This window comes from Microtus oregoni, unplaced genomic scaffold, assembly GCF_018167655.1.
Source record: "Microtus oregoni isolate MIOR12 unplaced genomic scaffold, Mior012 000044F_ref0000062, whole genome shotgun sequence".
NCBI lineage: Eukaryota > Metazoa > Chordata > Mammalia > Rodentia > Cricetidae > Microtus > Microtus oregoni.
In genome coordinates this window covers 2,529,331-2,601,419 of record NW_024543218.1, presented here as the reverse complement: position 1 = coordinate 2,601,419, position 72,089 = coordinate 2,529,331, and the positions used below count along the sequence as shown (strand labels likewise).

General features: G+C 37.7%; 1 protein-coding gene across 1 annotated transcript; it reads right to left on the bottom strand.

The window, feature by feature from the left end:
- Positions 1 to 42,763: 42,763 nt before the first annotated feature.
- Positions 42,764 to 60,375, bottom strand: LOC121434667 (zinc finger protein 431-like). The gene is made up of 3 exons (XM_041633593.1): positions 60,293 to 60,375; positions 42,968 to 44,130; positions 42,764 to 42,891 (listed from the first exon to the last, which is right to left on the bottom strand). Exons 1-3 carry the CDS (start codon positions 60,373 to 60,375, stop codon positions 42,764 to 42,766), a joined length of 1,374 nt encoding a protein of 457 aa, XP_041489527.1.
- Between the last annotated feature and the right edge of the window lie 11,714 nt (positions 60,376 to 72,089).

The following is a 72,089-nucleotide window of genomic DNA, read 5'->3' as shown; positions in this document are numbered from 1 at the left end:
AGATGACTATTAGTCTATATAATTCTCAATATCTATCTAACTTAAAGACTAAGACAATAAACGACTGTGAAACAAATGAGGACAATGACCTCCAAATATAAACAATGTACAAATAAACATTGCAGTAGGTAAATATATATCAATACACAATCATTATATAAGTATCTTAATCAGAGGTAGAAATGTACACTGCAATATGGTAAATATATACAATATATATATATATATATATATATCAATACAATATATGTCAATACATAAAAAATGTTTTAAACAGAGGTAGAAACATGCATGCGTACAATAGTCAATATAATTTAACTTTGTATCAATATACAAGAATCTATAGCAATGTATTTGTCTAAAAACAGTAACTCACAATTACAAATCTATTATCCCATCATCCCTCTTTTTTTTCTTTCAAAATGATCCCTGAGCGTATAAAATTCCTCCCCCAACCCTCAATCGTATACTAATTATAATCAACCCCTAAATGATGTCCCTAAACCCAAGGGCAAGTTTTATTGGGAAAGGGGACGTCGTCCTCTAGAATTACTTCCAGCTGTCATGGGGGCGACGTTCTTTCTGGGGGATCCTGTGAAAGTGAAATGATGGTTAAATTTCAAGATCAATGTCTTTTAAAATTGCCAATAGTCTCTGAGTATTTTGTGCAGGTCTGGCCAAAATGTTGTATAAGATGTGCACCATTTCAGCTAACCAAGTTGGAACTGTCTTGTGCAGCTAGTACCAAAAGCAGGTCTTGTAGTAGCGCTATCAGTATCATGACGTCATATCAACCAGGTGGAGTTGCTGTTATGGGGCCCCATCTTCTTCCTGGAAACTTCAAATGTCACTTCAGGAAAAACTCATTGTTCATTATGAAAAACTTAAACATTAATCATATAGACATATATAGACATATATATATATATATATATTCAATGAAAGACATGATAGATATATTCAATGAAAAGTATGATAGATATGAAGAAAAGCAAAGATGTTTTCTAAACTCATATTTCTTTCTGTCCCAGATCATGGCTCTTGACATGAGACAGAAACTCCAGAAACTCTGGGTTTTTCTCTTACTAACAGGCTTGGAATTGGAGAGGGACTGAGCCAGAGTCCAACTTCAAAACCAGCTTTATAAATTTAGAAATATGGTTTAATATTACTTACACAACCCATTCAGTTGTCTTGATATTTCCTATTGGGCAGGTATTTTTCCATCTGTCAGTATCCAAACATCCAGGGTCCCTTGAATTTCTCAAAGATGAGTGTTTTCCTGTGGAGATAAGAACAGAACCCTGCCCCCATTCTATATGTTTTTCTTACCACCTGTATGAATATCATCATTGTGGATGAGTTGTCATTTCTCCTTTCCAAGAGGTTTCTCCTCTTCAAATCGAAACTTTATTAATTTTGATGGTATACACAATTTTTCTTCTCCTGTGGAAACAAGAGCAAAACCCCTTCCCCAACGTAGCACATCTCCTGGCTTCCACTGAGAGGTCAGCACATCTTTGAAATAAATCGGTTGATTTAGTTCAGCAGACTTTTCCATTATCCAATGTCTTTCTGCTGCTGTCGTTCCTTTCTCATTAGCGTTAAGAAAATTCAAGGTTAATAAAGCATTATGTAATCTATTTCTGGGGGTATTTTCAGTCCCTTTCTGTTTCTTCAGCATATCCTTTATAGTACGATTTGATCTTTCTATAACTGCCTGACCTGTAGGATTATTTGGTATACCTGTAATGTGTTTTATATTATAATAATCAAAAAAGCGTTTCATTTTCTTAGATACATATGCTGGACCATTATCTGTCTTTATTTGCGCAGGTATACCCATGATGGCCATAACTTCCAATAAATGTGTGATTACTGAATCAGCCTTTTCTGAGCTCAGGGCTGTAGCCCATTGAAAACCTGAATACGTGTCTATGGTGTGGTGTACATATTTTAATTTACCAAATTCCATAAAGTGGAACACATCCATCTGCCAGATTTCATTTCTCTTAGTACCCTTTGGGTTACTCCCTGCAGGCAACGGTGTTTGATTATAGAAAGAACAAGTAGGGCATCTCTTTATAATGTCCTTAGCTTGTTGCCAAGTAATGGAAAATTCTTTCTTTAGGCCTTTACTATTGACATGATGCTTCTTATGAAATTCCGAGGCCTGCAACACACTTCCAATCAATAATTGATCAATCTCAGCATTGCCTTGGGCTAGAGGACCAGGCAGACCTGTATGGGACCGGATGTGTGTTATGTACATCGGACAAAGCCTGTTCCTGATTATGTCTTGTACCTGGATAAACAATGAAGTCAACTCTGTGTCATCTGGTATAAATTCAGCGGTTTCAATATGCAAGATAACTCTTTCTGCATATTGTGAATCTGTAACTATATTAAGAGGTTCTTTAAAATCCCTTAGCACCATAAGAATGGCATATAATTCTGCCTTCTGGACAGAATTATAAGGGCTTTGTTCCACCTTACACAATTCATCTGACTTGTAACCTGCTTTCCCTGATTTATTTGCATCAGTATAGAACATACGGGCTCCAGTTATTGGAGCATCACGTACAATTCTAGGAAGAATCCAAGAAGTTCTTTTTATGAGATTAAGTCTATCACTTTTGGGATAGTTGCTATTAATTTCTCCCAAAAAGTTAGCACAAGCTCTTTGCCACGGTTCATTGTCTTCCCATAACTTTTTTATTTCTTCAGTAGTAAAAGGCACTATAATTTCTGCTGGGTCTATACCTGCTAGTTGACGAAGTCTCAGCTTACCTTTTATAATTAATTCAGAGACCTTTTCCACATAAGTTTTTAATTTTTTACTTGGTTTATTAGGTATAAATATCCACTCTAAAATAATATCTTCCCTCTGCATTAGAATCCCTGTAGGAGAAATTCTGGAAGGCAATATGACTAGGATGCAGCTAAGATTTGGGTTCACCCTATCCACATGTGCCTCCTGTAATTTTTCCTCAATCATTGTCAGTTCCTTTTCTGCTTCAGCTGTCAGTTCTCTTGGACTATTCAAATCTTTATCACCATCTAAGGTTTTGTTTAAATGAACTATTAGATCAGGTGTTATCCCAACAGCTGGTCGTAGACTGGAAATGTCTCCTAACAATCTTTGGAAGTCATTAAGAGTCTTTAACCGGTCTCTCCTAATTTGTGCCTTTTGCGTTTTAATTTTCTCTAACCCTATTCTGTAACCTAGGTAATTAATAGAATTTCCTCTTTGAATCTTTTCAGGGGCAATTTGTAATCCCCACCTAGGCAAGACTTTCTTTACTTCTTCAAACATCCTTTCTAAAGTATCTTTATTTGAATCAGATAATAAGATGTCATCCATGTAATGATAAATGATGGACTTGGGGAATTGTTTACGAATTATTTCCAATGGCTTACTTACAAAATATTGGCACAGTGTAGGACTATTGAGCATACCCTGTGGGAGGACAGTCCATTGATATCTCCTATTAGGCTGAGAATTATTGTAAGTAGGCACTGTGAAGGCAAATTTTTCTCTATCCTTTTCTTGTAATGGTATAGTGAAAAAACAATCTTTCAAATCAATAACTATAAGAGGCCATCCTTTTGGTAACAGAGAAGGCAAAGGAATTCCAGATTGTAGTGGGCCCATAGGTTGAATTACTTTGTTGACAGCTCTTAGATCTGTCACCATTCTCCATTTACCAGATTTCTTTTTTACAACAAACACAGGAGAATTCCAAGGGCTGGTTGATTCTTCAATATGGTGAGCATCTAGTTGCTCTTGCACCAGCTGTTCCAATGCCTGTAGTTTATCTTCAGCTAGAGGCCATTGTTTGGTCCATATTGGCTTCTCAGTTAGCCATTTTAAAGGTAGGGCTGTTGGTACCTCTAAAGGTTTGGTATTTGCTGTATGTTCTTGTACAGCCTGAATGGCTGGTGACCTTTTTCCATAATACCTCATCATATCCTTCCCAGAATTATGAGTTCCTGGAAATACAGGAATGTTAATCTGGGTATTCCATTGCTGTAGCAGGTCACGGCCCCATAAATTTATGGCAATATTGGCTATATATGGCCTTAGTCTTCCTATTTGCCCTTCGGGCCCTATGCATTCAACCCATCTTGTGCTTTGTTTTACACGAGATAGGGTTCCAATTCCTAGGAACTGAACATCTACCTCTTGAAGAGGCCAATTCGGATGCCAAGATTCTGGGGTAAGGATACTTACATCCGCACCTGTGTCTAATAAGCCTTCAATAAAAGTGCCATTTATACAGACTCTTAGCTTTGGTCTTTGATCATTAATAGAAGTCTGCCAAAATATACGTTTACTCTGTCCTATTGGGTTTTTTGACTCATCCTCCACACGTAATTCTTCATTTAGACCAGTATTACTTTTTACAGCAGAAATTGGAGCTTTTAATTTTCTTGGTGAGGCACGTTCTCCACTGTGACTGGGAATGACTGGGCCACTGTTGGCTTGGGGGCCTGCGAGAGGCCCCCCAAGGAGTTTCCCGATGATATCGGATTGCCCCTTCTATCTGTTGTTGACCTACATTCATTGGACCAATGCCTGCCTTTACCGCATCTCCTACATATACCTGAAGGCCGAGGTCTCCTATTTTTGTCATTCCCAGAAGAGATATTATTCCTAGAAATTCTTTGCCTGCAATTCCTTTGCAAATGTCCTAATTTACCACAATTAAAACACCTGGCAGTTTGATGTCTCCTCATTGCTTTGGAAATCGCTTCTCCTACCCAAGATTCATCATTATAGCTAAACGTCTCAACATTCATCGTATGCTGAATCCATTCATCCATAGGTGCTGATCTAGACTTTAAAGGCCCAATTATCTTTTTGCATTCTATGTTTGCATTCTCAAAAGCTAGAGATTCAAGAAGTATTCGTCTAGCTTCTGGGTCTGTTACCCCTATTTCCAGAGCCTTAATTAATCTTTGCAAAAAGTCAATAAAGGGTTCTCTCTGTCCCTGCCTAATTCTGGTATATGATTCAACCCTTTTTGCTGGATCTTGTATCCTATTCCAAGCATTTAAAGCTGCTTGGTGACATAGACACAGTACTTCATCGTCATAAAGAGCTTGGACCTGTGGATCAGCATATTCTCCTGCACCAAGAATTTGATCTTGGGAAACCTCAATACCTTTTGCTCTTCCTTGCTGTTCCATATGTTTGGATTCTTCTCTGAAATAAATTCCGAACATCAAGGAAGGTCCATTATCTAAAACTGCAGACACTAACTGATGGAAATCATGGGGAGTAGCTCTAGCATTAGAAGCCCAAGTCCTTATCATTTCCTTTACATATGCATTGTGCAAGCCAAAATTAACAACAGCTTGCTTAATTTCTTTCAGATCATTCATTGCTATTGGCGTCCATCTAGCTTCTCTGACTCCCTTTGAGCCTTTAGAAGTTGATGCTTTTTCAGAATTAAGTATAGGGTATGTCGCTAGAACCCTGGGTAAGCCAGTTCTAATAGCTGGTGGAGGCCTTGTATCCTGTCCTTGTGCCTCCTTACTCTGTTCACCAGCTGCAATAATTTCCCCAATCTTTTCAAATCTTTTTATCATTGTCTCTCTTAAATCCTGAATCTCCTGACCTGTATATATTTCCAGTGATTTCACTGAGGTATCAATTTTTTGGTCCCCATTCTGCACCTGTGATTCCAAAGCTTTAATTTTTTCCTTCAAAGATAACATGTCCTCCTTAAACTTTTCTTGTATATCATGTAGATTCCCATCTTGGAGGTACATTCTGTCTGTTACCTTATCAAAACTTTGTGATAAAGTCTGAACGTCAAATTCAACAGCCTGAACCCTTTCAAGTAACTTTCTAATACCCTTGGATATGGAATCAATTTTGTCTGTCATAGTATCCACTTGTTCAGATAACCTCTGATTTTCAATAATTTTAATCCTGTCAATTAGTTGTTCATTATTAGTTCGTAAAGATTCTATCATTCTTAGGAGTGCCATATTCTTCCTTAATGATAGAATATGGAAAAGAAAACTGAAGGCTAGTAACAAGCAAATTAAGGTATCCCCATAATCATATAAACCTTGTATGATGTAATTCATTGTATTAGTAAATATAAATTTACTAATCCATTGTATTAGTGAAAACAAAGCAGTAAAATTTGCGTTAGAAACAAAAACTGCAATATTACCTATTATCCAGCAGGTGGCGCTGTTGCAGAGTCGCGGTGAAAACATGGTCCTGTTTCAGTGCCTTAGTAGATGTTAAAAACTGGAAAATGCAAGTTTCTCAACAAAGTAAATGTAATTAAATCAATTCCTGAGACGGAACCAGAAACCCAGAATCCAGGGGTAGAGAAGAGCAATCTGGAAGCCGCTTATGCCTCCACGTGACAGAGTCACCCTGAGGGGTTGCAGCTTTCAGCAACCACGTGCTCTGGTTCGTGCCACTTAAGAGCTGTACTTGCAAGGGAGATTTAAAAATGACTCAGAAAAGAGCAAACCACACGGCCAGAGACTACGCGGGCCTGTGGAGTTTAAATCCACGTGGGGAGTCCAAGGCCCCTGGCGGCTGAGGAAGGGGAGGGCTCCCGCCAAGCCGAACTAGAGCCCGCCAAGCCCGCAGCCGCCAAGCCGAACTTGGGGCCGCCAAGCCGAACTCGCGGCTGCGAGTGGGGAAAGGAGAGGTTCTAAAACCAAACGTTGGGTGCCAAAAATGAAGGCGTAAGTCACAAACAATGCCACACCAATTCGGGGTTATGATTATTAGGGTGGTATTTATTTAAAGGGGAAAAAACTTACAGATCACTGTCCCAGGCAACAGCCCTCTTCGCAACCAGGAAAGGAGTCTAGTCGCAGGCGGAGCAGGAAGTGAAGAGAGCGAGGAGAGGGAAGTGGCCGCTTTTTTTACAGGGAGAGAAACCACGCCCCAGTGGGCTGGTACCTCAGCGGTGATAGGATGGAGGAGTGGGAGGACCTCCCGCAACATAGACTTTTGTATATTGACACAAATTCAAATTATATTTATTATATAGAATGTTTCTATTTTTGTTTAGAATATTTGTAACAACTATACAAGGTTATTTTGTCAGATTGTATATATGCAAGATTCTACCTCTGTTTAAAACATATTTTTCTTGACACAATTTTATGATATATTTATCATATTGCATTATAAAACTCTACCTCTGATCAAGAATTTTATACATTGTTTACCTTTTGAGGTCATTGTCCTGCTTTACTGCATAGTTCTTTAAAGATTGTTTTATATTCTGATATGAAGTCTTATTCAACACTGTGATGAGAATTTGGTTGATTGGTCAGTCAGTTGTCTCTGTCATCTACTACATTTTTTGGAAGCTTCTAGACTGCACTACCTGCCTACTCAAGTAATATTATTGATAATCTCAGGCTTTTGATGGGGTTGAAGAAGAGATAATCATACTTACCATCCTCTTATGATCTAGTTAAGCCATTTCTACTACAACATGGACTCCTTAGGATAGAATGCTTATCAAACCATTAGGATGTATGCCTTCCAAATATTGATTATGCTAATTGTAATTCTAACTTTACTTTTGACATCTGTTTCTTGTGTACATAGTTTTTTATAGGGTTTGGAATTTCGTATTAAGTTAAAAGGGTAGGTGCTGTGAGAGCTCCTTCAGTCAATAGCTTTAAGATATCAATCCACTTGGGCATGGTCTCTTACAAGTGTAAATGAATCTGTAAAGTGTGTGGTTGCTTTCTTGAATCCAGCTCTTGATTCTGGATGCTAGCTATATTGTATATAAGATCCATTGCTTTGTAGGTGCTCATCTGACCTATAAAAGCCCAAGATATTCTTACACTCTAACTTGGTGTTTTCAAAAGTCAAAGATTCAATTAGTACTCACATAGTTCAGGGTCTGTCACTCTTGTACAGCCTTCAAAATTCATCATTAAATCATGAACTCAGTGGTACATGATGAACTTAGAATGAATGTAGCTATATTAAGTAAAATCAAACACTTCTGTCTCGTGTGTTTGTATGTGTGATTATAGGTTTGGGAAGATTGGGAGATATGGTACAAATCTTTAATTTTCTTTTGGAAAATGTGAGGATTTTTTTAAATTAAATATCATAAATCAGTCTGCCTTAGCAAGATGAAGTATTTTATTCTGGTACAAAATTAAGCAAAGTTCCATATTTTAGCTATTCATTTTATACTATCACTTTGTATAATTCACCCAGGAACAGCTGTGTATCAAGGATTTTTTAATTGTTTTTTATTCAACTATATATTTGTCTACTATCCTCCCTTCCTCCCCCCTCCCCTTCTCCCATGATTCACATGTTTCAAATTTACTAAGATCTTGTCTTTCTCTATGGCCTATATAGAATAGATTTATGTATGTCTGTTTCCTCTTTGTTGTATATATTCTGGGCATTGTGAATTGTAGGCTGATTGTCCTCTGTTTTATGTCTAAAAGCCACTTAGGTGTGAGCACATATATTTTTCTTTCTGGTTCTGGGTTAACTCACTCTTTTAGGATATTTTCTAGATCCATAAATATGCACATAAATTTCAAGACGTAATTGTTTTTATCCACGTGTAGTACTCCATTGTGTAAATATACCACAATTTCTTTGTCCATTCTTCAGTGGAGGGGTTGTTTTCAGGTTCTGGCTCTGACAATGTTGCCGTGAACACAGTTGAGCATTTGTCCTTGTGGTATGATTGAGCATCCATTGAGTACATATTCAAAGGGCATGGCTGGGTTTTAAGATAAGCTGTTTCCTAATTTTCTTTCAGTCTTTTTTTTTTAATTTTTGGTTCTCCAAGACATGGTTTCTCTTTAGCTTTGGAGCCTGTCCTGGAACTAGCTCTTGTAGACCAGGTTGGCCTTGAAGTCACAGAGATCTATCTCTGCCTCCCAAGTGCAGGGAATGAAGACATGCCTCACAACCAGTCAGGTGACTTTCTAATTTTCTATGGAATAACCATACTGATATTCCAAGTGGCTGGCTCAGTTTGTAATCCCATCAGCAATGGAGGAGTGTTCCCTTAACTCTACACCCTCTCCAGCTTAAGTTGTCATCAGTATTTTGATCTTGCCTATTGTTACAGATGCAAGAGGGAATCTCAGATTTGTTTTAATTTTCATTTCTCTAATGACTAAAGAGTTTGGAAATTTCCTTAAGTGTCTCTCAGTCATTTTAGATTCATATGTTAAAAGATTTTTATTTAGGTCTGTACTCCATTTTCATTGGAGTACTCCATTTTTTATTTGATGACCAATTATTTAAGTTCTTTGCATGTTTTGAAGATCAGTCTTCTGTCCAATGTGGGGTAGGTGAATATCTTTTCCCATACTACAGACTGGCTTTTTTGTGTTGTTGATCATGTCCTTTGGTTTACAGAAACTTTTGCTTCAGGAGATCTCATTTATTATTTTTTTCAGTGTCTGTGATGCCTGGGGTTATGATTTGAAATTAGTTCTCTTTACCAATGTGTTCAAGTGTACTTCCACTATTCTGTTTTTTTATTTATTTATTTATTTTGGTTTTTCGAGACAGGGTTTCTCTGTAGCTTTGGAGCCTGTCCTGGAACTAGCTCTGTAGACCAGGCTGGTCTCGAACTCACAGAGATCCGCCTGTCTCTGCCTCCCGAGTGCTGGGATTAAAGGCGTGCGCCACCACCGCCCGGGCACCATTCTGTTTTATGTAGTTCAGTGTGTAGGTCATTATGTTGTAGTCTTTGATCCATTGGGACTTGAGGTTTGTTCATGATGATAGATGTGGATCTACTTTCATTCTTCCCCACATTGATATTCAGTTATGCCAGCACCATTAGTTAAATATGTTTTATCCATTTCATATTTTTTGGTGCTTTGTCAAAAATCAGGTGTAGTAGGTGAGTGGAGTGATGTCTGGGTCTTAGCCAGCATTAGTTCCATTGGTCCTCCTATCTGTTTTTGTGCCAACACCAGGCTCTCGTCAGTACTGCAGCTCTGTTTTCATCTGAAGAAGTCAAGGAATGTGATGCCTGCAGAAATTATTTTCATATAGGATAGTTTTGGCTATCCTGCAATTTTTTTGGCTTTTCTATATGAAGTTGAGTGTTTTTATTTTGAGATCTGTGAAGAATTTTTCTGATATTTACATGGGAATGGTAGTGAGCCTGTAGATTGCTATGTTGATTTCTACCTAACAAGGGCAAGGGACATCTTCCCATTCTCTGCTGTCCTCTTCAAAGATTTAATGTTCTTTTCCTATAGTCCTTTCACTTCTTTAGTTGGTAATTCCATAATATTTTATATTATTTGCAGTCACTGTTAAGGGTGATTTTTCCATCATTTATTACTTCAAGCCATCTTTCTTTTTCAGAAAATATTTCTTGTAATCACCTCCTACCTACCTTCCTGATGACCACTCCCAATCTTCTGATAACCATAATTTTATCCCCATCTTCTAAGGATACTTTTATACAAAACATACAAGTAAATGTATGAGAGATTTGACTCTACATGTCTCTCATATTTCAGTTATTGGTATCCTTTGAGCTTAAAAACATTGTTGAAACTTTTAGGATTTTAAAGCTCTGGTTTGAGAGCCAAATTGTGTTTCTTTCACTGGGCCTTTTTAATATTTTGGCTGTTTTCAGGAAGATGTTGTTTCTTTATCTAGTTCTAGATTTAGAGACAAAGTTCTTTCCTTTGGCTCTGGTTTAAAGACCAAAGTTGAAAAACCCCTCCTGTTTCCAATAATGTTTTATCCATTACTTTGCTGGTTCAAACTAAAATAAAGAGAGTTATAATGATGCATAAACAAATTGTTGACATTATCAAACTTTTTTCTATGCAATAACTGATTTTGGTTAACTGACTATAAGTGGCTTAACATCTGAAGGAACAATTTAAAATAAGCTCCCAGTTTTTCCTCAGGTCCAAAAGATCATGATAATATGCACAAGTTTTCTTAGATGACTACACACAAAGTCTTACTCTTATATGAAGTACAAAACATTATGACACTGAATTCATTTATAGAGTTTAACTACAGTATGATTTTTTTCATGTTTTTGAAAAGTATCCAAAATTATCTTCAGGGTTTCTCTACAGAAGGGCTCATATTATGTATTTGGAGATAATTGTGAAAAAGAATTTACCACATTCCATTCACAGGTATCTCTAGAGTATGTTACATTTTAAGCCATTTAAGAGTACCGGGGTCTGCAAAGGCCTTATCACACTGATTACATTCATAGGGTTTCTCTCCAGTATGTGTTCTTTTATGCAATTGAAGATGATTATGTCATGCAAAGGCCTTACCACATTCATTACATTCATAGGGTTTCCCTCCAATATGTGTTCTATTATGCCTTTGAAGATCACTGTGAAATGCAAAGGCCTTAGCACACTGATTACATTCATATGGTTTATCTCCAGTATGTGTTCTTTTATGCAATTGAAGATGACTGAGATGTGCAAAGGCTTTAACACATTGATTATTTTCATAATGTTTCTCTCCAGTATGTGTTCGTTTATGACTTAGATGAGTTTCATGAGGAAGAAGGTCTTTATCATTTTGACCATATTCATAGGGTTTCTCTCCAGTGTGTGTTCTTTTATGCACTTCATGATGATTGTGATAAGAAAAGACTTCGTCACATTGCTTAATTTCACAGCATATTTCTCTGCTATGTGTTTTTTCATTCCTTAGGAGATCAGAGTTATAAAACAAGACTTTACCACAGTGAGAATATACTGAAAACTTCTCTCCAGTTTGATTTCTTTCAATCCTGCAAGGATAATTTACACATGTAAAAGCTTTACCACCTTCATAGAAGTTGAACCTCATATCTATATGAATTAATTTCTTTTTTTTCAAATTGTAAAAAGGAATCAAATATCAAGGTTTTATAGCTTTGTTTAAAATCATTTTTTGTTCTCTCATTAGGGGTCATTTTACATCTAGAAAAATATTTGTGATGAAAATACCATTATGTCATTGTTTATGTTTTCATCTATAACTATAACTATAATTTTCTAGGATATTTTTTACATTTTAAGAGAACTCCATATACTGAGTGCTTTACCAACTTTACTCCATTCATAATTTTACTATATTGTGAACCATTATACATTTGGTAAGTGAACTAAGACACCCAGAAGTATTTGCATAGACCAAGAACTCATGTTTGTTTGTTTGTTTTTGTTGTAATGTGAGTTTGTATTTATGTATTACCCATGATGATAGAAAATAAATTAACTTTGTATTTGTGGATCAAATTAAACATGTACACTCTACATAGGAACTACAGTTTATCTTCTTAATTGTTCTTAAAGAGAGGTATGCTAAATATTTCCATATTTCTATTCCATATTCCTATGCTCATACACTTGTGTCAATAGTGACATATCATATATATACATAAAAAATATATATGTATATATATATATATGAAAAAAGAATAGTGACATGGGAGTGTCATATCAATCTGTTGATTTCATTGGTTAAGCAATAAAGAAACTGCTTGGCCCTCATAGGTTAAAACATAGGTGGGTGGAGTAAACAGAACAGAATGCTTGGAGAAGGAAGCTGAGTCAAGGAGTCGCCATGATTCTCCCACTCCAGACAGACGTAGGCTAGAATCTCCCTGGTAAGCGCACCTCGTGGTGCTACATAGATTAATAGAAATGGGTTAAGAGGCTGAAACTAAGGGGCCAAGCAGTGTTTAAAAGAATACAGTTTCCGTGTAATTATTTCGGGGCATAAGCTAAAGCTAGCCGTGCAGGCAGAGGGGGTGCCGGGGACGCAGCCCCGCCGCTCCAATGATTACAACAGAATAGTGTATAAAAGGTTTCCAAAATGAATCTACAAGGTTCGACTTTCACAGACTTTTGGTATAGATATTAAGGTTTCTCCACAACAACTGCCCCTTGACCCTTGACTAGTCTGATTTCATTAAACTTAGCACAGTCACAAAAAGTATATGAGTGATACAAGGCTTACCATGGGCTATTGAATTAGTAGAAAGTTTTGCAGCTATACCCATCATCACTGAAATATGTATACATTTTCTGTCATGAATAGCAAGAAGCAAATGAAGCAGCAGTTCTACAACATAGCTCTCATGGTGCTATGAATCAAATGGTGATATCTGCTTAGGTATTGCTACCTAGACTTTTTCTTAAATGAAGGCTTTGCAGATGCAATTCACATACATGAAATGGAGGTATATGGATTTGTGAGAACTTAATAACCATCAATATATTTAAAGCTGTGGTTATTTACACTGTTGCTTTTGTTTTAAAGTTCCAGAACACATTGCAAACTATTCAAGGGAAATTGTTATGAACTTGCCCAAGAAAATTACCTTGCATGTCTTCTAGAACATTGACAATGCTCTTCGGTGTTAAGGTCTTCCCAAATATATCCTATAATACAGTACCAGAATATATGTCACATTATTTAAGAATGTGCAAAAATTAGCTTATTATCTTAAGTGCTCCTATGGATTGTGACTGTGTTATTCACCTCATTCTTCTTTCTCTAAAAAAATTACAGAACAAAATCATAAACCAAGGAAAAGTTGTCTCCATATTTTGAAACATGAAAGAAATTATTTTTCACCTAGAATAGTTAGGTTCCTGTAGGTCTCCAGCATCACATCTTTGTAGAGATTCTTCTGGGAAGGATTCAGTAAATCCCACTCTTCCTTAGTGAAGTTGATGTGCACATCATCATACGTCACTGCCTTCAAAAATATACCATACATGAGTACAATGTAAGTATGACAGTGAAATGCATACTTCTTTGAAAGTATAGTTTTATGATTCTGGTGTTCCCCATTTTTGTTCCATGACATAGACAGTCACTTTAGAAGGAAATTGAAAAGGAGAATCAATTCTGTTATTTCTGTGTCCTTTGTATAGGATACCACCTTATAAGAGCAGTATCTATTCACAGGGAAGAAAAAAAGAAAAGATCAACAGTATGTTGTATGAATGAGAAAATTAATGCCTACAGAAAGGAAAAAAAAACGATGGACAAACTGGGCATATTGGTGTATTTTGCCTTTAAAACAATACTCAGCAAACAGAGGTAGGTATATTTGTTTCTGAGATGAATGCCAGTCAAGATTTAACAGAACTGTTATCCATTTTTTGGATACCATGTATTTTGTCAGAGGTTGAGGCATGAACATGTCTTTGACCAAAGGCCAGTTTTGACAACAAGAAAACAAGCTTTGAGTGTCTCCGGTGCTCAACATTCTCTGGAAATAGACAATGCTACCAGTAGTAATCGTGTCTCACTTCAACAGTACCCTAGGTTATTTAAATTCCATATATTACAGCTCTTTGAAGTGGCTGAAGATTACCTATCTATGAAAAATATTTTATGTGTGTGAAAAACCTGATTATTCTAACTGTAAGTATGACAAACATAGATGACTATTGATCTTTAATTCTAATTCCTGTATAACTTAAAGACTAAGACTTCATATTAGAATATTGTAAATAAGCAACTGTACAACAAATGAGGACAATGTGCTCAAATTGTAACCAATGAATAAATATCTTGATCAGTGGAAGAAATGTACATTGCAATTTGATAAATATATTTGTCAATATATAAAATGTTTTAAGCATTGGTAGAAGCATGAATGCATACAATATTCAATATTTAACATTATATCAATATACAAAAATCTATATCAAAGCAATTGCCTATAAATTATAACTCACAAGCATTCACTCTATTACTCACTATTATTATTAATGTATGTAAACTCACACAAATCTATTATTCCATCCAATTTTCCCTTTTTTTCAAAGAAATCCCTGGGACTGGAGAGATGGTTCAGTGGTTAAGAGCACTGCCTGCTTTTCCAAAGGTCAAGTGTTCAATTCCTAGCAACCACATCGTGGCTCACAACCATCTGTAATGAGATCTGGTGCCCTCTTCTGGCCCGCAAGCATATATGCAGGCAGAATATTGAGACATACATACATACATAGATCATACATAAAATTTAAGAATAAAAATAAATCCCTGAGCCCATAAAATTTCTCTTCTCACCTGCAACCCTATACCAATTATAATCAACCCCTAAATGATGTCCCTAACCCTCGGACAAACTTTGTTGGTAGAGGGGATTGTAGTCTTTTAGAATTACTTCCAGCTGTTATGGGGGCGATGTTCTTTCTATGGGATCCTGCAAAAGTAAAATGATGGTTAAGTTCCAAGATTACTGTCTGGTATAACTGGAAATAGTCTCTGAGTATTTTGTAAAGGTTTTCTGATCTTCCTCTTATAAGGTCTGTCCAGAACATTGTAAAAAGTGGACCATTTCAGCTAACCAAGTTGGAACCATCTTGAGCAGCTGGTATGCGAAACACGTCTGGTAGTAGCACTATCATCATCATGCCATTGTATCAACCAGGTTGAGTTGTTGTTGTGGGGCCCCAACTTCTTCCTGAAACTTCAGAAATTACTGCAGGAAAATTCATTGTTCATTGTGGAAAACTGAAACATTATTTATAGTCATATACAGACATATATATTCAATGACATATACAATAGACTTGAAAGTAGAAATGTAGAAAAGTGAAAATTTTTCTAAATTCTTTTTTCTTTCTGTCCCATGATCCTGACATTGAGAGAGAAACTCTGAATTTTTATTTTAATGACATGCTTGGATTTATAGAGGGACAGAGCCAGTGTCCATCTCCAAAACCAGCTCTATATATTCATAAATATACATCCACTTACAAAAGGCACCCAATGAAATGATAGGATAAAAGTGTACATTACTGAATCTAAAAAAAAATAAAGGGGCATATAAGTGTATGATGTAAAAGTGTAGATCATTAAAATTAATTTAAAAAGGCAACTACTTATTTATATATTTTATATTGATATAGATATGGATGCTCCCTTTTGATATAAACTTGACATTTTTATCAAAACATACTGTCTATGATTTTTATATTCTTACTCAAACCATTTTATCTAATTTAACTCACTTAAACATGTAATGAATATTTCTAGTCCTTGAAAGTTATTATTATAAACCAATTAGGATATAAAGTACTGGATGTTAGTACTTTGTTATTTATTACAATGGAAATTATACTCAAGTTAGGTATGTTTTCAACATTATATGGAATTTCATTAGCTGATTCAAATGTAAATACTTTAAAGAAAATGTTTGGTGAAGTAAAGCAAACTTTGTCCCCTGGGAATTACTTCTGAAAATATACAAAAAGGTGATTGTATTAATTATTCAGCATATAAAATAGTGTTATAAAATTTTCAGCCCAAAAATTAAAAATTTGGAGAGGTTATATGTGGAATCCATTATTGGAGTAAAAAATTGAAAATAGTAATTAGAACCAAACCATAAAAGGTGACAAGTCAAAGAGAATTATCATCTACAGCAGAAAAAAATGGTTTTGTAGAAATAAAATTATAGGAGGCACTTATGGATTGTTTGGATCTGGAGTTTGGTTACATTCAAGACTTTTTTTAATATTGAAAAAAAGGAGAAAAAAAACAAGTTTCCACCTCCGCCCAGCCTCCCATTTCCCTCCCCCTCCTCCCACCCTTCTCCCCCTCCTCCCACCCTTCTCCCCCTCCTCCCACCCTTCTCCCCCTCCCAACACTCCTTTCCCCCTCCCTCTCCAGTCCAAAAAGCAGTCGGGGTTTTCTGCCCTGTGGTAAGTCCTAGGTCCTCCCCCCTCCGTCCATATCTAGGAAGGTGAACATCCAAACTGGCTAGGCTCCCACAAAGCCAGCACATTAAGCAGGATCAAACCCCGTGCCATTGTCCTTTGCGTCTCATCAGCCCTCATTGTTCGCCATGCTCAGAGAGTCCAGTTTTAGCCCATGCTTTTTTAGTCACAGTCCATCTATTGGGTGAGCTCCCAATAGATCAGCTCCACTGTCTCAGTGGGTGGGTGCACCCCTCATGGTCCCGACACCATTGCTCATGTTCTCCCTCCTTCTGCTCCTCATTGGGACCTTGGGAGCTCAGTCCAGTGCTCCAGTGTGGGTCTCTGTCTCTATCTCTATCTCCATCCATCACCAGATGAAGGTTCTATGATGATATGCAAGATATTCATCATTATTGCTCTAGGATAGGGTCATTTCAGGTTCCCTATACTCAGCTGCCCAAGGAACTAAATGGGGACCTCAGCTTGGGCACCTGGGAGCCCCTCTAGGGTCAGGTCTCTTGCCAACCCTAAAGTGGCTCCCTTAACTAAGAATTGTGGTTCCGTGCTGCCCTGTCCAACCTTCCTTTATCCAAATCCTCCTGTTTCCCCAAGGCCCCCCCTCTTTCCCTTCTAACTTTTCTCTCCCCGTCTTCCCTTACCCCCATCCCACCCCACCCCCAAGATCCCAATTTTCTCCCCGGCAATTTTGTGTATTTCCCTTAGCCAAGAGGATTACTATATGTTTTTCCTTGGGTTCACCATCTTACTTAGCTTCTTTAGATTCACCTATTATAGACTCCGTGACCCTTATTTATGGCTAGAAACCAATTATGAGTGAGTACATCCCATGTTCATCTTTTTGTCTCTGGGACACCTCACTCAGGATAGTGTTTTCTATTTCCATCCATTTGCATGCAAAATTCGAGAAGTCATTGTTTTTTACCGCAGCGTAGTACTCTAGTGTGTATATATTCCATACTTTCTTCATCCATTCTTCCATTGAAGGGCATCTAGGTTGTTTCCAGGTTCTGGCTATTACAAATAATACTGCTATGAACATAGTTGAACAAATGCTTTTGTCATTTGATAGAGCATCTCTTGGGTATATTCCCAAGAGTGGTATTGCTGGGTCCAGGGGTCGGTTGATCCCGAATTTCCTGAGAAACCGAAACACTGACTTCCACAGTGGTTGCACAAGATTGCATTCCCACCAGCAATGGATGAGGGTACCCCTTCCTCCACAGCCTCTCCAGCAAAGGCTATCCTTGGTGTTTTTGACTTTAGCCATTCTGACAGGTATATGACGATATCTCAAAGTTGTTTTGATTTGCATTTCCCTTATTGCTATGGAAGTTGAGCACGACCTTAAGTGTCTTTGGCCATTTGAACTTCTTCTGTTGAGAATTCTCTGTTCAGTTCAGTGCCCCATTTTTTAATTGGGTTAATTAGCATTTTAAAGTCCAGTTTCTTGAGTTCTCTATATATTTTGGAGATCAGACCTTTGTCTGTTGCGGGGTTGGTGAAGATCTTCTCCCAGTCAGTAGGTTGCCTTTGTGTCTTAGTGACAGTGTCCTTTGCTTTACAGAAGCTTCTCAGTTTTAGTAGGTCCCATTTATTCAATGTTGCCCTTAATGTCTGTGCTGCTGGGGTTATACATAGGAAGCGATCTCCTGTGTCCATATGAGGTACGGTACTTTCCACTTTCTCTTTTATCAGGTTCAGTGTGTTCAGGATGATATTGAGGTCTTTAATCCCTTTGGACTTGAGTTTTGTGCATGGTGATAGATATGGGTCTATTTTCATTCTTCTACAGGTTGACATCCAGTTGTGCCAGCACCATTTGTTGAAGATGCTTTCTTTCTTCCATTGTATACTTTTAGCTCCTTTATCGAAAATGAGGTGTTCATAGGTTTGTGGGTTAAAATCCGGGTCTTCTATATGATTCCATTGGTCGAATTCTCTGTTTTTATGCCAGTACCACACTGTTTTCATTACTGTAGCTCTGTAATAGAGTTTGAAGTCAGGCATGGTAATGCCTCCAGAAGATCCTTTATTGTAAAGGATTGTTTTGGCTATCCTGTTTTTTTTTTTTTTGTTTTTCCATATAAAGTTGATTATTGTCCTCTCCAGATCTGTGAAGAATTTTGATGGGATCTTGATGGGGATTGCATTGAATCTATAAATTGCCTTTGGAAGAATTGCCATTTTTACTATGTTGATCCTCCCAATCCAAGAGCAAGGGAGGTCCATCCATTTTTTGGTACCCTCTTCAATTTCTTTCTTCATTGCCTTAAAGTTCTTGTCAAATAGATCTTTCACTTCCTTGGTTAGATTCACCCCAAGATATTTTATGCTGTTTGTGGCTATCGTTAATGGTGAAGCTTCTCTGATTTCCCTCTCTGCTTCCATATCCTTTGTGTATAAGAGGGCGACTGATTTTTTGGAGTTGATCTTGTATCCTGCCACATTACTAAAGCTGTTTATCAGTTGTAAAAGTTCTTTGGTGGAGTTTTGGGGATCGCTTAAGTACACTATCATATCATCTGTGAATAACGAAAGTTTAACTTCTTCCTTTCCTATTCGAATCCCCTTGATCCCATTATGTTGTCTTATTGCTATTGCTAGAACTTCAAGCACTGTATTGAAGAGGTATGGCGAGAGTGGACAGCCTTGTCGTGTTCCTGTGTTAAGTGGGATGGCTTTGAGTTTCTCTCTGTTTAATTTGATGTTAGCTGTCGGCTTGCTGTATATAGCTTTTATTATATTTAGGTATTACCCTTGTATCCCTAATCTCTCCAAGACTTTTAACATAAATGGATGCTGAATTTTGTCGAATGCTTTTTCAGCATCCAATGAAATGATCATATGGTTTTCTTCTTTCAGCTTTTTTATATGCTGGATTACATTGATAGATTTTCGTATGTTGAACCAGCCCTGCATCTCAGGAATGAAGCCTACTTGATTATAATGGATAATTTTTCTTATGTCTTCTTGGATTCGGTTTGCCAGTATTTTGTTGAGGATTTTTGCGTCAATGTTCATGAGTGAGATTGGCCTGTAATTCTCTTTCTTGGTTGAGTTTTTGTGTGGTTTTGGTATCAGAGTAACTGTAGCTTCATAAAAGGAATTAGGTAATGACCCTTCTGTTTCTATATTGTGGAATACATTAAGGAGTATAGGTATTACCTCTTCTTGGAAGTTCTGGTAGAATTCTGCATTGAAACCATCTGGTCCTGGTCTTTTTTTGGTAGGGAGGTTTTTGATAAGAGCTTCTAATTCTTTGCGACCAACAGGTCTGTTTAGATTGTTCACCTGGTCCTGGTGTAACTTTGGTATATGGTATTTATCTAAAAAAGTGTCCATTTCTTTTACATTTTCCAGTTTTGTGGCATACAGGCTTTTGTAGTAAGATCTAATGACTCTCTGAATTTCCTCTGTGTCTGTGGTTATGTCCCCCTTTTCATTTCTGATCTTATTAATTTGCGTGTTCTCTCTCTTTCGTTTGATTAGTTTGGATAGGGGTTTATCAATCTTGCTGATTTTCACAAGGAACCAGCTTTTTGTTTCATTGATTCTTTGGATTGTTTTCTGTGTTTCTATTTTGTTGATTTTTGCCCTCAGTTTGATTATTTCCAGTCTTCTACTCCTCCTAGGTGAGTCTGCTTCTTTTTTTTCTAGAGCTTTCAGGTGGGCTGTTAAGTCTCCAAAGTGAGCTTTCTCTGTTTTCTTTAAGTGGGCACTTAGTGCGATGAACTTTCCTCTTAGCACTGCTTTCATAGTGTCCCATAAGTTCGAGTATGTTGTCCCTTTATTTTCATTGAATTCAAGGAAGACTTTAATTTCTTTCTTTATTTCTTCCTTAATCCAGGTATGGTTCAGTAGTTGACTGTTCAGTTTCCATGAGTTTGTAGGCTTTTTGGGGGTAGCATTGTTGTTGAATTCTTACTTTAATCTATGGTTATCTGATAAGACACAGGTGGTTATTAATATTTTTTTTGTAACTGTGGATGTTTGCTTTGTTACCGACTATGTGGTCGATTTTTGAGAAGGTTCCATGAGCTGCAGAGAAGAAGGTATATTCTTTCCTATTTGGGTGGAAGGTTCTATAGATGTCTGTTAAGTCCATGTGATTCATTACCTCCATTAATTCTCTTATTTCTCTGTTAGGTTTCTGTCTGATTTACCTGTCCATTGGTGAGAGAGGAGTGTTGAAGTCTCCTACTATTAGTGTGTGCGGTTTGATGGCTGCCTTGAGTTTTAGTAATGTTTCTTTTACGTACGTGAGTGCTTTTATATTAGGGGCATAGATATTCAGGATTGAGACTTCATCCTGATGAATTGTTCCTGTTATGAGTATAAAATGTCCCTCTCCATCTCTTCTGATTGATTTAAGTTTGAAGTCAACTTTGTTAGAAATTAGTATGGCCACACCTGCTTGTTTCTTAGGTCCATTTGCTTGATAAGCCTTTTCCCAGCCCTTTACTCTGAGTAGGTGCCTGTCTTTGTGGTTGAGGTGTGTTTCTTGTAAACAGCAGAATGTTGGATCCTGTTTTCGTATCCAATCTCTTTGCCTGTGCCTTTTTATAGGTGAGTTGAGCCCATTGATATTAAGTGATATTAATGACCAGTGGTTGTTAACTCCGGTCACTTTTTTAGTAGTAGGGTTTGTGTGTTTCCCTTCTTTGAGTTGCACTGGTGAAGGGTCTCTAGATGTCTGAGTTATTGTGGTCATTGTTGGACTCCTTGTTTAGTGATTTTCCTTCTGTTATTTTCTGTAAGGGTGGATTTGTGGCTACGTATTGTTTAAATTTGTTTTTATCCTGGAATATTTTGTTTCTTCCATTTATAGTGAATGAAAGCTTGGCTGGATATAGTAGTCTGGTCTTGCATCCATGGTCTCTTAGTTTTTGCAGTACATCTATCCAGGACCTTCTGGCTTTCATGGTTTCCATAGAGAAGTCAGGTGTAAGTCTGATAGGTTTACCTTTATTAGTAACTTGGCCTTTTTCCTTTGCGGCCCTTAATATTCTTTCTTTATTCTGTATATTTTGTGTTTTGATTAGTATATGGCGAGGGGATTTTTTTTTTTTTGATCCAGCCTATTTGGTGTTCTGTATGCTTCTTGAACCTTCATAGGTACATCTTTCTTCAGGTTGGGAAAGTTTTCTTCTATAATTTTATTAAGTATATTTTCTGGACCGTTGAGCTTCCCTTCTTGTCCTTCTTCTACTCCAATTATTCTTAGGTTTGATCTTTTTATTGTATCCCAGATTTCCTGATGTTTTGTGATGAGAATTTGTTGGTTTTGCTGTTTTCTTTGATCAGTGTGTTTATTTTCCCTATGGTATCTTCAGTGTCTGACATTCTTTCTTCTATCTCTTGTAATCTGTTGTTAGTACTTGTCTCTGTAGTTCCTGTTCGTTTACCCAGATTTTTCATCTCCATTCTTCCCTCGGTTTGTGCTTTCTTCATTGCTTCCATTTCATTCTTCAAGTCTTGAACCGCTTCCCTAACCTGTTTGATTGCTTTTTCTTGTTTCTCTTGGTTTTCTTGCATGTCTTTGAGCGATTAATTCATTTCCTCTATCTTTTTGTTTGTAATCTCTAATTGTTTGTGGCAGTTTTTTACCTCCTGTTTAAGGTCCTCTATTATTTTCATATAGTTCACTTTTGAGTCGATTTCTTCTAATTCTTCTGGAGTAGGGTGTGCAATTCTTCTTATTTCGGGATCCCTGGATTGTGGTGATGTCATGTTGCCTTTCAGGTTGTTGGAGGAATTCTTGCATTGGTGCCTTCCCATCTCTTCCTTCAAATGGAGCCAGGAGAGGCCTGGTGTCTTGGTCCAGTCTTTGTTGTGATTGACTCTCTGGGTATATCTCTTCAGTGTAGAAGCAGGAACCGTTCCCGTCCAGATGGAATTCCTCAGCAACTAAACAGGGCCGCTGGTAGCCCAATGATCCAGGGCCAACAGGATGAATGGAGCAGGGGGGGTGGTATCCAGGAGCTCACAGGAAGCCTGGTGCCGGAGCTGAAGGTGCCCGGGCTCCCTTACATGGGACCCTGAGGCCTGCCAGGTAGGCAGGCACTCACCGCTCTGGGTGGGTAGCCTTTGTGTAGGAGCTTAAAACTGTTCTTGAGCACTGGTCCTAGCATACAGCAGGGCAGGGTTGGGGAGGCGTGCTGGGGGGGTCGGTCGTGAGAAAGAAAGACAGCCCTGCAGAAGGAGCTGGGGGAGGGGGGATTGTGCTCTCTTCTGGGACAGTCCGGCCCTGGATAGCACACACTCACCCATCCAGATGGGATTTCTCAGCAACTAAACAGGGCCACCGGTAGCCCAATGATCCAGGGCCAAAAGGATGAATGGAGCAAGGGGGGGGGGGTATCCAGGTGCGCACAGGAAGTGTTGTACCTAAATCATTATTTATCCCAACCTAAAATAAACTTTTTATATCTCTTAACCTTACATATTTCATGCTAGTTTCTGAGTTGTTTCACTTTTGTAACAGAAAAAACTACAATTATCTAGTATTTAAGTCCTTTAGAGACCTGAGTAGGTTATAGTACTACCTGAGTAAACAGAAAATATAGTGTTTATCTATCTCCATGCAGAAATCTCAAGTCCAAATTGATCAAAACATAAAAACAACCACATTGAACTTCATAGAAAAGAAAGTGGAAAGTACACTTGAACACATTGGTACAGGAGACTGCTTTCTATATATAACCCCAGCAACATGAACACTAATAGTAATATTTAATAGATGGGACCACCTAAAACTGAAAACTTTCTGAAAAGCAGAGAAAATGTTTAATAAAATGGCAGCCTACAGGATAGAAAAAGGTCTTCTTCAACCCCACTTCAAACAAATGGCTGATATCCAAAATATATAAAGAGTTCAAGGAACTGGTCATCAGAAGAACAAATAAGCCAATGGAAAAAAATTGTACAGACTTAAACAGAGAAGTCTCAACAGATGACTATAAAATGACTGAAAGACACTTAAGGAAATGCTCAACATCCTTAGCCATTAAAGAAATGTAAAAACAATTCTGAGATTCCACTTTACACCTGTAAGAATAGCCAAGATCAAAAACACAGAGGACAGTTTATGCTGGAGAGGATGTGGGGTGAAGGGAAAATATCTCCATTGCTGGTGGGCATGCAAACTGGTACAATCACTTTAGAAATCAGAATGGTGATTTCTAAAAAAATTAGGACACAACCTACCTCAAGACCAAGCAATACCACTTTGGGTATAACATAAATGATTCTCAATCATACTGCAAGGGCATGTGTTTAGCGATATTCTTAGCAGCACTATTTCTATTAGCCTGGTAACAACCCAAGCACTCCCTGACCAAAGAATGGATGAGGAAAATGTGCTGCATTTACACAATGGAGTACCACACAGCAGAAAAAAAATAATGACATTTGGAAATTGCAGGCAAATTTATGCATCAACACATCATACTTAGTGAGGTAACCCAGACCCAGAAAGACAAAATATACAATGTCCTCACTCATAAGTGGCTTTTAGACCTAAAGTAAAGAAAACCAGCCTACAATTCTCAACCCCAGAGAACCTAGATAACAAAGAGGAATCTAAGTGAAATACACATGGATCTAATCTACATGGAAAGTAGAAAAAGACAGAAACTTCTGAACTAATTGCAAGCATGGAGATCATTACAGAAGGTAGAAGAGTGGAAGAAGGGAAGAGAGCAGAGAAAAATATATACCTCAATAAAAAACAATTTTAGCCTGGATAGTCACCCAAGATTCCACTGTACTGTTGGACTTTTTTAACTTTAGCCTATACACCTAGAAGATCTGACCAAGTTTCTGTGAGGCAGGAATTTTGAAGGATTGTCCTGCTTTGCCATGGCAATGCTCAGCTGTCACTTTCTTTCATGTCCTGCCTATCTAATTTAGACAGTCTACTGTCAGTAGTCAACTCAAAGGGCAGTTTCTTGCCAGTGCCTAAGTCTTGCCAGCAAGAAAGTTAACTACATTTAGTCATTTCTATGATAGCCATCATATCTCTGAAATAGGTTGGTGTTGTCAGGAACAGACATGCCTTGCCATAAAAGCCTTATATAATCATAACATCTTAAATGCCATATTTTGAATAGGAAATGTTTGATGACTTATTTAAAATGTATTTTTTGGCCAGGGAGTGATGGTCATGTCTTTAATCCCAGTACTTGTGTGGCAGAAGAAGGTTGATCTCAGTGTGCTCAAGGCCAGCCAGGTCTACAAAGTGATTTCCAGGACAACCAGAGTAATACAAAGGAACCCTATCATGAAAAAGAATGGAAATGAAATGTATTTTTGTTTCACTTTGAAAGACTCCCTAACATGACCATAAGTATGATTATAATATATAACTATTAACCTGTAATTTTATCAATTTAAATAGCTTGTAATAGTAATTTTCAGGACTAGAGATTTATTTTACATCGTAAAGTGACTTGGGCAAAAACAATACATAAGAGTTAGAAATGTGGGCGCTTTTATATTCAGGGCATAGATATTCAGGATTGAGACTGCATCCTGATGAATTGTTCCTGTTATGAGTATAAAATGTCCCTCTCCATCTCTTCTGATTGATTTAAGTTTGAAGTCAACTTTGTTAGAAATTAGTATGGCCACACCTGCTTGTTTCTTAGGTCCATTTGCTTGATAAGCCTTTTCCCAGCCCTTTACTCTGAGTAGGTGCCTGTCTTTGTGGTTGAGGTGTGTTTCTTGTAAACAGCAGAATGTTGGATCCTGTTTTCGTATCCAATCTCTTTGCCTGTGCCTTTTTATAGGTGAGTTGAGCCCATTGATATTAAGTGATATTAATGACCAGTGGTTGTTAACTCCGGTCACTTTTTTAGTAGTAGGGTTTGTGTGTTTCCCTTCTTTGAGTTGCACTGGTGAAGGGTCTCTAGATGTCTGAGTTATTGTGGTCATTGTTGGACTCCTTGTTTAGTGATTTTCCTTCTGTTATTTTCTGTAAGGGTGGATTTGTGGCTACGTATTGTTTAAATTTGTTTTTATCCTGGAATATTTTGTTTCTTCCATTTATAGTGAATGAAAGCTTGGCTGGATATAGTAGTCTGGTCTTGCATCCATGGTCTCTTAGTTTTTGCAGTACATCTATCCAGGACCTTCTGGCTTTCATGGTTTCCATAGAGAAGTCAGGTGTAAGTCTGATAGGTTTACCTTTATTAGTAACTTGGCCTTTTTCCTTTGCGGCCCTTAATATTCTTTCTTTATTCTGTATATTTTGTGTTTTGATTAGTATATGGCGAGGGGATTTTTTTTTTTTTGATCCAGCCTATTTGGTGTTCTGTATGCTTCTTGAACCTTCATAGGTACATCTTTCTTCAGGTTGGGAAAGTTTTCTTCTATAATTTTATTAAGTATATTTTCTGGACCGTTGAGCTTCCCTTCTTGTCCTTCTTCTACTCCAATTATTCTTAGGTTTGATCTTTTTATTGTATCCCAGATTTCCTGATGTTTTGTGATGAGAATTTGTTGGTTTTGCTGTTTTCTTTGATCAGTGTGTTTATTTTCCCTATGGTATCTTCAGTGTCTGACATTCTTTCTTCTATCTCTTGTAATCTGTTGTTAGTACTTGTCTCTGTAGTTCCTGTTCGTTTACCCAGATTTTTCATCTCCATTCTTCCCTCGGTTTGTGCTTTCTTCATTGCTTCCATTTCATTCTTCAAGTCTTGAACCGCTTCCCTAACCTGTTTGATTGCTTTTTCTTGTTTCTCTTGGTTTTCTTGCATGTCTTTGAGCGATTAATTCATTTCCTCTATCTTTTTGTTTGTAATCTCTAATTGTTTATGGCAGTTTTTTACCTCCTGTTTAAGGTCCTCTATTATTTTCATATAGTTCACTTTTGAGTCGATTTCTTCTAATTCTTCTGGAGTAGGGTGTGCAATTCTTCTTATTTCGGGATCCCTGGATTGTGGTGATGTCATGTTGCCTTTCAGGTTGTTGGAGGAATTCTTGCATTGGTGCCTTCCCATCTCTTCCTTCAAATGGAGCCAGGAGAGGCCTGGTGTCTTGGTCCAGTCTTTGTTGTGATTGACTCTCTGGGTATATCTCTTCAGTGTAGAAGCAGGAACCGTTCCCGTCCAGATGGAATTCCTCAGCAACTAAACAGGGCCGCTGGTAGCCCAATGATCCAGGGCCAACAGGATGAATGGAGCAGGGGGGGCGGTATCCAGGAGCTCACAGGAAGCCTGGTGCCGGAGCTGAAGGTGCCCGGGCTCCCTTACATGGGACCCTGAGGCCTGCCAGGTAGGCAGGCACTCACCGCTCTGGGTGGGTAGCCTTTGTGTAGGAGCTTAAAACTGTTCTTGAGCACTGGTCCTAGCATACAGCAGGGCAGGGTTGGGGAGGCGTGCTGGGGGGGGTCGGTCGTGAGAAAGAAAGACAGCCCTGCAGAAGGAGCTGGGGGAGGGGGGATTGTGCTCTCTTCTGGGACAGTCCGGCCCTGGATAGCACACACTCACCCATCCAGATGGGATTTCTCAGCAACTAAACAGGGCCACCGGTAGCCCAATGATCCAGGGCCAAAAGGATGAATGGAGCAAGGGGGGGGGGGTATCCAGGTGCGCACAGGAAGTGTTGTACCTAAATCATTATTTATCCCAACCTAAAATAAACTTTTTATATCTCTTAACCTTACATATTTCATGCTAGTTTCTGAGTTGTTTCACTTTTGTAACAGAAAAAACTACAATTATCTAGTATTTAAGTCCTTTAGAGACCTGAGTAGGTTATAGTACTACCTGAGTAAACAGAAAATATAGTGTTTATCTATCTCCATGCAGAAATCTCAAGTCCAAATTGATCAAAACATAAAAACAACCACATTGAACTTCATAGAAAAGAAAGTGGAAAGTACACTTGAACACATTGGTACAGGAGACTGCTTTCTATATATAACCCCAGCAACATGAACACTAATAGTAATATTTAATAGATGGGACCACCTAAAACTGAAAACTTTCTGAAAAGCAGAGAAAATGTTTAATAAAATGGCAGCCTACAGGATAGAAAAAGGTCTTCTTCAACCCCACTTCAAACAAATGGCTGATATCCAAAATATATAAAGAGTTCAAGGAACTGGTCATCAGAAGAACAAATAAGCCAATGGAAAAAAATTGTACAGACTTAAACAGAGAAGTCTCAACAGATGACTATAAAATGACTGAAAGACACTTAAGGAAATGCTCAACATCCTTAGCCATTAAAGAAATGTAAAAACAATTCTGAGATTCCACTTTACACCTGTAAGAATAGCCAAGATCAAAAACACAGAGGACAGTTTATGCTGGAGAGGATGTGGGGTGAAGGGAAAATATCTCCATTGCTGGTGGGCATGCAAACTGGTACAATCACTTTAGAAATCAGAATGTTGATTTCTAAGAAAATTAGGACACAACCTACCTCAAGACCAAGCAATACCACTTTGGGTATAACATAAATGATTCTCAATCATACTGCAAGGGCATGTGTTTAGCGATATTCTTAGCAGCACTATTTCTATTAGCCTGGTAACAACCCAAGCACTCCCTGACCAAAGAATGGATGAGGAAAATGTGCTGCATTTACACAATGGAGTACCACACAGCAGAAAAAAAATAATGACATTTGGAAATTGCAGGCAAATTTATGCATCAACACATCATACGGAGTGAGGTAACCCAGACCCAGAAAGACAAAATATACAATGTCCTCACTCATAAGTGGCTTTTAGACCTAAAGTAAAGAAAACCAGCCTACAATTCTCAACCCCAGAGAACCTAGATAACAAAGAGGAATCTAAGTGAAATACACATGGATCTAATCTACATGGAAAGTAGAAAAAGACAGAAACTTCTGAACTAATTGCAAGCATGGAGATCATTACAGAAGGTAGAAGAGTGGAAGAAGGGAAGAGAGCAGAGAAAAATATATACCTCAATAAAAAACAATTTTAGCCTGGATAGTCACCCAAGATTCCACTGTACTGTTGGACTTTTTTAACTTTAGCCTATACACCTAGAAGATCTGACCAAGTTTCTGTGAGGCAGGAATTTTGAAGGATTGTCCTGCTTTGCCATGGCAATGCTCAGCTGTCACTTTCTTTCATGTCCTGCCTATCTAATTTAGACAGTCTACTGTCAGTAGTCAACTCAAAGGGCAGTTTCTTGCCAGTGCCTAAGTCTTGCCAGCAAGAAAGTTAACTACATTTAGTCATTTCTATGATAGCCATCATATCTCTGAAATAGGTTGGTGTTGTCAGGAACAGACATGCCTTGCCATAAAAGCCTTATATAATCATAACATCTTAAATGCCATATTTTGAATAGGAAATGTTTGATGACTTATTTAAAATGTATTTTTTGGCCAGGGAGTGATGGTCATGTCTTTAATCCCAGTACTTGTGTGGCAGAAGAAGGTTGATCTCAGTGTGCTCAAGGCCAGCCTGGTCTACAAAGTGATTTCCAGGACAACCAGAGTAATACAAAGGAACCCTATCATGAAAAAGAATGGAAATGAAATGTATTTTTGTTTCACTTTGAAAGACTCCCTAACATGACCATAAGTATGATTATAATATGTAACTATTAACCTGTAATTTTATCAATTTAAATAGCTTGTAATAGTAATTTTCAGGACTAGAGATTTATTTTACATCGTAAAGTGACTTGGGCAAAAACAATACATAAGAGTTAGAAATGTGGGCGCTTTTATATTCGGGGCATAGATATTCAGGATTGAGACTGCATCCTGATGAATTGTTCCTGTTATGAGTATAAAATGTCCCTCTCCATCTCTTCTGATTGATTTAAGTTTGAAGTCAACTTTGTTAGAAATTAGTATGGCCACACCTGCTTGTTTCTTAGGTCCATTTGCTTGATAAGCCTTTTCCCAGCCCTTTACTCTGAGTAGGTGCCTGTCTTTGTGGTTGAGGTGTGTTTCTTGTAAACAGCAGAATGTTGGATCCTGTTTTCGTATCCAATCTCTTTGCCTGTGCCTTTTTATAGGTGAGTTGAGCCCATTGATATTAAGTGATATTAATGACCAGTGGTTGTTAACTCCGGTCACTTTTTTAGTAGTAGGGTTTGTGTGTTTCCCTTCTTTGAGTTGCGCTGGTGAAAGGTCTCTAGATGACTGAGTTATTGTGGGCATTGTTGGACTCCTTGGTTAGTGATTTTCCTAATTTTCTGTAAGGCTGGATTTGTGGCTACGTATTGTTTGAATTTGTTTTTATCCTGGAAAATTTTGTTTTCTCCATTTATAGTGAACGAAAGCTTGGCTGGATATAGTAGTCTGGTCTTGCATCCATGGTCTCTTAGTTTTTGCAGTACATCTATCTGGCTTTCATGGTTTCCATAGAGAAGTCAGGTGTAAGTCTGATAGGTTTACCTTTATAAGTAACTTGGCCTTTTTCCTTTGCGGCTCTTAATATTCTTTCTTTATTCTGTGTATTTTGTGTTTTGATTATTATATGGCGAGGGGATGTTTTTTTTTGATCCAGCCTATTCGGTGTTCTGTATGCTTCTTGAACCTTCATAGGTATATCTTTCTTTAGGTTGGGAAAATTTTCTTCTATTATTTCATTAAATATGTATACACACTCATGCACAAATATACACACAAAGTATATACACTGGCACATACATATACATACAAATCATTACTAACTTTGCTTGTGTAGCTTTCCAAATGCTTATTTATTTTAGTTTATATTTGTAATATGAACATTCCCAGCTATTGGGTAGGTTTTACATAAAAATGAAGTCATAGTTTCATGAGTAGCCAGGTTTTGAATATTTGGTAAGCCAAATCCCATTTTCAAGTAATTTTATTGTATACTCTATAGATTTGTCACTCAAATTGGTTGAATAAAACACTGACTGGCCAGAAGCTGGGCATGAGGCATTGGGAGCTTGACATGAATGTGTCATGCTGATAAATGTTTTACCAGTGAAAGATACTAAATGGGGAATATGGGTTAACTTAAAATTTAAGAGCAGGTTAGTAATAACTATGATCTTTGTGTAAACATTTTCAATTCTTAAAACCTTCTGTGTGATAATCTTGCGCTGGCAGTTAGGGAAAAAAATGTCTGTTCACAAATGGCATTCCAATGTGTAGCCAAATTTCCACATAAAATCTGAAATAACTTGGAAAAATTCTAAAGACCCCAAAACATAGTTAAATGCAGCATCTTTGTAATGCCTTTTCTTTGGTGGGCTATGTTTTCTAGCAGTGACCAGAGACTTGCCTCCTCAACCAAGGACTTCATGACTCAACATTAGCAACAAATAAGCAGCTCTCTTAAGAGATCCTAAGTTTACTGTTTGTGTGTCTTCTTTCTCTATCTGGCCAGAGAACACAGGTCAGGCACCTTCTGGCTGCTTTCTCTGTATTTCTGCAAATCAAAGAATGTGTGAAACCTTAATGTGATTGTCTACGACAGACACCCACAGGTTTCAAGGTCATGCATTTGTTTGTGGCTCCAGCCCACCTCTGGTCTGTTATTCAACAGGGCTGCCTTTGAATAGTTTTTGGGAAGCATTACTGGGAATTACCTCCAACTCCTTCCCAGAAATGTCCTTTCTTAGTCAGTCCACTGATCTACTTTGTTACCATACACTAGACCCTATAAAAATTTGCCACAAAATTCTTGGCCCAAATACGATGGCCGACTTGTAATTTGGAATACTATTTTCCCATTTTTAATTTGTGTCAAATTTATTGATAGTTCAGAATGATGAATTAGTTAAATGCATGATGGTTAATTGAGGTCTATAAACAAAATTCAGGATAAGAGAAATTTGTGATGTGTAAGCATACAAAAGTAATGTTATTTTTACTGTAGACACTGAAAGACCCTCAGAGAGGACTTTTTATCTGATGAAGTCCCCAGAACCAGGACACTCCGAGACCAGGCCACAGGATGCAATTAGCAAGAGGTTTATTGAGTAAACACAGGTACCTGCTGGCGGCAAAGTCTTTCGGAGGACTTGCTTGCCTGCAGACTGGGGGAAGGTCCTTTTATAGGAAAGAGGGCAGCAGAAGCAGATTACAGAAGCAAATGCGTGGTTAGTGGTCGGTTGGAATGGGGCAAGGGTCATAAGTGGTTTTTCCTTTCCCAGAACAGATGTATGGAAACAGATATCCTGTTCCTCTTTTGGTTTTTCCTTTCCCAGCACAGATGTATGGCAACAGACATCCTGTCATATGGATGTCCTTGTCTTATACCCTGCTTTACAGATTGTCCTATTGTATCCTGCTTTGCAGCCAGGGACCCTGACCTCACTCTGCACTTACATTTGTTAGTCAAAAGCCTTGTGAAATGATGTTACCGCAGCTAAGCTGGGATCTTTCATAGGGGGAATTGTTTCTTTTGTGAACTGCTGATATTCTAAGTTTGGCACATATGCTAGCTATAGGCATACTGTTTCCCCAAGCAAACAGGATGTTCTCATGAGAGCCAGCTAGCTGGAGGCCCTGAAAATTTTTTTAACAAAATAGGCATTCTCACGGGAGCATGTTAGCTGGGGTTTTGAGGGGGGGGGGTCTGTAGGGTCTTTCAGACACTAGGTGGTGCCACCAATAAATTGAAACAATGTGATTTCTTGCTGGCCTTTGTGGTACATGAATGATCAAGTGCATATATCCAAGAATGTGTGCACATGAAAGAAATGATTTCACTAGTCCTCAAAATGTAACATAAAATGTACTTGTGCATATAAAGTCATTTGTTAAGTTGAAGCACTCTGGAAAGCAACAGATTGAGGTAAGACAGCAAGAACTTGCAAAGGCTTGCAAATCAGCTAGTAGTCTGAAATGACTGCTTAGGAAAGCTTCAAGTGGAATACTGCAAAATTTTTAAGTGTAGGTGGAAATGCAATCAGCTGAAACATGTTTGTATATTAAACATGGGGAATGTTACATCTCTGCACAATTTCACAATGTAAAAGTTAAAACATACAGAAAACAAACAGGCCATATTCTTGTGCTCTCTTCCACTAGTTTGAACTGTGGAATATTACAGAGATCCTTGTTCATTTAATTCCAAAAGAATGCTTTTGCTTTTCTTAAGGAGAAATACCATTTGAGTAACTATTTAATAACATGAAAACATAAGTAATGTTATAATGTTTTGCTATGTTAATTATGTAATAATCATATATTAAGAGATGTATTAATCATATATTAAGAGTTGTGTTAAATATTGTTTAAACAGTATGCAAAGCAAAAATGAAAGTGTTACTCTCTAAGGTGATTTACTTCAAGAAAAGAAAACATTCAATTGTCTAATATTATCCCATTTTTGTCAAACTACCATGTATTGTCATTATTTAAATTCAAACAAAACAAGGCAATTTATTTCCTCACTTTAATTTTACTTTTTGTGTGGTATGACTCATTGGCAAAAAGTTCTCCGACTAATCAAATAAAGCATTTTTTCTGCATTTTTATGCCATAATACCATATTTTCTCCTTTTCTCCAAAACAACCCTTGCTTTAAAAAGCTTGATATTTTAGTTCTCCACATATCAACTAAATGAACATTAGAAAAACCCTTTAAAAGCGATTACCTCAGCAATATTTATTTTTTGACCTTAATTTTTCATTGCTACCTTAGTTAGATTAATTATATCCAGCTCTTCATTTTTTATTGCTGTAGCTCTTACTTCCATGTGATTTATGAGAGCAAAATAGTGATTAAAAATAAATGAGAGAAATAGGTGGGTTGACATACCGTAATCTGTAATTACTTTTTATTTTATGATGGACACAGTACTGACTGTGACAGTCCTTTAGGAGTTCATGAGCTTTTGACCATTGTTATCATCCTCATTATTTAGCACACTGGCCTCATGAGACAACACTTTTTTTCTAGAAGTGAACATTTAGGTTGTTTTTATATTTAGAACACCATGAATATAGCTGCCATATGCATGCGAATACAATAATTCTTAATTCTAATTTCAATAATATGAAAAATATAATGAGGATATTGCTGGGATCTATAATAATTTATGACATTTTATGAGTACTACTCTGTATATAATAAAGACACATAAACACATGGATTTAAAGAGAATGTCTGGGCATGACACTTTACTGTCCCCTGTGGTAAAGGTGCTGGCCCATGGGAGTATTATGTCCAAATGCATCAAAATACATACACTAAATATGTGTAATTTTACATCAACTATAACAGTGCAACATGTTGTTATTTAATTAGTTGATGTCTGTGGGAAAACCCCACCTATTGCTATCAGAGTTTATATCCCATGATACTACACAATTTCATGTCACATTCAGATTCATTGTTAAATTCTGGAACATGCATTATTTTCACAGTTTGTTTTCTCATTTAAAACATACCGAGTGTTGAAACTTTAAGGTGAAAAAAACAATGTATTTTTTGTCACTGTCCGATACTGTACTATACCATACTATACTATACTATACTATATTATACTATACTATACTATACTGCAGTCTTCTTTCTATGTCTCTGTACATTATTTTCCAAATACACACTCACTCCTCCAGCTGATAAACAGCTTTAGTAATGTGGCAGGATACAAGATCAACTCCAAAAAATCAGTTGCCTTCCTATACACTAAGGATAAGGAAGCAGAGAGGGAAATCAGAGAAGCATCACCTTTCACAATAGCCACAAATAGCATAAAATACCTTGGGGTAACCCTGACCAAGGAAGTGAAAGATCTACTTGACAAGAACTATAAGTCTTTGAAGAAAGAAATTGAAGAAGACACCAGAAAATGGAAAGACCTCCCTTGCTCTTGGATTGGGAGGATCAACATAGTAAAAATGGCAATTCTACCAAAAGCAATCTATAGATTCAATGCAATCCCCATCAAAATCCCATCAAAATTCTTCACAGATCTGGAAAAGACAATAATCAACTTTATATGGAAAAACAAAAAAGCCAGGATAGCCAAAACAATCTTATACAATAAAGGATTGTCTGGAGGCATTACCATCCCTGACTTCAAACTCTATTACAGAGCTACAGTATTGAAAACAGCTTGGTATTGGCATAAAAACAGAGAAGTCGACCAATGGAATCGAATAGAAGACCCTGACATTAACCCACAAACCTATGAACACCTGATCTTGGATAAAGGAGCTAAAAGTATACAATGGAAAAAAGAGAGCATCTTCAACAAATTATGCTGGCAAAACTGGATGTCAATCTGTAGAAGAATGAAAATAGATCCATATCTATCACCATGCACAAAACTCAAATCCAAATGGATTAAAGACCTCAATATCAGTCCGAACACACTGAACCAGATAGAAGAGAAAGTGGGAAGTACTCTACAGCACATGGGCACAGGAGACCACTTCCTATGTATAACCCCAGCAGCACAGACACTAAGGGCATCATTGAATAAATGGGACTTCCTGAGGCTGAGAAGCTTCTGTAAAGCAAAGGACACTGTCACTAAGACAAAAAGACAACCCACTGACTGGGAGAAGATCTTCACCAACCCTGCAACTGACAAAGGTTTGATCTCCAAAATATATAAAGAACTCAAGAAACTAGACCGTAAAAGGCTAATCGACCCAATTATAAAATGGGGCACTGATCTGAACAGAGAATTCTCAACAGAAGAACTTCAAATGGCCAAAAGACACTTAAGGTCATGCTCAACTTCCTTAGCGATCAGGGAAATGCAAATCAAGACAACTTTAAGATACCACCTTACACCTGTCAGAATGGCTAAAATCAAAAACACCAATGATAGCCTTTGCTGGAGAGGTTGTGGAGAAAGGGGTACACTCACCCATTGCTGGTGGGAATGCAAACTTGTGCAACCACTCTGGAAAGCAGTGTTTCGGTTTCTCAGGAAATTCGGGATCAACCTACCCCTGGATCCAGCAATACCACTCTTGGGAATATACCCAAGAGAGGCCCTATCATACAACAAAAGTATATGCTCAACTATGTTCATGGCAGCATTGTTTGTAATAGCCAGAACCTGGAAACAACCTAGATGCCCTTCAACGGAAGAATGGATGAAGAAAGTATGGAATATATACATATTAGAGTATTACTCAGCAGTAAAAAACAAGGACTTCTTGAATTTTGCATACAAATGGATGGAAATAGAAAACACTATCCTGAGTGAGGTAAGCCAGACCCAAAAAGAGGAACATGGGATGTACTCACTCATATTTGGTTTCTAGCCATAAATAAAGGACATTGAGCTTATAATTCATGTTCCTAGAGAAGCTAAATAAGGTGAATCCAAAGACAAACACATAGACATCCTCAGGAATATTAACCTTCATCAGGCGATGAAAGGAGACAGAGACAGAGACCCACACAGGAGCACCGGACAGAAATCTCAAGGTCCAAATCAGGAGCAGAAGGAGACGGAGCACGAGCAAGGAACTCAGGACCACGAGCGGTGCACCCACACACTAAGACAATGGGGATGTTCTATTGGGATCTCACCAAGGCCAGCTGGCCTAGGTCTGAAAAAGCATGGGATAAATCCGGACTAGCTGAACATAGCGGACAATGAGGAATACTGAGAATTCAAGAACAATTGCAGTGGGTTTTTGATCCTACTGCACGTACTGGCTTTGTGGGAGCCTAGGCAGTTTGAATGCTCACCTTACGAGACCTGGATAGAGTTGGGCAGTCCTTGGGCTTCCCACAGGTCAGGGAACCCTGATTGCTCTTCGAGCAGATGAGGGAGGGGGACTTGATCGGGGGAGGAGGAGGAGGAGGGAAATGGGAAGCGGTTGTGGGGACGAGGCAGAAATCCTTAATAAATAAATAAATTAAAAAAAAAAAGAATGTTTAGAGTCCTGTGTGAATGGCCTAAATAACACCCGAATGAACAGAACCACAGTCTATCATATTGTCCATCAAACTCCCAGAAGATCTGTCAGCTCAGTCAACCTACTCTTTCTATTCAGAAGGCAATGTACCTCCACTTCCCATGGTATGACTTATGGTCTCCCTCACATTTCCCCAGAGCATCATAAGAGGAGAAAACTAGAATGATCCCCAAATCTACCTCCCAATTGTATCCCTTACTATCACCCTGCTGGGCCTCAGGATAATAGCAGCCCCCCTACTAGCTGAGCAGAGATCAAAGATTAGACTGCACAGGCCTTCCCAGCTATGGCCTTCTACCCTAGGGGAAGACAAGACTCTCATTAAGGAAATTGGTTTTTAGTAGGAACTCTTCCAGTCTCTCAGTGCACTTCCTGTTCCTCCTCCAAGATACAGTGTTTCTTGTGTGCATGTTTCTTTACATACTTGATGTCCAGTGCAGACAAGTCCATGCATCACAACTCATGAATTATCCTGCCAAAGAAAAGTCACATTTACACAGTAACTGCTGTTAAAGCAAAGGGAGGCCATGAATTAAAAATCAATGAAGAGTGTATGAAAAAGCTTAGAAGAAAGATAAGGAAATGGAAATTATGCAATTGTTATCCCCAAAAATTATTTTAAAAAGTTGAAATAGGCTTTATGGCCATATGCTCCAGAGTCAAAAGTTTTATAATAGAGCACACCAAGATTCAGTCACTTTCTCTCAGAATGTTCATCTTAAACCTATAAAATAAGTAATTTTAGGCAGGGCCATATCATTTTATCCAGTTATATTTTGTTCAAATTAGTGTATCTTCCATCATTTGGTTCCATAATAAGTTCCAATCTTTATCCACATTCTCAATTTCCTTGTCTGTACATGTGAGAAATGACCAGTCAGGACATTTATCAATTACTACATGATATTTTGTTTGTTCCAATAAATAAAGCTTGCTTGGATATTAAAGGTGGGGGGTAAGCACTAGTGGACCGCAGGATGTGGCAGGAAGTGGCTCATGCCTTTAATTCCAGCATTTGGGAGATTAAGACAGGAATATAAGATGGGTGGGGACAGGATCTCATCTCCCATTTGGTCCAAGGATTTAGACAGCTAAAAAGTGAATTTGCTGATGGATTTCTTCTCTGTTCTGTCAGATTTAAAATCTGACTCTGGAATTTTATTAATAATACTAATTAGGATCATGCTTCAATCAATGAAGTTAACTCCTTATTTTTAATGTGGCTGCTTGGTTACTTCTTTGTTCTCCCAGTTTTACCCCAATATCTTACTCTGGAATTTTATTGATAGTACTATTTCAGATTACCCTTCAATGAATCAACTTAACTACTTCTTTCTAATATACACTACTTTCAAAAGAGGGAAGTTTTTATGCTCCTTGTCTATGCCTTTTTCTGCTGGGATTACATGTTTTACATTTAGCCATTGAACTCAATTCTTACAAAGGAGCACACTCATTTACTGGTCTATTTTTCCTTCTCACTGCCTAGGTAAGACCCATGCTTGAACAGTTGCAGGACTTTCTTTCTGGCAATGGGTGGCAAAAGCAGGATTATGAGTTCAAAGGAATTCTCAAACTGCTCACTGTAAGAAAAGCCTAGGTTACGGAAGACATTGCTCTAAACAGAAATAAATAATCAACATAACTTGAGAAAACAAGGAAGAAATTCTTAATGACCTAGAAGCAATGGAGAACAGAAAGAAATAAGAAAGTAGAACAAGGATAAATGTAAAGGAATTCAAATTTAAAAACTGAAACTCATAATTATTTTTAAAAAACAAATATAACTGAAAAAAGCACATAGCTAAATTGACTTTGCAAAAGAGAAAATAATTCTCTGGCAGAGGGAATGGCATTCATAAGATATTAATTTACCCTGTGCTTATATGTAATGTTAGCTGCTGAGACCTGTCACCTGAAATATGCAGTTACAGCTAATGGATGGAACAATGAGAGCAAGGTTGAACATATCTGTATATGAGAGCACCTTTTTAGAAATTCCATATTAATTGGTTCTATTAACCTCCACATTGTATACGGAAATCTGGCCTGATTTCATTTATATGGCATGGATCAATACATGCTGGGAAAAACAAAATCCCATAACCATCTAGAATCATACTATGTTTCATAATGGTGACTCTACAACTGTTTGCCTTCACTGTTTCCCCTAAAGTGTACACAGTAAACTATTCCACCTATTATGGTATGAAGGCAAAAACCATGCTGCACACACAAATCCTATTTCTATTACTGAAATGGATACATGACTCAGATTTGTAATTTTATAACTGAGTGATGATTGAGTTCTTTACCCTAAGAATTTAGTTGGTTTAATCATGAGGAGAACAAGCTCATTTCCGGGGAACAATGGAGTGAGATCAATGCCACATGATCCAACATAAGAACTTTTGGTTCAGAAACATTTTGTTACAGCTGGAGATACTGATGTTCAAGAATAATATGCCTTCATCTGCTTAAATCATTTCACAAACTTAAAAGTTGAATAAACAAAATCTCTGTAATAACACCAGGCATCTGGGGTAGTTAATTATAAAATGAGGAGCCAGGCTGGAAGAGATTTTGCATTCCACATAAGTTATCATCTTGAAGTCTGTTTTGGAGTCAAGCCCAGGGTTATACTGTGAACAATTTAAAATGGGATGGGAGAACCCAGTCAGTAGTGGTACAAACCTTTAATCCCAGCATTCATGAGGCAGAGGCAGGTGATCTCTGTGACTTCACGACCATCCTAGGCTGCAAGAGCAAGTTTCAGGACAGGACACAAAGCTACAGAGAAATCCTGTCTTGAAAAATGAAACAAAACAAAAAACTAACACATGAAAAATGGGACATGAGAAGGCATGTCTAACCACTTATTCAGATGGAGATTTACAAAGCATTACTACCTTTTTTTTAAGATTTATTTATTTATTATGTATACAACATTCCTTCCATGTATGCTTGCATGACAGAAGAGGGCACCAGACCTCATTACAGATGGTTGTGAGCCACTATGTGGTTGCTGGGAATTGAACTCAGGACCTCTGGAAGAGCAGTCAGTTCTCTTAAACACTGAGGCATCTATCCAGCCCACCTTCTTTTTTTTTTTAGGTTTTTCGAGACAGGGTTTTTCTGTGGCTTTGGAGCCTGTCCTGGAACTAGCTCTGTAGACCAGGCTAGTCTCGACCTCACAGAGATCTGCTTGCCTCTGCCTCCCGAGTGCTGGGATTAAAGGCGAAAACTATCTTTTTGATAATTCATGATGATCAGAAATTCAAAAAGAACCAAGTCTAAGTTAGTTTCTGGTGCTATCGATTTTTTATTTCTTCTGGGTCACCAAGCCTGAGTAAAAGATGAACTTATTATACCAGCCTTTCCCACATGACTGTTATTAATGACATGTTCATGAGGCTGAATAGAAGATCAGCACCTAGAACACTGAAGACTCATCCACAGGGCCTAACATGGAGATTTACTACCCACAACTGTCTGTACCTCCAGTTGCAGGGGATTAGACACCATCTTCTGGTCACCACTGGTACCTGGGATACCTTTCATATATTCACTGGTCAAACTTTTATATCTAAATTCAATTTCATTCTTTTCTAAAATATGAGACAAACAAAAAATACCTACTAAAATAAAGAGTCAAAGAGATACATGTCCTTTCAGCATTTACATATCTGGTGCCCTAGGAGACCAGAATAAGACACCAGATATTTAATGTCTGCAATGACAGGGAGTTCTGATCAATCAGGTGTGGTGCTACGACTTGAACTTGGGTACCAAAGAGGATCAGTACTCCTGAGACAACTCTCCTGTTCCCACATGTGTCATTACAAAGCTGAAGGTGAAGATGTCCCACTGTTCCTTCTGTCTCATTGCACTTGAAGGATCTAAATGTCCTCTAGACGGTTGTCAAATGATTTCATGGACTGAATGTTAATGGAATTTCAATACTGTTTATGGTTATTGTTATCACAGTTCTTTTTTATGTAAGTGAAGATTAAAAAAAAGGTTGGTTGAAATCAGTCTGAGTCCAGCCTGATTTTATTAGCAAAAAAGTTCCATAATTTGAGATAGGCTTTTTTTTTGGAATTTTTGAGACAGAATACCTCCACATAGCATGGAGGCCAGGAATTTATTATGGGGAACTAGCTGGCCTCACTAAGATCAGTTGACCCACACTCCTGTGTGCTGTAATTATAGCCATATACCTATAAGTCCAGTTGAAATATGTGTTTTAAGGACTTCTCATTGAATCATAGAAAGAAATAATAAAATAATATACAAAAAGGAGCATCATTGTTCTGATGAATAGCAATGTTTCTTGAAGTTCTATAATTTAAATGACCAAATCATTTCACATGCTCTCAATAATGGGTTATTTTTATTGTGCTGTTAATTCCATCCACTTAAAAATGTTTGAAGTGTGATTGTGTGAATACACCTGTGTCGTGATGTGTATGTAGCACTGACAGGAAAACTAACAGGGGTCTATGATCTACTTCTGCTGTGTGAGTTCTAATGATTAATCCTATGGAGACATTTGACTACAAAAGACCTAAATGGCACTTCTTTGGGTTTAAATATTATTCATGAATGTACTCTTAGAGAAGTGTCTATGTGTCACTGCTGAAGTGAAAAAATGTGAGAAAGTTTGTAGAAGTATTGTATATAACCCAGAGTATTGTATATAATACCAGGTCATCAGACTTGGCAGCAATGAGCTATAACTTTACTAAATGAGACAATTTTCTGGTGTATAGTTTTGGTCCTGAGGAAGTGTTATAAATAAATGTCTACTCTTCAAAATGAACAAATTTTTCTGTTGTAATATTTTTTTCACATTTAATTTGAGCACCAGTGAAATGGCTCAGTGGGAAAGCACTGTTGTGAGCAAGACTAAAAACCTTACCTCAATTCCTATAGAACATCAAGTTATGGAATTTCATATACAGATGTTTGCTGATTTTCATAAATTATTATATCCATATCAGATAAATGGAAATACTTCGTTGAATACACACATGAGGTATTTAAATTTCTCATAATTTTTATCAGTTATTTTAACTGATAAAACATTGGTGTATTATAACTGATAACATTGTTAAATTCTCTTGAAATCACAGTACATTGGGTGTACATCATCTATCCTTGGATTTGTACTCAAGAGTAAGACAAATGAGCATCATGAGTTCAAATGTATCCCTGAATCATTACTGACATAATAAGACAAATATCAAACAACAAAATTTCAATGAAATTTGTGAAAAGATGAAAATCAAAACCGGAAACACAATCCACCACCATTTTGTGAAAAGTGTGATCGAATGTGGCCTGATATTTCAATAACCAATGGGCAAATTATATGATAGGGGCTCAATTATATACATTACAGAAGAAGAATACCTATCACATTGTACAGGCACAACAGAATATGAACAAAAGTCATAGAAGGAATATAAGGTCTACAAAATAAACTTCACTAAATGAATTTGCCACACATACAGCAAACCCTAGTGACTACCTCAAATGTTTAAAAATAGAAACCACAATGCAATTATCTCCTCCATCAGTCTTGACAAAACATGGTTTATAGTTTACTTCCTCCAAGGCTATGATGAAAATAATTTATTTTGAACCTGAAGAAATCTGTGATGTTTAAACGCATTAACATTTTTTTCATGAATAGGAATTTCTTCTTTATGAGCTTGTTTCAATTTTAGTCTTAAAATTGATCTAAATAGAATTTAAAACACTAGAGTAATGGTTACTTGACTAACTGAATTTATTCACAGAGTTTCAATGCAGTATGATATTTTTATGGTTTTGAAGCCTACATTCATTAAATTCATACTTTCTCTCCTGAATGGTTGATTGTGACAAAGGATTTACCACATCGATTTCAATCATGGTTGTTCTCACATACAGGAGATTATGCATTTAATGATGAATAAAATATAAAAAGGCTTTATCACACTGATTACATCCATAATGATTCTTACTCTTTTAAGCCTTTGAACATTACTGTGATCTGCAAAGGCTTTACACACTGAATACATCAATGGGGTTTCTCTCTTTTGTATGTTATTTTATGCCTTTAGAGATCAGTGTGTTGTTCAAAGCCCTTACCACAATGATTACAATCAAAGAGTTTCTATCTACGATGAGATCTTTTATGCCTTTTAAGATTATTGTGAGCTACAAATTTCATATCACACCGATTACATTCATAGGGTTTCTCTCCAGTATCTGTTCTTTTATGACTATGAAGTTGATCATGTGCTACAAAGGCCTTCTCACACTGAATAAATTCAGAGTTTCTATCTAGGGTGAGAATTTTTATGCCTTTGAAGATGACTGTTCGTTGCAAAGGCCTTACCACACTGATTACATTCATATGGTTTTTCTCCGGTGTGTGTTCTTTGATGACTTTGAAGATTACTGTGTTGTACAAAGGCCTTACCACACTGATTGCATTCATAGGGTTTCTCACCAGTATGTATTCTTTTATGCCTTTGAAGATGAATGTTCGTTGCAAAAGCCTTACCACACTGATTACATTCATAAGGTTTCTCTCCAGTATGTGTTCTTTTATGGCTTTTAAGATGATTGTATTGAGCAAAGGTCTTACCACACTGAGTACATTCATAAGGTTTCTCTCCAGTATGTGTTCTTTTATGGTTTTGAAGAGTACTCTGAGATGCAAAGGCCTTACCACACTGATTACATTCAAATGGTTTCTCTCCAGTATGTGTTCTTTTATGCAATTGAAGATGATGATGACGTGCAAAGGCCTTACCACACTGAGTACATTCATAGGGCTTTTCACCAGTATGCATTCTTTGATGGTGTTGAAGAGTTCCCTGAAATGAAAAGGCCTTACCACATTGATTACATTCATATGGCTTCTCTCCAAGATGTGTTCTTTGATGGTTTTTAAGATTACTCTTAGCTGCAAAGGCCTTACCACACTGATTACATTCATATGGTTTCTCTCCAGTATGTATTCTTTGATGACTTTGAAGATTACTGTGTTGTGAAAAGGCCTTACCACACTGATTACATTCATATGGTTTCTCTCCTGTGTGTGTTCTCTTATGGGACTGAAGATGACTGTGAGCTGCAAAGGCCTTGTCACACTGATTACATTCATAAGGTTTCTCTCCAGTATGTGTTCTTCCATGGTATTGAAGAGCACTGTACCGTGCAAAGGCCTTACCACACTGATTGCATTCATAGGGTTTCTCTCCAGTATGCGTTCTTCCATGGTATTGAAAAGCACTGTACCATGCAAAGGCCTTACCACACTGAGTACATTCATAAGGTTTCTCTCTAGTATGTATTTTTTTATGCTTTTGAAGAGTACTGTGATCTGCAAAGGCCTTACCACACTGATTACATGCATAGGGTTTCTCTCCAGTATGTGTTCTTTCATTCCATTTAAGGTGACTGACATGTGTCAAGGGTTCACCTTGTTGAATATCTACTGAAAGTTTTTCTTCACCTTGAATTCTTTCAATCCTGCAAGGATAATTGGCACATATAAAAGCTTTACCACATTCAATACAGTGTTGTGCCTAGACATTTGTATAAATTAATTTTATAATATAGTCCAACTATAAAGAGGAATCAGATACTATGTTTCTATAACTGTGTCTAAACTTATATTTTGCCATCTAATTAGACACTTCTTTGCAACTTGGAAGATACCTCCAATGGTAAATTCATTTCTTTCATGGCTTACCATTTTACCTTCCATGAAACTTTTTTCTATAGGATATTTTATACATGTGTGAAGAGAAATGGATAAACACAGAGCTTTAACATTCATGAATTCTCCTATACTGTGAATCATATGGCATATACTATGTCAACTAGCACACCCAGAACTATTTGCACAGTTGTAGAAGTTGTACGGCTTTTTTGCAGTGTGAGTTTGTTCATGTATTAATGATGGTGGAAAAACAATTAATGGTATACTTGAATCAAATTCAACAAGTATACTCAACATGTGGCTACTAGTTATCTGATTGTTCTTAGAGAGTGGTATGCTACATCTCTCTATATCCCCATGCTCATACACTTGTATCAAGAATAATGTATGGTGGGGGCTGGAGAGATGGCTCAGCGGTTAAGAGCATTGCATGCTCTTCCAAAGGACCCGAGTTTGAATCCCAGCAACCACATGGTGGCTCACAACCATCTCTTCTAGCAGGCATATATGCAAACAGAATATTGTATCCATAATAAATAAATAAATATTTAAAAAAAAAAAAAGAATAATGTATGGTATACTTAGTAAAGAAGAATAACAAATAAGAGATTTCCACATTGAATTCTCAGGTTTTGAATTGCTGTTCCTCGCAGACTGGTGGTATTGATATCAGGGTTTCTGTAGTACAACTGCCACATGACTCAACTCTAACTGCTTCTATCACTAAACTTATCACAGTCACAAGAGGTATCTGAGTAATACAAGATTTACTATGGGCTGTTATTTTGTTTTACAAAGTTTTGCAGATATACTTATCATCTTCAATGTGTATACCTTTTGTATTATGAGTAGCAAAAAAGAAATTTAATTGCAGATCTACAACAAAGCTCTCATGGTGCTATGCCTCAAAAGGTGATTTTTTTAGCCATTGCTTTCTTAAAAGAAGGTAATTCAAATGATATTCACATATATGACTTATGGATTTGTGAGAATTTGATAAGTGTCAGCGCACTTAAAGCTGTGCTTATTTACAGTGTAGCTTTAGACTAAAACTTTCAGGATGAAGAAAACTTTCATTAGAGGCACATTGTTATAAGCTTGCACAAGAAAATTACCTTTCATGTCTTCTAGAACATGGACAATGTTCTTCAGTGTTATGGTCTTCCCAACTGCATCCTAAAATATAATACCAGAAAATGTATGTTATGTTATTGAAAATTGTGCAGTGTTTAAGCTGTTATCTTAAGTGACCCTTAGAACCATAACTGCTTTATCCAACTCATTCTTATTGTTTTTAAATAAATTACTGAAGATTATTAACCAAGAAAAAGTTGTCCATTTAGTTTGAAACATAAAGGAAATTCATTTTTACCTATAGTAGTGAGGTTCCTGTAGGTCTCAAGCATCACATCTTTGTAGAGATTCTTCTGGGAAGGATCCAGCAAATTCCACTCTTCTCGAGTGAAGTTGATATGCACCTCATCATAGGTCACTGCCCTCTAAAATATTTCATTCATGTTTATAATGGAAAGCAGAAAGGTGACAACATTGTAAATCAATACATCTTTGATAGTATAGTCATAAAATTCTAGTGTTCCCCACTATTATTACATGACACAGATAATCACTTTAGAAGGAAATTGATTAGAAGTCACCACTGTCATTTCTTTACTGTTTGAATGGGATATCACCTTACAAAAGAACTTCCTATTCATAGAGAGAACCAAGGAAACAGATAAACAGGACATAGTACACTGAGAAAATTATATGAAGAAATACTAATTACAAAAAAGAAAAATACAGTGGGCAAAGTGGGTGTATTGACTCATGATTTAAGCACAGCACTCAGAAAGCATAGTTGTGTATATTTTGTCTCTGAGTTGAATGCCAACTATGGAATCATTTTTAGGACAGGTGGAAATACACAGTAAGACCCTAACTCTATTGCAAAAATCAGGGAAACAAACAAATCAGATTGAAAGAATTCAGAGATATTTACTGAAGTTCCTACAATGAATTATGCATTCACTCCATATCTGTATTCATAATACAGACAGCTAAAGTTTCCTATTTTCAACTGCAATACCAAAAACATTTTATGAAAAGCTACTTCATGTTCAAAATAATTACAAGTTGACAGGTGAAAATATTAGCTATATAAATGTTGGGCATAACAAATTAACACAGATCTGGAAATATGGCTGAGTACTTCTGAGCTCTTCCTGGTCTTGAAAAGAGGTGGGCACAATTAACAGTACTTACATGGGGATCACAACTACTTATTATTCCAAGTTCAAAATTTCTGAGAAGCTTTGATCACTCCAATAACCGAGTACCCATATGGTTCATATCCTTGCAGACACATAAAATAGTCAAATTGAGTGAAACATTAACAGCAAGCACAACAAGCAGAAAGAAGTTCATGCACCTGCAATTCAGTGACTCAGAATGCACAGGCAGTATTAATGTCATGGATACATGGAATCCTGGGAATCAGAATGATACCCTCTGTCAAATTTAAAATTCAAGATATGTGTGAAGCTGAGCACAGCAGCGTATGCTTGTCATGTAAAAAGCCTACATTCCAGGGTCATCATCCAACAACATAAAAACAAATAAAGCCATGAATGAAGTCCCCCTCCCTTTAATTTCAGGAATTTGGAGCTACACAGCAAAGGTTACTCAGACAAGCAAACAAAACAATTAAAACTGCAGGCTACCAAACTCCTTAGCACTGAACAGCAACTATTTCTTCTATATTTTATGTGATTTACAGATCAAGCCTATTATGATAATCAAAACAGTTCAGTATGAGTGGGAAGCTGACTGATTAATTCCAACAACAACACAGTACACATAAAAGTCAGAAAATTAGTTGAGGATATTGAGACTCATCACATACAATGAGGCATTTCATCTAGAAAGGCCTTTCCTACTAAAGATTCATAGGAAATTGAAAGAAAGGCCACCAAGGAGAGAAACTTGTTCAAGTACATGATCTTTTCTGGGAGGTTGTTCATTCAATGAACTGCACAGACTGGACCAAGAGAATGACCCAGGAGAGCAGACCAAAAGAGCAGGCCAAGACAGAGGGCAAAGACAGACTTCTGAAGCGTTGCTCTCTGAAACACAGACTAGGCCAAGAACAGTTCTCAAAAACAAAATCAGCTACTTTATAGATTAGACCAAGAGGCAAAGACACTGCTTGCAGCCATTGAAGGATGAGATGGGTGGGTGCCAATGCCAGAATTCAGCCGACAACATAGAAAACCACATGGTGACACCAGAACCAGGAAGATTTGATCATCCTAACCCAGAAGAAGCCACAGTAAATGATTTTCAGTGTAACTTTGTGAGGATGATGAGGAAATGAAAATTCCCTTAAAGATATTTAGGAAAACACAAACAAAAATGGAAAACATCAATAAATCTCTCAAAGAAACCCAAGAAACAAAGAAAAAATAATCAAAGAGGTGAAGCAAAAAACTTAAAAGGCATAAAGACTGGGGCTGGGCAGTGGTGGTGTGCGTGCCTTCATTCCCAGCACTTGGGAGGCAGAGGGAGGTGGATCTCTGTGAGTTTGAGTCCAGCCTGGTCTACAAGGGCTAGTTCCAGGGCAGGCTCCAAAGCTACAGAGAAACCTTGTCAAAAAAAAAAAGACTTGAAGACTGAAATAGAGGCAAAAAAGAAAACACAAATGATGGTAATTCTGTATATGGAAAATCTAGGTAAACAAACAGGAACTACAGCAGGAAGTGTAACCAACAGAATACAAAAGACAGAAGAGAGAATCTCAGGTGATGATGATACTATAGAGGAAAGAGAATAATTGGTGAAAGAAAACAATAACTCCAACAAATACATTACACAAAACATCCTGGAAATCTAGGACATCATGAAAAAAAAATCCAAACCTAAGAATAATAGGGATAGAAGAAAGAGAAGAACACCAACTCAAAGGCACAGAAAATATAGTCAACAAAAAAAAAATATCTTAGAAGAAAACTTTTCCAACCAAAAGAAGGGTATATCTATTAATGTACAAGAAGCTTAGGGAACACCAGAAAGACTGGACAAAAAAGTCCCCCTAACATATAATGATCAAAATGCAAAACATATAGAATGAAGCGAGAATATTAAGAGCTGCAAAGGACAATGGTTAATTACAATATAAAGGCAGACCTATCAGAGTAACACCCAAATTCTTCATGGAATCTATGAAAGGAAGAAGACCCTGGACAGATGTGCTGAAGACACTAAGAGACTAAGGACTCTACTATGACCAACAAAGCTTTCAAACACCATCAATGGAAAAAACAAGGTATTCCATGAAATCCAGTCATACAGAAAGTACTAGTGGGAAACCCAAGAAAGCTAACTGTAAACACAGGCAACAGATAACTTGACATCACAAACCCAAAGAAGATAAACACACAAACACTACTGCTGAAACATAACAGGAAGTAGCAATCACTGGTCATTTATATCTCTTACTATCAATAGATCCAATTCACTTACAAATTGTCACAAGCTTAGAGAATGGATCCTAAAGCAGGATTCATCCTTTTGCTTTATAGAAGAAATAACCTAAACCTCAAAGACAACATTACTTCAAGGCAGAACCTCGAGGGTTGTGTCCACCCACAGAGACTGTGGAACTGATCTAGTGGATGCTCACCAAGGCCAGCGGGACTGGGTCTGAATGAGCATGTGATTAAACCGGACTCTCTGAAGGTGGCTGACAATGAGGGCAGACTGAGAAGCCAATGATAATGACACTGGATTTTGATTCTACTGCATGTACTGGCTTTTTGGGAACCTAGTCTGTTTGGATGCACATCTTCCAAGGATGGAGGGGGTGCTTGGACTTCCCACAGGGCAGGGCACCCTGACTTCTTTTAGAACTGGAGAGTGAGGGGGAGGGGGAGGAGGGGAGTGGGAGGGAAATGGGAGGATAGGAGGAGGTAGAAATTTTAAATAAATAAATAAAATAAAATAGACTGCAAAGTAAAATCAATCAGATTAGATGAAGGACACTTCATACTTGAAGGCGTAAGTCACAAACAATGCCACACCAATTCGGGGTTATGATTATTAGGGTGGTATTTATTTAAAGGGGAGAAACCACGCCCCAATGGGCTGATACCTCAGCGGTGATAGGCTGGAGGAGTGGGAGGACCTCCCGCAACACATACTCATAAAAGGAACAATTCATTAGGATGAAGTCTCAATCCTGAACAGCTATGCCACAAATATAATTATGAACACCCACATATGTAAAAGAAACACTACTAAAGCTTAAAATGCACATCAAATCCCATATATTACTAGTCGGAGACTTCAAGAATCTACTCTTCCCCAAAGGACAGGTCAATTAGACAGAAACTTAACAGAGAAATAAGACAACTAACAGATGTCTTGACTTAAATGGACTCAACAGACATCTACAGAATATTCCATCCAAAAACAAAAGAATATACCTTCTTCTCAGCACCTCGGGGTATCTTCTCTAAAATGGACTACAAACATGGTAACAAGGCAATCCATGACACACACACACACACACACACACACACTCACACACAAATTGAAATAACCCCCTATGTTTTATCAGATCATTATGCTTTAAAGTTAGAATTTAACAACAATAATCACAAAAAGCCTAAAAACTCATGGAGAATGAAGAGTGCTCTATCAAACTACCCCTGGGTCAAGGAAGAAATAGACATACTACCGAAAAAGTTGTTCTATACAAAATTTGAAAGTTTAAACACATCTAAACAGGTTTAGTCAGCAAAATTAAATCAACCTAATGAGGGCAGACAACTTATCCAATTGTTTTTGGCCAACTTTGATGAGACCTGATTTTGAAATTCAAGAGGCTAATTAAAAACTGAAGGTTTTAACTAACACAGTAAGGCTATATACAATAAATATATATGTAATATATACTGGGAAGAATTATATTGGCAATGTCCAATCCCTCTGCATTTGGTAAATTTAGAGAAAATATTTTATCATCTATCCAATCTCAGTAAGCCCAAGGTGTTGTTTGTAAATTTCTTTTTATCCTAACTTGTATTACCAACCTTAAATAATGTTCCTATGTCTCTTCACATTATATACTTTACATATTTTTTGCATTCAATTTTCAATTTGGTAACATGCATAATTACAATTATTGAGTCTTTAGCTCCATCAGAGAACCCAGAAGGAGAAAATAATACTACCTGAGTAAACAGGAATTATAAAGCAAACAACATTTAAAATAAAGAAACAACACCACCTGTATATTTAAAATAATTTTTTGCCAGGCTGTGGTGGTGCAGGCCTTTAACCCAGCACTTTCATAGCAGAGGCAGGTATATCTCATTGACTTTGAGGCCAGAATGATCTACAAAATGAGTTCCAGGAAAGCCAGAGCAACACAGAGGAATCTGTCATGGAAAAAAAAGGAAAAATGTCCTTTTGATTTCTCTTGAAAACATACCTAATATGATTATAATAAGTGACTGTTATGCCAATTTATACTTTTGGAGGGGGACATTTTGTTTGGATGATTTGGTTTTTTTTTTTTTAGATGTCTTGGTTGTCCAGTGGATTTTAGATTCCTTAGTTTGATGTTTTCATGCTTTTGTAAAGATAAAACAAAACTTTGCCTTAAACCTAACTTTATGGAGTGCTATTTTTGGAAATTGTATTTAATCAAAAGGAAAACATCTGTTAGTCTTACAAATTAGTTAAGATTGAATGGTAATGCTCTCTGATGAACTATTATCTTTTTTATTCAAGAGATCTTTTTTTGAAACTAATAATAACTAAAGTTATTGGAGTGTTAATCTAATTAATTATTATTAATAAAAATCAGGAGTCAGATATGGGGGTATGAACCTGAAAGTTCAGAGAAGCAGCAGAGCACAACCAGTGATTCTGACTGCCTCCATCTAGAAGAAAGAAGGATCCTCTCTCAACCTCAACTGTCTACTTCTACTTCCTGTCTCTTATCAGTTTGCAATCCTCAAAGTTTCTATGATATTTTGTTAAGCTAATGGCTAGCTCTTATCACTGACTACTAACAAAGTTTATTATCAATATAAGGTCAAACTATTACAAAGATCCCTGCCACTTCTCATATATATATTACTCTATTGCTGCTTCCATTCCTCATATGCAGGCCTCGGTGACAGATGTCTCATAGCTTGGAAATTTCAACATCCTGTGGTCTCAAATGTAACCCAGCTTCATCTTCAACACTTAATGCAATGAACTCCCACAGTCTCTTCACTAGGGCTCTGAATCTCTCAATCATAGATGGCTATAATTGTGATGAACTTACCACAGAAGAAGAATCCATGACCTTCACATTTTGCATCTTTCTTATTTCCAGCATCAGTAAAACATAGGTGATCCTGCCAAGATCCAATGAACCCTACCGAACTTTGACTATATTTACTGCAGGTTATGTATGATGTTGCTCCTGAGAGTGATGTGGGAGTACACTCTGTGTGCTGTGATTATCATTAATGAATAAAGAAACTGTGTTTTCCTGCTGAAAGGGCAGAACCTTGTCAGTTGGGGAGGACTGGACTGAATGTTGGGAGAAAGAAGGGCAGAGTCAGGAGATGCCATGGATCCTCCACTGGAGAAAAATGTGCACAAACTTTGCTGGTAGGCCACAAACTTGTGGTGAAACACAGATTAATGGAGATGGGTAAAATTAATATGTAAGAGTTAGCCAATAAGAAGTTAGAGCTAATGATTCAATTAATATAGTTAATATTATTAACTATAATATAATTATATTAATTAATATAACAATTAATATAATTAATATAGAGCAGTGATTCAATTAATATAGTTTCTACATGGTTATTTTGAGGGTCTGGGTGTGCGGGGAATGATCAAGGGGCCAAGTAGCATCCCTCCAACATGAGACAAGAATTACATTTTATACTACTTCCATTAATTAAGGGCATAGCTGGATAGAGTCTTAGGCATTGGGCACTTTCTTAACTTTAAATTCAGAGCAAGGGCCTTCCTTTAATGGTGCTGAAAACCATGAAAACCCCTGTCTCTTTTTCATCATAGGACTTCCATCTGAAACTACCTAGGGCTTTTATTCTTCAGATATGGAAAAATCAAGATAGTTTTGGGGCCAAGTATCACACAAATGATCTCTACTTAAAAGATTTTATGAAGTCTTCTAAGCACCTGCCCTACTTACCAGGCCAAGATCACATAATAGAGCCATGAGGAATGAATCCAGGCTTGGGATGGAGAGGGCACAGCAAGTTAAGCTGTGACTGTGTATTGAGAGCAATCAGATATTTGATAACTTTATCAGAAATAGAAGATAATAGAAATTTGCAGGATCAACACAGGATAGCTGCTGGGATATCATGAAGACTGTAAACTATACAGGGAATACAGGATTATTGTCTCAGACCAATTTTGCTGTTGAACTTCCAAACTTCCTTGACCACTAAGGGAATACTCAAGAAACACAGATTATCCTAATGCCTTACTCAAGGCACACTGTGTCCTAGCAGCCATGGATTTTAACCTGAAAAAAAACCTAAGACAAACATCTCTCAGGATAGATAGACCAATCTAATGCCTTTGTTTCCTGCAGAGCCTTTTGCCCACTAAAATGCTATGATTTTAACATGCACTGTCCACAAGTACTCAACATTCACATCTTTCAGGTCCTACAAAATAAAATTAAGCTGTGTAGAGTTTTCTGTGACTGACTTTTGCCAACTAAAGTCACAGTATCTTGAAAATTCTTCCACAGTCAAGATTCCCAGAACTTTAAGATACCATCTTACACCTGTCAGAATGGCTAAAATCAAAAACACCAATGATTGCCTATGCTGGAGAGGATGTGGAGTAAAGGAAACACTCATCCATTGTTGGTGGGAATGCAAACTTGTGTAACCACTTTGGAAATAAGTGTGGCGGTTTCTCAGGAAACTGGGCATCAACCTACCTCAGGATCCCACAATTCCACTCTTGAGAATATACCCGAGATGCCTAATCATACTACAAAAGCAGTTGTTCAACTATATTCATAGCAGCACTATTTGTGATAGCCAGAACCTGGATACAACCGAGGTGCCCCTCAGTAGAAGAATGGATAAGGTAGGTGTGGGAGGGAAATGGGAGGATGGGAGGAGGTCAAAATTTTGAAAAAATAAAGAGAAAAAAGAAAAAAAAACCCACTCAATTATGCTGTGTAGATTTTTCTGTGACTGACCTTTGCCATCTAAAGTTCTGATATCTTAAAAATTCTTCCACAGTCAATATTCCCAAGTCCACTGCAGCAACCAAAACCACTGTTAAGGTACCTCTTTTATTCCGACTCTCTTCTTTTTTGCTGTGATGAATCTATCTAAACAAAAGGAACTAACTCTGGTAATGAACATGTTTATTTGGTTATTACTCCTAAGTTAGGGTCCACCACTGTGGGAGCTTAGGATAGAAACTCAAATTAATCACTGAAGGCAAAACATGAGGAACCATTCATTCCTAATTTTCTCTTTTGCTTTGTTACTGTCTTGTGCTCAGTTAGCTCCCTTAATCAGCCCAGGCCCACTGGCTTACAGACACTGCCAACTCAGGGGAAGAGTATTCTTCCAAGTCAATCATCAATCAATACAATCTCTTTCAGACAGAAATCAGACATTCTGATCTAAGCAAGGACTCAATTGATGTTGCCTCAGATGACACTAGGCTTTGTCATGTTGACAGCTGAGGCTAATTAGCACACAGAGACAATATTATATGGAAAGGTTTTAAAGAACCAAAAATAATGTATTATTCTTGTCAATCACTTAAGCAGCAAAGACCTAAACATGAGGATAACAACAAATGGAAAACACAGATATACCAAAAAATCAAAAGAGGCACTCATCTAAGATCAAGAAGAGAAAACTAATACTGTCACTCCACAGAAACTATTCAAAACAAAAACTTAAGGAACTGATAATAGAAGGCATATTCTAAATGCAAATTGGTGAAGGTTCATTATTTTTGGAAATTTAATGACATAATTAGATTACGGTTATAAAATCCACAACAGAGATGGCACCACTGACAAAACAGGTCTCAAAGACAGACCTTCAAATTCATATTATGGTCTCTTAAACAAGAACTACAAGATTCTAATCAAAATCTAACTCCAAGAAATCACTGGCCATCATGCATCCTGTACACTCCAGTTCTCTCCTTTACCAATAAAGAAAATGGGTTGGATGAGAAGGGCTGTTCACCAAAATTTGCAAGATTTATTTAATGCCTTTGATATTTTTGCTTTGTGGAAAATAGTTTTGGTTACTTAAAGTATGTCATTCCTTATAATAAAGAAAACGATGTCTGTTAGGATCACATAGATACCATTTCATTTTCTACAATTGGGGAATGCCTCTCAGTCTGCATCAGAGTGAAGAATTAAAACTTTTAAATAAAATTTCAGGAGAAAGATTTCTAAGGAATCAGTGTACATGTGAAGTAACTTGCTTGACTCTGCTTTATAAGCAAAAACAATTTTGAAAACAAGGTTATTCCTATTTTTTGAGTATGTTTGTACATGAGACAAAATGCCTTATGTATGTGCACATGTGATATACTAAAAAAGAGACTGTCAGATCCCCTGGATTGAGAAAAAGTAGAGATTTCTTAACCTCCCAACATGAATGTATGTTTAAACTCACATCATCCACACAAAAATAATGTGTTGAACTACATGCTAAGAGACACAATACCTTGTACCAAATAAGCCAAGTCTTTCTCAGATAAATAGAAACAAGAAAATCAAAAATAAATAAAGAAGTAAAGAAATGATCTTTGGGAACATGATGCATCAAAATTTGGATGGTCTGCAAGGTAAATTTGCAGAATTAAATAAACACAATTTAATAACTTTGTCCAAGAATTTGTAAGAGGAAAGCTAACCACAAAGTTACATTCCATTGGAAACATTCAGAATGCTCATTGGGATTGTGTGTTAATCATATCAATACTTGAGGAGCAAAGACTCAAACGTCAAGATAGCAACAACTGGAACACACAGATATGCTAGGAAATGGAAAGAGGCAGGCATCTAAAATAGAAAAAAATCTCTGCACAAAAACTTCCCCAAAACCCAAAACTTGAGGAACTTATGATGAAAGAAATTTTCTGAATAAAATTGGGGAAGGTTGATAATTTTCTTGAATATGAATAATATAATTAGATTACAGTTATAGATTACAGAAAAAAATAATATACAGATTCACATAATTTGCTTTCTGTATTTTCCACAAAGATCCTTCCATCAAAAATGTGCCCAATGTTTGTGAAAGAATAAAGGTGTTGAAGAGAAAAAGCCATGAACAAAAGCAGGAATATGTTGTCAATTTTTAATTAAAAGACCAAAGTAATCCTAGGCAAGGAAAAGTGTGATCTTGACCAATGTTCCCAAGCTATCTTTCATGATATGTCTCCAAAAATTAAATAAACTCAAACTGAACAACTTCAACAAAAATAACTCCAAGTGACACTTACACTGTTTTTTCTGACCCCCAGTTACTGATCTGTCTTCTGAGACAGCAGCCTCATGATACAGATGTTATCTTTGAAAACAGAGAAGATCACTTCCTACAGCTCTCCAGATCTTGCGCTTTCCACTGGTTTAATGTAAATACAGTCCCAAAATGTCCAATCTCAAAACAACCAAAAAATAATTTAAAATCTGCTTCCTACTACATGGCATGTGGCAGAATATGTGGATTGTGCCTTGCCTTCCTGTCTAACACAATGCATACCTGAGAAATCTCTGCAAATAAGAAACTTCTTTTGTCCCCTGGTAAGCTTCACTGTATCACATCATTGTGGTTAATGGCAGGATCATGTTAAAAGCATTCTACTCAAGTATTGCTCTACCAGTTCTACAATTTGTAATCTTTATAAAAAAAAACAAACTAAAAATGGAATGCAACATTCAGAACTTGTAGAATCTAGAACTTCAGTTTTCTAATCTCTCTTCCCACTATACAACAAAAGCAGTGCCATGTGTATACTCTGGACATAGATAAAACCAGCATCATATCCTCCATTTCCAGGGTTCCAGAGTCCCCCACTCCCTAGTAAATCCATACACAAGGAGGCTCAGAGAACAAGGGCCACTGCCACCACAAATAACATGGACCAAGATTGCTAATGTCTGGCTCATGATCTTTCCAAGCATAGCAGAAATGACAGTTCAACAGACCTGCTCTTGACACCTTCCACTCACTATAGATAGCTTGTGATCTTCCTTACTGCTTCTTACAGCAGAGGCAGAAGAAAATCATGGAAAGAACCCACAAAATGTCTGTCACTAGTACCCCCCATTGCTAGCACTTCCCAGAATCCTTCACTGACTAGGGCCACCCATCTGGGACTCACAATATTAGCAGCTCCAATGACTCAGACAGCACAGTCCTTCCAGTTCTGCCCTATCAGCCCAACTTATGGGGGTCTAGTTTAGAAAATTTGTATTTAGTACACATTATTTGCCTCGCCTAGAGCACATCCTGATCCTCACACAAAATATAGGTTTTTTGTGTACACATTACATTGAACACTCACTTTCCAGTGTAGACATTTCATTGGCTCACAGATGAAAAATCCTGCAGACAAACACAGGTCCCATTCATAAAGTATCTACTGTTACTGTGTAAGTGTTGTTAAAGAAATACAGAAGATGAATTAGAAAACAATCAGGATCATGTTAGGACTTGGAGGTAACAAAGACAATATGGATATGATGTAGTTTTAATCTCAAAAATTATTTTGAAACATTGAAACAGGCTTCATGGCCATGTGCTCCAGAGACTAGGGATTTGTACTAGAGCACAATAAATATATTTTATATATTTTCTAGAAAGATGAAGATCTTAATCCAGAAAACTAGCAGTCCTATTAAGCAGGGACACAACATTTTACACAGATCTTCTATTTTGGATGAACTACTGTATACATAGCAAGTAGGTTTCAGTCCCTTTCCCAGATTCTTGATTGCCCAGGTACATGGACTGCAAACAATGGTTAATCAGGACAATCATACAGCATCTACAATGGACTACCTGGTTCCAGAAAAGTAATCTCAGTTGAAGTAGGAAAGCTCTCACCCTCAGGACAAACACTCACTTCCTGCACTGTGTCTCCACCAGCTTCAAAGTTGGACAATGAGTTCAATTCTTATACCAATCTCTCTTCATTTCTAAGTCCCCCCAAAAGCCAGAATGATTAGCAGATACTCATTAACTGCTCTATTTTTCTTTCTCACTGACTAGTCAAGGCCAAACCCAGAAGGAGTTGCAGGAATGTCTTTTCACGACTGGGCAGCAGAGGCAGGATTAGGTGTTGAAAATAATTCTCAATTTACACAGAATGAGGCAAGCCTAAACTACAGGAGACATTGCTGTATGCAAAAATCAACATAACCTAAAAGAATTTAATTGAAACTATTAATGACTTAGAAACAATAGATAACAGAAACAAATAGAGATAACAGCAGCAATATACTTTAAAAAAAAGTATTTGAAAATGACACCAAAAAGTGATTTTTAAAGTGATGATAATAATGAACTTTTAAGATTAAATAAAATTTTCTATTTTGCCTTTGAAAAACGAGTAGGCCCTTCCCTGAGAGAGGGGATGTCATCATTAGAGATAGACTGATGGTGCTCATATACATATGCTGACTGCTGAGACCTTTAACATGACACATAGACTTAGTCAATGGTCTCTTTCTCAAATCACTGAGCTGACATAACTGTGTTAGGCAATATTGATCATATCTGCAGAGGACAGTTGCCTAATTGCAAATTCAATGTTCCTTGACTCAAGAAAAGCTTCCCAGTCAGGACAATCATGCATTCTGCTCTGTGTTCATTCACTTGATAGTAATTTAAACATGGAGAGAAATTATAAACCACTCCCAGTACCACAATTGGGCCCTTTTTATAATGGTGGCTCCAATAGCTGATTGCCTATGCTGTGCCCCCTGCAGTGTACATAATAAAATATACCTCCTATTGTGGTCTGAAGAGAAGGGCTGCTCCATATGCAAATCCTTTCCCTGTTAGTGCATTGGATAGTCAACTACATGACTCAAATGCATAATTTTAAAACTGTGAGGTGCTGCACTCATTTAAGAATTTTGAAGGTGTAATGTAGGGGACACTCAAGGTCATTGCCTTGGAAAGCAAAAAACAGGGACTGAGGCCACCTGAGTCAACATAAGAGAAGTTGTCTGAGAAACAATTTTTCTATCAGGATGGAAATTCAGCAGTTCTAGAATTAATATGACTTTCCCCTGAGAAAACACTTCACACCCTTAAGAGATTAATTTTAAAAAAGTCTCTTTAATGATGGCATGCATCAATCTCTGGCCACTGCTCAAGGGGAACCAGGTTAGACAGATTTTGCATTTAATATATGCTGTTATCCTTAAGTATCCTTTAGGTTCATGATCCAGATTACACTTTGAACAATTGAAATAGAAACAGGCAACTTGCCAGTCTAGACATTTAGGGGAATGGTAGAATTACACAGCAAAAATATTCCCAGAATATTTTAAGTACACCAGTGACATGTTACATCAGTTCATTCTGAACTGATAATGAAGGACATGGGGGATGAGAAAGACAGGACAACTAAAAGGCAAAAACATAGGGTGGGGATGTATTGCAGAAGATACGTCCCATGCCTAGTAAGCTTCTGAAGAAAAATAGCATTTTGCAAGGTGGTGGTGGCACACACCATTAATCCCAAGACATAAGGGAAAGAGCCATGAGATTCTCTATGAGTTCAAGGCCTGTCTGGTCTACAGAGTTCCGGGATGTTCAGAAATGTCCCAGAGGATCTCTGTCTCAGAAAACCAAAAAATAGAAGACATCAGCTAGCATTTTATATACTACTTCCAGAGGAAAACTGAAAAAATTTTATAAAGTCAGTAGAAAATATCATCCAATGAGACAAATTTAGAAGGAGGCTAGTCCAAAAATTCTACACAAGGGGAACATGGGGTATTTCAAAAACTTTGTTTAGTGCAGAGTGGCCTTGGTACTGATATCCATAGCTCTGAGTTGGGGTCTCCAGAGCTGAGGCAACCCCTCCACAAAGTCCTTAGCACCAGACCAGACCATTACCAGCTGCAAAGAATATTTCTGGTTTTTGAGAAGAATCTATGTTTGATTATCAATACATCAGGTCATTAGGGAAACTCACAAGGCTCAGGTCCTAGGCTGTTTCTAGATCTTCCAAGAGTATCCCTCCTCCCTGCCTGAGGTCCTAAATGGAAGCCTTGATTGATCAGGTCAGTCACTCACACAACAATGTTTTACATTTCAAATATATATCATTTGGTGTCATATTGCCCATTTGGCAGAACTGTGCTTTTCTCAAAAAGGAAACTGGAACTTTTAGACACACCAGGTCTTAAGGTTGGTTGTGACCCTGTAATACCTCCTTGAGCAGCTTGGTAAGAGGCTTGTTATTTGATATGTGGATGGGCCTAGTGAATTTTTTTTAAATCAGTGATATCTTCTTTGAAATGGTTTGGATCGAAGTGTCTGGGCAATCATGGTGACCAAGCATCTAATCTCTACCAGCCATGATTAGCATATTCTTAGCTTTTGGGTGTTTTAGACACAGTCCTCCCTCAGCTAAATTCTACTTTGTGAGACTTAATTACTCACTAAGCATTGGTAAACCCTTTGTGTCACCAATTCTTCTCTTCTGCATTATGGTATAGTAGTGGCTTCTACCCAACACATAAGAAGCCTTTGATAACTTCCAAAAATTTAAATATAAATTCATATTATTATTAAGTTGGGGGCATAGCCCCAGCCCCTGGCCTGGGAGTTGCTTTGCTCTGGACTCCTAATCCCAGCTTGTAAAGTCCTGACCCCCAACACAGGGAAGGGTCAGGACCAGTCCTACAGGATATTTAAGGGGCCTCCTAGAGGAGGAACAGGTGGTTTGGGGGTCTGCATGAGCTCCTTGCTGTCCTGTCTCCCCACCATGCGTTTGGCCACCTGAGATCGTCTTACTTAATAAAACGATGGGCATTTTGATTTGGTTTGATTTGACCAAATTGGATTTCTTGTACCAGTGGGGATTCTCTTATTCTTATCCATTATATTTAAAGGCTATATGCAACGGGTTCAATATTGAAAAGACACTGGTGTATGTAGGCCTGAGTTTGTTTCCATGGATGCAACAAGCCTGTTGAAGTTGACTAGAAAGGTGTTTGTACACACAGCTTCCTGTTCCCAATATTTTAAGCAGATTAAGTCAGAGTAAAGTTATTCAGAAACCTGCCCCTAGGCCCATGAGTGAGCAGGGACCACGTGGGACTTAACAATACAGAGAATATGGCGGCAGTTTCTCATCCAGATCCCGGGAGGACACACCATACTGTTTTCCGCACCTCACCCTCTCTTGTTCCCACCAGGAGTCAGCATTTCCCTGCTCACCATGTTGTCGTTCTTCAGGTCACCAAAGCTCTCAGTTCATCATCGCCAAGCAGGAACGACTGCTCCACAGGACAGGAAAGCACTGCTGCCAGCTCCCCTTCAAAGTCAAGCCTGAAGGCGGCTGCCCGGAAGAGACCTGCCCTGCTTTGACTGGCAGGTCACCTGGAGGGTATGATTGGCTAGTGAGCCCTGAGTGGAGGAAACACCTCCCATAGAGCTACAGTGTACTTAAAGAGACAGCATATGGATTCCTGGTCATTCCTCTCACCCCATCAAAAATTCTTTTCCAGTTCTGAGAACATATGCATGACTTGTCCCTGGCTACAAAAGCACTCACTGTCATCTTTTTGCACTCCATAGGAACTTTTCCCTTTACCTCCTGGATGCAAAGTAGCTAGCTAGTTTGTACAGTTTACCAAGCTAGCTGGGTGGAGTAATTTCCTGTCCCACAGGGAAAAGGATGCCCAGAATATTAACAACTAGAGAGAGTTTTTAAGTTACAAAAGGAGATGCTTGTTCTGTGGATTCATGCTGAGGTCAGATGAAATGAAGGTACTTTTAACATGGTTTTCACAGGATTTTCCAAGAGAAAAAAAAAAAAGAAAAGCAGGAACTAGATCACAAACAAGATGATAGGTCAGGCCAGGTGTTGTTGGTGCATGCCTTTAATCCCAGTTCTAGGAAGGAGGCAGATGCAGGCAAATCTCTGTGAGTTCGAGGTCAGCCTGTTCTAAAAGAGCTAGTTCCAGGGCAGGTTTCAAAGCTATAGAGAAACCCTGTCTCAAAAAAAAAAAAAAAGATAGGTCTTTCCCACATTGAAAAGCTGGATGATGGCTCCATTGCTTTATGGGTTTTATTCCTAATAATAAAAGCAACCTCCAGGCAAATGAATAATAATAAAGAGGGTAGTATTCATGAAAATCTGAATACATAGAGATAATGGAGCTAGGAAAATTGTCTTCACAAGCACCATTGTTAGCTAGCACATCTCCCTCCAAGATCGGGTGAATAAAATATACAACTGCAGCTTTCAAGATTCTCGACATGAACAGTATTGATAGAATGAATCTCACCATTTAAGTAGGAAGCGGGCTTATCATAATGTCTCACAAGCTGTGATCCTGATCACCTAAAAATAGCTGCTACCAATGGCAATTGAAGAATCCACTAGATTACTATTCAGCCTCTTGTCTAAGATCAAGTGAAGCATTCAGTTGTTTTTCAATCCATGAGACTCGATGTCTAAGTTGGTTTTCAGTATTCACCAAAATTCCAAAGAAGTGGACTCTAATGCTAGTAAAGAAATGAACTTGGTAGGCAGAGGTAGAGTAAAGAAGCCAAAATAAGAGAATTTTCTTCTTCAGTATACTTTATATGTGACTGCTGATACCAGATTGTGAGATCCTGGTTAAAGTTAGATCATAGTCTTTGTATTATTTGGGTTTATTTTTATTTATTTATTCAGGTGATTTTTATGGCAGGGTTTATCTGTGTAGTTCTGAAACTCATTCTGTAGGCCAGACTCGTCTCAAAATCAGAAAGTCCCACTGTCTCTGCCTCTCGAGTGATGGTGTTTAAGTGTGCACTGACAACAAGCAGCTAAAGGTCAGTCCTATCATCTCAAGTTTTCCCGATTAATGGAGGGTTTTCCCATTTCAACACCTTTAAGTAAAATCTCTCAGGTATATTCAGTTCTATGTGTATTAATTAATCCCAGATATAGTCAGTTTGACTACCAATAACAGACATCTCAAAAGCTAAGACAGTAGAAATGAGAAAAAATCTAGCGTGCATGAGACAGGAAGAACAAGGGAGTAATTTTCAAGCAAACTCTTTGTCTGCAGTTCTGAAGCCATATTTGTACTTCAGTGATGGGGCTGGAGAGATGGTATTGTGGTTCAGAGTACTGATATCTCTTCAAGAGGAACTTGGCACAATTTTCTGTACCTACATGGAATCTCACAACTATCTGTAGCTCCAGTTCTTGATGACATGACACAGTCACACAGACATGAATCCAAAGCATAAATACACATAAAATAAAAATAAATAAATTTAACATATGGGATGAAATTCAACATTACTTTCCAAATGGAGATATCTTATATTAGTATCATCCGTACTTAATGAATTTTCAGATATATGTCTGTAATGAATTATTAAAATTCTGTGAGTCCCCAGCAGCTTGCTGTGAGATGCTCACGGTGGCAGATAATGGGTCCTGGGATGGCACACAAGATAATGCGGCAGTTCTTCGATGAGGCATATGGGTGGTGGGTGGGAGACAGACAGATAGACACACCATACAATGTGGAGTTGGATATTTATATAGTGATTATCGAAGAGAGGGGAGAAGGGGAGGAGATGAGAGAGAGAGAGAGGAAGTGGAGAAGTGGGGAAAGGCAGTAGTTGCCTCTTCGAGAGAAGGACAGAAAGAAAAAAGAGGGGCTAAGACTTCAAGTAGGAAGGGAGTGTGGATGGCTCATCTCTTAAAGAGATAGAACATTACATTCTCATATCTTTTTTATAATAAAAGCAGGAATCATGGATGTAGGGATAGAATAAACATAAAATTTTGGTGTTCCTTTTGGGTGAATGTGTATATTGCCTCTAGGCTTTACTAGCTTTTGATACTATGAAACCCTGAAGAAAGAAATCTGCAATCTGTATGGAAAGAATCCGGTATTACTGGACGAGTTGGAGGACAAAAATTGCTGTCCTCTAGAAATGACATCGCTACTGCATTCATGAAATATTTGTAGTTGTTACCTGCTTAAGACCTTAGGAAGATCAATCCAACTAGGTCAGTCAGCATTCCAGCAGATAGGGGGTGAGGGAGGGAGGAAAAATAGGGAGAAAAGAGAGCATGCATAAAAGTTGTGAAGAAAATATAAATTAGATACATTGTGTCTACTTATGGAATTTTCAAAACAGATACAAGTCAAGAAATCTAAATTTTCTGGAACAGAGGAGCAGATCTTGTTCTATTAAATTTATTATTCCACATTATTCTCACTCCTGTTTCCCGATACATGAATCCAGTGTGACATGCATGCTAATCAAGTGTTCCAGCACTGAGTTAAACAGCCAGCTGTGGCAGAAGTCATATACAATAATGTAAACCCTGAGATATAATTTCACTTTTATGAACTAGGATGGCTTTTCCTAGCAGTAAACTCACAAATTAGAAAACTTTGTCCCAAATTTGGTTCAGAAAATAAGCTCTTGCCGGGCAGTGGTGGCGCACGCCTTTAATCCCAGCACTTGGGAGGCAGAGGCAGGCAGATCTCTGTGAGTTCGAGGCCAGCCTGATCTACAAGAGCTAGTTCCAGGACTGGAACCAAAAAAGCTAAGGAGAAACCCTGTCTCGAAAAAATATATATATATAAAAAAAGAAAATAAGCTCTTGTATTGCCAGCACTGGTCTGCTGACCTCACACTGTTGAGAGCTTTTCTGAAGAGATTCAGAAAGTAGATTTTGTACATGTTGATACAAAGTGAGATTCCCAACACAACTGAAAAGCAAAAGAAAGTGCTACCAGCCAGCAAGAAAGACTGAAGATCTCCTCAGAAATGACAATCAGAAGAAATGGGATTGTTGGGAAAAACCACTGTGGGAAGGTGGAAGCCACTGTGCTAATCAAGCAGGTGGTTCTCACTCTACTAAGTCTAGGACATTAGGAACAGGAAGTGCCTCAGTTGCTAGAAGGTAACTAACTTGCCAGGTACTCCAAGGAATGCAGACTCCTGAGGCAGGTTGGACATTGTCAAAACTTTCTTAGACTCAGAGAATATCTGGAATATTGGAGAGTGCAGATGATACCTCAGCACCAGATAATTCCTCAAGTCCCCCCTCATGATTTCTGGTCAAAATACATGCACCTCATAGATAAGATAAAAAGATACCTTGCCAATAAGAAAAAACACACTTCGAAAATATAAGCACCAAAGAGGAAGAAAATAAGACCAAAGAAAGAATTAGCACTGAAAACATTAAACAAACTGAAGACATTGAAACATGTGCGATTGGCATATCACAGTGATTACACTAGATCACTCATCCACAACCTACTAATAAATCAGCATGAAAGAAAAGGCAAGGAAAGAATCTAAATCATGATATGGTGGTACACACCTTTAGTTTTGCTACTTTGGAGGTAGACTTAGATTAATTTCTGTGAGTTTGTGGTCAGTCTTTTCTACTCAGAAAGGTCTGGGACAGTTAAGTCTACATAGAGAGACAACGTGTCAAAAAAAAAAAAAAAAACGAAAAGGAAGAAAGAAATGTTTTCAGCTGATTGCTACAATAAAGGTATAACAGGGGAAAATCCAAAATCCTACAATGGATTGGGTGCATGTGTAGAGACACATATAAAGAGCAGTTGACCAATTCAGAAGGCACAGTTGAGGAATACTCCCAAATGAAAAGGACTGTAATGACTGGGCCTGTAAACTCAGCCCTTGGGAAGTCAGGCAAGAAGAGGGCCAGGTGGACTAGGCCAAACATGGGCACATAAAATAAAGAGAAAGGAGGAGTGACAGGGAAGTGAGATGGAGGAAAGTAGTTAAGAAGGAAATAAAGAAGGATGATAAAAGAAAATGAGAGTTCGAGGCCAGCCTGGTCTAGAAAAGCTAGTTCCAGGACAGGAACCAAAAGCTATGGAGAAACCCTGTCTCAAAAAGAAAAGAAAAGAAAAGAAAATGAGAGGAGAACTGGAAAGGAAGGAAGACACATAGGCAGAAAGATAAAAAAAAGGAAGAAAAGAAAGAGACTGAGATAGAGAGGGGGTATTTGTTCAGCAGGTAAGCTGTTTGCTGTAGGCAAATGCTGATTTCCATTGCTGACACCCACATTGTGGACAAAGTTTAGGTTGTGCTCTAACCTTCCCACATAATACAAGTTGTATTATTCTTGGCTAAACTGTAGAGAAGAATTTTAGGATATGCTCTGTTTGACTGATTGGACATTAGTTTGTACAGTGCCTGTCTTTGAGTCATTATGAAAAACATTGCCAAAAACCAATAAACAACAACAAAAACTACCGATATTTCTGCTTGATGTGTTTAATCATGTTTCCCTTTTTTGGCCTTTCTTCTAGAAAAAGAGGTGCAGAAACTATGGTATCTCTTTGGTTTATGTATTGGAGAACTACTAGGCTCTTTTGCAAAGCAGCTGCCTAATTTTCCAACACAGAAGCTGTGCATAAATATTTTGGTACCCTGGAATTCAAAGCAAGATCTGTTCTTTTTTTAATTATAGCAGTGCTAAAATAAAGGATTAATGAATATCTCCTGAATTTCCTTTCTTCCCAATGAGTAAGGACATTGGACATTTCTTCAAGTACTTATCGATAATTTTTGTCTTTGAAAAATTGTCCTAGCCGGGCGGTGGTGGCGCACACCTTTAATCCCAGCACTTGGGAGGCAGAGGCAGGCGGATCTCTGTGAGTTTGAGACTAGCCTGGTCTACAAGAGCTAGTTCCAGGACAGGCTCCAAAACCACAGAGAAACCCTGTCTCGAAAAACCAAAAAAAAAAAAATCATCCTAAATCCTCGTGTGAAAATTGTACTACCTATCTTTCTGCAAGAGCTTTGCAAGTGGAAGGCCTTGTCAGATAGGTTCTTTGAAAGCACCTTCTTCCATCCTTCATGTTGTTCTGAGCTGCCGTTTTACTTTTAAAGATGTCTTTAAATATCCCCTGGAACCTTTCTTCCTAATATTATGAGGGATTGGTATTGTTTAATTGTTGAGTAAACTGACTAGAAAAGTGACTGGCCTCCTTTTTCTATTGTCAAGTCACCCTTTTTATTGAGGATAAGTTAGCCTGGTTTGCTCCCCACTGCTGTGAAACAACATGCCCACAAAGTACATGGGGAAGAAAGAACTTATTCTAAGTCTTAGAAGCAGGAGAAGATGCAGAGGCCATGGGAGTGCTGCTTACTGGGTTGCTCCTCAGGGCTTGTTCAATCTGATTTCTTAAAGCACCCAGGGACACCAGACCAGCAATGAAAGCACTCACAATGGCCTGGGCCCTCATGAGTCTTATTCAAGAAAATGCCCTATGGAATTGTCTACAGTTCATCTGGTGCAGGTGTTTTCTCAATTAGGTTTCTCTTCCCAGATAATTCTAGCTTGGGTCAAGTGGATGGACAAATAATCAGAACAAAATTCTTCTCAGAATTTCTATTTTCTCTGGGTGAGTTTGAGTGTGTACAGAAAGCTTACATGCATGTGCATAAGTGTGATTGTGAATGCTGGTGTATGTGCACTGCAATTGTTACAGCTCCAGAGGGAAGGGTATCATGACTTGTCAGGAAGTCAGGCTATACTTCAAAGTGTTACAACTCTGGCAGGAGTATCCTCAATTTGGGGGGAGTTCAGATATACCTAAAATTGTTATAGCAATAGAGGTAAAGGTATTTTAACTTCTCAGGAACTCAGGCTATACCTACAGTTTTGAAGGTAATGTAACCTGGTTACATACAGTCACAAGAAAAAAAGTGTCCTGAATTCATGAGATGTCAGGCTATATCTGAATCTGGGGTCCTGTATGGGATGGTCATTCACAAAATAAGACAACCCTGCTTTTCTCCGAGAGAGAGCCATTAGAGCTAATTTCCTCTATGCTTCTCAGAAAGATTCACAGCAGAAATATCCTTTTAATCTCAACTACTCCCCAAGTAGTTATTATTTCTGCTTCACTCTGCTAAGGAGAAACCCTGCAGAAATGGACCAATCTGCTGCTTATGAAAATAAGTTATTATTTGGTTATGCTACCCTGTTGGAGCTTCCAAGAATAGACTCTGATCTTTGTCAGCAAAAGATCTTGACACAAAATTCCTTCAAGATTCATCAGCGAAGGAGGAATCCAGGAAAGTGGCTGACTCAGGAAGAGTGGAGAATGGCAGTTCCCAACTGAACATGAGCAGGGGCTTTTCTGGAGCTCCTTAGGAAGGGATTTTTCCAGGGAGAAGATTTTTAGGGAGGAAATTGGTCAGGTTTCAATCTCCTTGAGCTTAGACAACCTCAGATTGGTTAGATTTCATAATTGGGAATTAGATGGTTTTATATTCAACTGTTGGTTGGTTTTCCTGCACAGGGATTGTTTAGTTTTATGTTCAGTTGGTCAGAGGCAATTTGGTTTTGGTTCCAGGACCAAAGTGTATTCTTTGGCTCCGGTTTTATGTCAGGTTGTGTTCCTTTTGCTTTGCTTTCATGGTTAGGGTGTGTTTCTTTCTCCGAATCAGCTCTCCCCTCCCCTTCTACCTTCTCTCATGATCTGTGTGCTACCAATTTACTCATGAGATTTTGTCTTTTGCTACACACCACAGACATTAGATCCATGAATGACTCTGTTAGGGTCTTCTTTGTTGTCTATGTTCTCTGGGATTGTGCCTTGTAAGCTGGTTGTCCATTGCTTTATATCTAAAAGTCATTTAGGAGTAAGTACATTATTTGTTTTTCTTGGTCTGTTAATTTATTTTATAAAATATTTTATAGATCCTGCCATTTGATGGAAATTTCAAGAGGTCATTATTTTTTTCCACTGTATACTACTCCGTTGTATAAATGTACAACAATTTCTCTATCCATTCTTCAGTTGAGGGGATGTTTCCAGGTTCTGACTATGACAAATAATGCTGCTGTAGATACAGATGAGCACTTGCCCTTGTGGTAAGATCGAGCATCCTTTGGGTATATATAAAAAAAGTGTTATTTCCAGGTTGTTTCTTCATATTTTTTTCTTTTCCTTTTCTTTTTTTATCTTTTTTGATTTTTCAAGGCAGAGGTTCTCGTAGCTTTGGAGCCTTTCCTGAAACTATCTCTTGTATAGCAAGCTGGTTTCAAAATTACAGTGATCCACCTGTCTTTGCCTAAAAGGTGCTAGGATTAAATACATGCACCACCACCTCCCAGTTTGCTGCCTAATTTTCTGAGAAATCACCATATTGATATACAAAGCCACAGTACCAGTTTCCACTCCTATCAGAAATAGAGGAGTATTCCCTTTATCCCATAACCTCTCCAGCTTAAATTATCATCAGTGTTTTGATATTGGCTATACTTAAAGATGTAAGATGGAATCTCAGAATTGTTTTGATTTGCATTTCTCTAATGACTAAAGATGTTGGGCATTTCCCTAAGTGTCGCTTAGTCATTTTAGATACATTTGTTGAGAGTTCCCTCTTTAGGTCTGTACTCCAGTTGTTACTGGAATTTTTGATGACCAATTTCTTGAGTTGTTTTTAAGTTTTGGAGATCAATCCTCCGTCCAATGTGCAGTTGGTGAAGATCTTTACCAATTCTATAGGCTGCCATTTTCTCTTGATGATGTGCTATTTGCTTTAAAGAAGCTTCTCAGTTTCATGAGGTCCATTTATTAATTGTTTCTCTCAGTGTCTGTCCTACTGGGCTTATATTTAGGAAGTGGTTTCTTGTGCAAAGCATTCAAATGTACTTCCTACTTTGTATTCTATGAGGTTCAGTATGTTTTTTTTCTATCTGTCTTCCTGACAACCTTTCCCATAATTATGTCCCCAACTACTAAGGGAACTGTTAAGTACAAGTGAACTCATGTGAATTTTGTCTCTTCATGCCTGACATGTTTGACTTTATGGTATCCATTAGTCTCAAATACACTGTTGAACATTGTACATTTTCATCTTCTACAAGATGTTACAGATATTACTCTATGTTCCTTATTCTGCAACATTGGGAATGGTGTCTTCCATTTATTTTCTGATTTTAAGAACATAAGTATTTTTCTTCTAAAGATTTACAATCTGATCATGGTTTTCAAAAGAATAATATTATGGTCTTATTGATTTCTTTATTATTTTTCTGTGTTATATTGTTTGTTTCTGCTCCTATCTTCTTCCTTGCTATTGTAGAACAGGGCAAGGCAGGTTAGGCCAGGAACAGAGGTGGGTTTTTTTTTTGCACTGCCTTGCTTTTACATAACAAGAAATTAAAAGTACCTCAGGAATTCCCTATCTCTAGATTTTAGATCACCTCAGCTCCAACTCTATATCCTGACATCAACATGACTTGAGTTCCTAGATCCACCTCTATGTGTTATGGAAGAGACTCGGGTTCCTTCTGTAGTCTCTGACCCATCCTGCACCTCTATGTGTTATGGAAGAGACTCGGGTTCCTTCTGTAGTCTCTTACCCATCCTGCACCTCTATGTGTTATGGAAGAGACTCGGGTTCCTTCTGTAGTCTCTGACCCATCCTGCACCTCTCAGTGCTCACACCCTTACCAGTGCTTTAGCCAAATCTTCTTATAGTCTGGTGAGCTTGGGGAACTCCAAATACATAAATCAAAGTATTAAGGTTCATCTGCTCATACTTCTCAGCTCGCACAGTCTCAAACCCAGAGCATTCTTAGTCATTTTCATTGGGTTCTCACCCTGGAACAGTTATGCTGCTATGGAAAATCAGGCTGAGTTCCAGGGACAACTTCCAAGGTCAGTAGACTGTGATAATTGAACATTGCTTTTTGTGTTTATGATAATCTTACAAATGTCTTGTTAAGAAGCAAACTTTCACCTGACTGCCATCAGAGTTTCTCATACCAATTGGGTGGCGAATGTGACTAAATTCCAGGGAATATCCTGATCTTATCATAAATAAACAAAAACATGTTGCTCAGTATAGAATGTAGAATAGGATTCAGAGTCCTTAAGTAGGAGGCAGATGTGTATTGGCTTTTCTGAACCTTCTAGTTTCTCTGCAGCTGCACCTGTGATACTTTGGAGAAGACCAATCTACCTTCTTTGGGACAGACATAACTTTGTAGGATACTCAGCTATATGTGATTCTTGAACACTCAGTGTGTGCTCTATCATACTAACAAGTTCAAATGTACTGATATTTCAAAGTGTTGTCCAACAAAGTGAATATTTCTGATCTAAAGAAATCAAACCATATCCTCAGCTAGGCAGTCACTGTGATTCACAGCAGCACAAATCATCTGGTGTTCTCTTCTCCACTTTGGCTTGGTCTAGGATTTTAAGCTGACATCAGTGAATGTTAGATTGATCTTTCATTTCTCCAAGACATAAGACAGTTTGGAGCAGTAGGAATGAAGTGTGCTTCTGCCCAATAATGTGCCATTTACTTTTTCACCTCTGTGATATAATTTACTGACATCTGGAAATAAAGAATTTCAACACAAAAAAGTCTCCAGTAGATCTCACTTATAAGGGACATCTTATGATTAGTGATTTAAGTGGGAGCACACAGACCACTGTGAGTTATGACACTGTCGAGCAGGCTAAGCAAGACAGCAGAGCAAGGCACTAAGCAACATTTCTATACCTTAGTTTTTGCTGGGATTTCCTCAAGGATGGACTGTGATAGGGAAATTGAAGTCAAATAAGGCCTTTCCTACTCAAGCTGCTCCAAACATTGTGGCTGTATCACAATAATAGAAAACAAACTGGCATGGGTAGAAGTGAGATCAGACTCACATTTCAAGCAATTTGGCAGCCATAACAGATATTCAGAGAGAAGAAATATGAATAACTTCAATGTTGAATTTATATTTTGCTTGCTAAGTGTATTAACTTTGATTACTAAACTTTGGAGTAAAGAGGGCACACAGTACTTAAAGGATCTCAACTGAATCAAGCTGTCTCCTTAATGATCATGTAGTGCAATATTGGAGAATATAAGAAGTTTTTCCTTGCCTATCCACTTTTCAACAATTATATACATTTCTTCTAGTTTTCCCTTTGCTTTCTTTCTTTTTCATTCTTTCATTTCTTTCTTTTTTGTGTATGCATGAATCTTTTCAAATATAAAATTAAACCTAAGATAAATCTAAAATAAATAGCTGTGTTGGTTCATTTACAGTGCCTGTGACTAAGATACCCATGAGAACAACTCAAGGACAGAAAGTGACCAGTGGTTCATTAGGGCCAGTCATTGATCATGTCAATGCAGAAACACAACCCCACCATGAAAAAGATAAGAGATGGTTCATTCTAGAGAAAAATATGATCAGTTTCCCAGGTACAGATTCACCACCTTCCCTTCTGCAAAACTGTAAGTTTTATGAAGTTTTTTAGAAACAGAATAAAGGACATTAAGATACTTTTAAAATACTTTGGTGAAACTGTGGCTATGAGTCATGTATCTTAGATAATACTTTGGAGACCTCTGTTCTAGGCCATTGGATTGGTAGAAATAAGGGTTTGTAAACTAGTACATTCCAAAGATTTCTATTTACAATTAAAGGATGTTAAGTAAGACAT

Excerpts from the sequence above, each read along its gene's own strand:
- LOC121434667 (XM_041633593.1), bottom strand. The coding sequence starts at position 60,375 with ATGGTGGGGAGACAGGACAGCAAGGAGCTCATGCAGACCCCCAAACCA. Across the intron at positions 44,131-60,292 it reads GGAGGCCCCTTAAATATCCT|GATTGAAAGAATTCAAGGTG; the intron begins GTAGGACTGGTC and ends TTATCCTTGCAG. Across the intron at positions 42,892-42,967 it reads TAAGGCCTTTGCAACGAACA|CACATGATCAACTTCATAGT; the intron begins GTCATCTTCAAA and ends AGGCCTTTGTAG.